The sequence below is a fragment of the Polyergus mexicanus genome, unplaced genomic scaffold (genome assembly GCF_030449975.1).
Source record: "Polyergus mexicanus isolate NDT 795.1 unplaced genomic scaffold, iyPolMexi1.0 SCAF_21, whole genome shotgun sequence".
In the NCBI taxonomy this organism is placed as follows: domain Eukaryota; kingdom Metazoa; phylum Arthropoda; class Insecta; order Hymenoptera; family Formicidae; genus Polyergus; species Polyergus mexicanus.
Window position 1 is genome coordinate 3,789,145 of NW_027223341.1, and position 72,089 is coordinate 3,861,233.

Consider the following 72,089-nt stretch of genomic DNA (forward strand, 5'->3'; position numbering starts at 1 on the left):
AGCTAATAGCAATAAAGCAAATGTCATACTCATCGCTGTAGTATCGTGACCCTGTAATCATCGTCATATCGTCATACAGTTAAATGTGCTTAGATGATATGTACAAAAAATTAGAGAAAAAGATTCAGATACATACCGCAAACATAAAGGTATCGACCTCTTCTTTGATGTCCAAATCAGTCAACAAATTGTCTCGAGATGCCGCTATTAAGAGATCCAACATGGCTAGCCGTTTTTTTTTAACTAGAAATAAAAAATGCGTTAGCGTCAATTTTACTTTTGCATATCGCGCTTTAATGATATAACAATGTTTTTGTTTAAAAATTCAGAATTTCTATTAAAAATAATAATGATTCAATTTTGCAGCAGACATATGTTCCATTATTCCGTGTGATTGTGTTTAGTATAAATATTACAGGCATAATTTAATGTTCGATTGCGTAATCAAACTCTTAAATATTAGCTCCGATTTTTTACGTACTTCCAAATATTTCGACATCTATCTCTGTCTCTTTGTTATTTTCAAGATTTTTCAAATGTCGACCATTGGTGCGTTCGTGATAAAGTTTTCGTTCCGCGATGACCTACACAAAAGTACGATATTAAATTTTTAAAATAATTTTTTGTATTAAATAACAATAGCACACATCGTATTATATCATAAATATTAATAGCATAATGTAGTATTAATACTTATTGTAATTTTATATAAAAGATAATGTTTGTGTGTGTGTGTGTGTGTGTGTGTGTGTGTGTGTGTGTGTGTGTGGCGGATTTAAAATAAAATGATACATAACATACTTTTTCCGTGAATCCATGCAATATTTTCAAGATCTTTTCATGCTTTCTCCCTTGTGGCGATAATGAGAACAACAAAACGTTATGGAACCAAGGTCTGAATGCTCTAAATCATAATTCAATAAAACTATATAATTTCAATAATGACGTAATTTTGTAAAAGCCTTATTTAAAGTCGCTATAAAATCTTACGGTAATCTTTAAGTAATCTCATTGATTGTAGTAAATGCACGCAAAAAATTAAATTTAAAACTATGTTACAGAAAAGATATTTAGAATCTTCTAAAAACATTATACTTTTTGTTTTAACAATAGATTTTTTCAAAAATCGAAGATAATGTCTCTTCAGATTGTATAGCACAACTTAGTTTATTTAATATTTCAATATTTTAACATTTACAATATTTTCAACATTTTAAAGATTACAAACAATTTTCATTTTAAAATAAAACATTTAACCTAGAATAGATTTTGATTTTTAATTATCGCTTTAAACATCTCAAATTAATTGTTCATTTTTACATGATTATTCAATATTTAATTTGTTATTCAATATATATACAGAAAATATATATCATACACAATCATAACTTAAAAGTTTATAAATAAATCATACAATTATTTATTATATACATGAAGTACCTGTAACATATCAGTTCTAATATGTCGTAAACCGCATTTCGATACTGTTGCTGGAACTCATTGAATTTTCGCAAAGAGATTCCCATGGCAGTTTCTGCAAGTGCATGTATTATATAAGACCGGATATACAGTCGAAGATATTTACAATTGAATATTTCATCAATAGCTTTAAGTATAAAAAATCGGATATTATCTATTTTTTCTGCAGCATCGATACTTTGTATGCGAACAAATTATCTTCTTAAGCTATGAAATCTTAAGTTATGATATCATTTAGAACGAAATTATCTATACAACAGAACAATAAGGACTTTACAGAAATCTTACCACATATGGCGTTCAGCGTATGTTCACTAATAAATGGTACTAAATCTTTTACAACTGCCCCCCCAACATCTTTCAAAGATTTTGTCATATAATCGCCCTCCTGGATCAATATATCAGCATATTGAGTCAATACATTGAAATGGAACGCATTTGTTAGATAACTTTCGTCGCGCATGCCACTTAGCGCCTACAACAAAATTAAAATAGTGCAAATTGTGAAATAAAATAAAAATAATAATATATAAAAATAATATAATATAAGATTATTCTCTTTTTTAGTTTAATATTTATTGAGCAATTCTCAAATAATATATTATTATTTTAAATTTATTTCTCTTATACCGCGCAAAATTCTTTTATAATTTTTTAAATCTTCTTATAAAATTTTTGCGACGAATGAAGTTGCAAGTACAAATTTGAATTAAATTATTATTTTGTAATTAAAACTTCATAAATTGGCAGCCGAAAAAAAAACTATAATTTATTTAATTGAAAATCTTTTTTACTTGAAACGTCTATTACTTCTATTTACTTGAGAATACATGTATCACGGCGGAATCATTTCTCAATATAATTTCACTTACGAATTTCTTTCAAATTTATTACCTTTGCATTACCCGCAAATTGTAATAGTAAAGTATGTACGTTTATATATTAATGCTTATTATGTTACCTGTGCTAGTGAGAAGAGTGCTAATCCAAGGTTGAAACAAGTTATATATATGACTTTTCTCGCTACGCTTGGTATTGCTTAATATCGTCTGACATTATTGAAAATATGTTAAGAAAAAAATATTAATTTATTACATCACTTAATCTTACAAATAATTTATTAATGGTACCCCAAAGGACGATGGGTAAAATGAGTAGATTTTTGCCTAAGAAATGTAATGTAAGTTATACATGTTATTTTATGTTTCTGGCGTCATTGAATATGATGGTTAGCAGTTTTATCCGTCTAAACCCGCGAAAAAGTGTTCAAAATTTGTCGTAAAAAAACGAATTTGTAACTAGCAACTACATAATTTTTCTTAAGGACAACTATGTGTTTTTTTATACTAATTGATTCTTCTCATTATTTTGTGCATATAAATATTGAGGTAACGGCGGCTGACAATTCGATAGATAAAAGAAAAATGTTGAAGACTCCTAAGGGACAAAACGAGGGGCCTTCTCATTTTTTTTTAAATGGAATCTAATTTTTCTTATATTAATAGATTTTTTTAAAAGTTATAAGGGCAGGATGGCTAAAAAGTGAATAGTTTACGAGATAGTTTATACTTTAATTTTACATAAACTTGGAAGTATCTCGTAGAATATTAATTTTCCGATGAATTTACCTCAATATTTTTATGCACAAAATAATGAGAGGAATCAATGGTGTAAAAAAAAAACATATAGTTGTTTTAAAAAAAATTATGTAACTGTTAATTACAAATTCGTTTCTTTAAGGCAAATTTTGACCTCTTCCCCATGAGTTTAGACGGATAAAACTGTTACCATTGTACTCAGCGACCCAAAAAGCGTAAGATTGCATGTATAACTTACACTCCTTAGGCAAAAATCGATTTATTTTACCCATCGTCTTTTCTATGTATACAGTTTCGATCGAGTATATATCGATATTTTTTCTATTCATCTTTTTAAGAAATCTTTTTACAAGCAAAAATCTTTTTGTGAAACACAAAATTCCTAAATCTGACTAAATTGTAATATCTACAGATAATTGAATTTCTTTTATTATCTCTAAATCATTTGGATGACGGATAGCAACACCATACATGAAAAAAGTCTCGAATTTAAAAATGGGATAATACTTATTTGATAGATTACACATCAATTTCCATTGTTCCTCTGAAAAATATATTATAAATATCGATACAAAAGTTTTAGTGGGATTAATTTTATTGTTATTTCATCACATCTTTACTCAAATACGTTGAAAATAGACAAATAATAATTGTGATAATGATTTGCAAATGGATATTGCCGAGAGAAAAGTCTTAGCTTTGTAAGATATGTAATTTGCATACTTTTGATAGGTATACTACGTTCTAGATCATAAGTTTTTATGAATTTAATTTTTACTTGTATGTATGCATGAATAACGAGTCATCTATCAATTAATGTAAACAGATTAGAAATTTTATACTTGCCTGCTGAAATATATGCCTGTGATGCATTTCCAGCAATCGAATGGCCCGGTGGTCCTGGTAAAAGATTAACCAGTCGTCCGTTTCTTCCATAATGTACGTAATAATAATATACCAATAAAATAAACATTGATGCCAACAATATAGTGATAAACATCGTTTCTTGATGTTCTGGACCGTTTTATTGATCTTGATCTTCTTCAGCTTACTATTTTACTGATACTTGAATAAACGTTACAAAAATCTTTTTTATTTTTATTGTTCATTTAATTGTTAGAAGTTTCCGTAAAAATAATATAATATATATTTAATAATATTATAATAATTGGATCAAGCTAACAACTTGCGATATATGAGAAAACTTGTATGTAAGAATAACGCGTTTATACTTATTTTGATATTATTAAATATTGTTTGGATTTTACAATAAAATGTTATACAATTTTTATTTTATACAAATACTGTCGATTATCTAAGAGATTCACTTGATGCGATAATTAGTTGAAACACTACTCGCTATATGTTTAAAATAAAATTGCAAATATTTTTAAGCCTAAGCAGATACATGTCACAGTAAAACAAATCTTTGCGAGCTATAAAAATCTGAAGCCTGTAATTATAGCCAGACTATACTGTATTTCGTCCAGCTAAAAATAAGAACGTATTAATAATAAAAGTGTCATATCTTGAAAGGCAAACTAGTTAAACCGGTTAACACTCACGGAAAAGAAATTAGATAAAAACTGCGTATGGTAATTAGATTTCAGTCATAATAAATGGGCAACAAACATCTTAGCGCTGTGACACCTACTTATTAGGTCCAACCTCAAACCGTTTTGCTGCAGTTTAGAGTTTTATTTTGGAAACCATGATTAGCTATGGTAGCGAAAATTTTTTTTCCGTGCTTGAGCCATTTTCTGTACCAAAATTGGTAAGATCGCTTACGTTTCAAAAATCGGTATAATCGTTTTTGTGGTTGTTGATTTCGAATCCGGAGTCGTAATTTTGATATCGCGTATCTGTAAAACCATACGTCCAAAAAGAACCTAACTTTACTTAGGATACAAAATTTTATTCAGATCCATCGAAATTTATCGGAGTTATTCAATGTGCGCATATATCCGTCTGTTACGTATCAACTTTAAGTAATGCGCGTTTTCTTATATAAGGTATAGATCGCGCATTCCAGAATACTCGTGGCCGAGTGGCAAGCGATGATTTGTATAAATTGGACATCGCCTTTAGGAGAGCCGATATATACAGAGTGTCCCAGACCATCCGTACACCACTTCTAAAATGAAAATAAATAAATGGCTTTTATCAAATATCGCAAACATTTTTTAAGTAATTCGGGTATGCTCTATCGAATGGTGACCTTGAACTTGACCTTGAACTTGACCTTGAGGGTCAATTCAAGGTCAACTTTGATTTTACAAATGAAAACCCCTTTTTTTATCGCATGTTCTTGCTGCTTATCTCACAGCTTTTTTGCATTAGTTAATTTGTCTCATTATTCTGTACATAAAAGTATTACGGTAAGATTATCGAAAACTAAATATTTTACGAGATATTTAATTTTTTATATCAAAATATGTCAGATTATAAAATATAAAATATCTCAAAAAGTACTTAATGAATCTTTTTAAGAAATCTTTTTACAAGCAAAAATCTTTTTGTGAAACACAAAATTCCTAAATCTGACTAAATTGTAATATCTACAGATAATTGAATTTCTTTTATTACCTCTAAATCATTTGGATGACGGATAGCCACACCATACATGAAAAAAGTCCCGAATTTAAAAATGGGATAATACTTATTTGATAGATTACACATCAATTTCCATTCCATCAAGTTCCTCTGAAAAATATATTATAAATATCGATATAAAAGTTTTAGTGGGATTAATTTTATTGTTATTTCATCACATCTTTACTCAAATACGTTGAAAATAGACAAACAATAATTGTGATAATGATTTGCAAATGGATATTGCCAAGAGAAAAGTCTTAGCTTTGTGAGATATGTAATTTGCATACTTTTGATAGGTATACTACGTTCTAGATCATAAGATTTTAAGAACTAAGTTTAATAAAATAGAATTGAATAAAACAGATTGTTTATAGGACACTTATAAAACATATATTAAAGTTTATATAATAAAGTTATGTAATAAAAAAAGATATAATTAAATTATACATTAAAGTTTATAGAAAATTATCTTGCTTTTATCTTTATGACAAATTACAAAAAGAAACGGTTATTAACCACACTCTCTAATCCTTAACTCCATAATTACGGAAGTGATTTCTTTTCTTTATCGATTATAATTTCCTGCTTCCGATTTGGAGCTTGCTTAAGCCAATTTTGGCAAGCTTTTTTTATTTGATTTATGTCACAGTTTTCTTTTTTGTTATACATTACAGCGTCTGAAAATAAATACATAATTACCATTAGACTTATAGAATTACATCAACATAAAGATGTAACTATATTATACATATAAAATATGATGGTCAAATTATACAAAGATAAAAAACATGTAATAATTTACCTTGTATCATATTCCACAGATGACATTGTTCTAGAGGAATTTTTGCAGAATTTGGATCAATACCTTTAAAATTTATGTTCTTCGCTAAGCAATTGTACATCAATTTTTTCATTACATTCATTGTTGTTTTGGTTTCATCTAGATTATTGCCATAACAACTGATATATTTTATCTGTAAAAATATAAGAGCAAAAATATAGAGATCAAATAAAACCAAAATGAATAAAAAAGTTGCAATAAAATTAATAATTGTCACCATAAAAATTGAGTAAATAAATAATACGGAAGAACTGTAAAATAAAATATGTGAAATAAACAATTATAAAATGAGAAACACAAAATTCTAAGTGGTAATCAGGTGCGTGTATAATCATTATATGTCAGTGTAATTTACCATAACAGACATATTTCCTGGATCCTTCAAATATTTCTCAAATTTCCAAAAGTCATTAACAGATTTTAGAGGTAAAGCAGGTAAATTATGTGGTCTGATCATTTCTCTCTCGTGGGGCAAAAGAAAAGCCATCAATTTCATTTGATTTGCTATTGATACATCGAGCTGATCTCATTAATTCTAAGAGAAAAACTGTCAAGATATATGTTGACATCTATCAGAACCTATAAATGTAAAAAGTTTTGAGAAAAAGAAAGAAGCCAAACATAAAGCCAAGATAAATTAATAAGGCTCTACGAAATTCACAAATTTTTTAAAATCTCGGGTTAATAAGAGCCAAACGCGGATGTTGATGCGTTAAGTTTCGTAGAAAATTTTTTATCAATAGCAAATCAAATGAAATTGATGGCTTTTCTTTTGCTCCACGGGAGAGAAATGATCAGCCCACATAATTTATCTGCTTTACCTCTAAAGTCTGTTAATGACTTCTGAAAATTTGAGAAATATGTAAAGGATCCAAGAAATATGTCTGTTATGGTAAATTACACTGACATAATAATTATACACGCATCCAATTACTACTTAGATTTTTATGTTTCTCAGTTTATAATTGTTTATTTTACATATTTTATTTTACAGTTGTTCCGTATTATTTACCCAGATAGCCAAGAATGTTAAAATCACGTTTTGCCAAAGCTTTACGACAAGGTTTGCTTTAATTTTGACAACAATTGTCTAGCAAACGTTTGTCTTGTTTTGGTTTGTCAAAAAGTTTGAAGCAAATTGACGGCAACATTTTTTGTTTCACGATGTTGTAAATAATAGAAAAAGATTTGCTCGTAAATTTTACGCAAAGAAGAACATGTATGATGCTATTCACGGTGTAACACAAACTTTAAATCAATTAATAGCAAATTTTATTATACACGCTATAATAGCAAATTTACGACAAGAATAGAGCAAACCTTATTGCACACAATATGATAACATATTTACGAAAAGAACAGAACAAAGTATACTCTGGCATAACAAGATGCAAAATTCACGCAAATAACAGAGCAAGCCTTGCCATGTATGGCATGACAGCAAATTTACAACTTTACTTTGTTACAAACTTTACAAAAATATAATATTCAGCCGATAGTTCTTTTGTTCATCGTTATGCGACGCGCTATATGCATCCATCTCGTATTTGATTTTTAGTCATGAGAAGTATATAAAGCTTGCAAAAAGCAACTGACAGAAGATTAAAAATATAATTATTTCTATCAGTTCAATTACTGATACAATCCCAAACATAGGGAATTAAGATATTGGACTGATTGTCTCTCTTAGATCGGGCAGATAAATGTCTAAAAAAGTTTAAATCATCCGTTTATTGTTTATTTAAAATGTAAATATATATACAATTCATATATTCATTATATTTTATGAATTCATTTTCAATTATTCATATATTATCATCATCTCATAATTATAATAAATTCCACCTAAGACTCTTGTCTGCTCGGTCGCATATTCTTAAACGATGCGTCAGAAAACATGATGGATTGCTTCACAAAAAATATTCCTCTCTGCGAGATTTATCGTTCCTCAAAGTTTGTCGCAGAGTTTCTGAATCATCCTATACAGAGAATTATCACAAATTTGCTATCATGCCGTACATGGCAAGGTTTGCCCTATTCTTGTCACAAATTTGTTGTCATCCCGTGCACGATAAGGTTTGCTCTATTCTTGCCACAAATTTGCTATCATCCCGTGCACAGCAAGGTTTGTCCTGTTCTTGCCACAAATTTGCTGTCATGCCGTGCACGGCAAGGTTTGCTCTATTATTTGCGTAAAATGTGCATCACACTATTGCGACAAACCTTGCCAGCAAAAGCTAAGCTTTATCCGGACACACTTTGTTACAATTTTGCTGTAAAGACATGCTCGGGTTTGCTGCAAACTTTGTGCAAAGTTTGCATCATTTTGCTTGCTGGGTACTTATTCAATCTTTATACTGACAATTATTAATTTTATTGCAGCTTTTTTATCCATTTTTGTTTTACTTGATCTCTATATTTTTGCTCTTATACTGTTATAGATAAAATATATCAGTTGTTATGGCAATAATCTAGATGAAACCAACGCAACAATGAATATAATGAAAAAATTTATGTATAATTGCTTAGCGAAGAACATAAATTTTAAAAAGGTATTGATTGACAAACTCTGCAAAAATTCCTCTAGAACAATGTCATCTATGGAAAATGATACAAGATAAATTATTATATATTTTATCTTTGTATAATTTGATCGTCATATTTTATATGTATAATATAATTATAGCTATTTATAGTGTTTGGCTCTTATTTTAGCCCGGAATTTTTAAAAATTTATAAAGTTAAGAAGTGTGTATATTAAATGCAAATAAAAAGTCATTTTCTTACCAATGCTTGCGTTAACAGAAATCTATTTATCTGAGGATACAGCTCTTTTGCATTGCATTTTACTTTTTATGAAGTCTGATTCTGATCTGACAGTATCTGGTAAATCTGACAATGAGTTTGATCCTGCAAGAGATAAAAAAGAAGAATAACCAAACATAAAATCAAGAAATGTGTATAATAAATGTAAAAAAAAGTCATTTACTTACCAATACTTGCTTTGATAGAAATCTGTTTATTTGAGGATATAATCTTTTTGCACTTTTTATTATTTATGAAATCTGCTTCTGATCTGATACCATCTGATGAATCTGAATTTGATCCTGCAGGAGATAAAAAAAAAACCAAATATGAAATTAAAAAGTGTGTATAATAAACATAAGTAAAAAGTCATTTTATTCTTACCAATGCTTGTGTTGACCTGAGTTGATCTGTTTATCTGAGGATACAACCTTTCTGCATTCTTTTTTACTTTTTATGAAGTTTTATTCTGATCTGATAGCATCTGATGAATCTGAATTTGATACTGCAGGAGATAACTCGTCAAATAATGAATTTTTAGGAGACTTAGGAATAATTTCTTCAAATTGAATGAAATTAGTTTTTTCAAAAGAATTTGAAACTTTTGCAGAGTTAACTTGAGGCACAGTTCTTTGTTTATTCTCATAGCTTTGTTTATATAGATTGAGTTTAGATCTCACTTTTTCAAGTACAGTTAAATTTTTTTTTAGGATTATTTATTGAGGTTTTCTGTTTTACTATATTTTTCGAAGTACTGTCTTCACAAGTAGATATTTTGACCGAATCGATTGAATTATTAGAATTCAAATTTTCTGAGCAGAGCAAAGATTGTTTCCTAACAAGATTCTGCACAGTATCAGACTGCATAATATCAGAATCAGGAATTGACTTGAGATTCGTATTTGCATTTGATAAATGTTGGCAGATGGGATTGTTGCTCATAACATTAACATTAAGAATATGCTTTTGGTTTCCATCTGAAGTGGATGAATCAAGATTGTTTGTAAAACCTTTTTCTTTAATTATAGAGTATGAAGCTGGCTGGAGATATCTAAGTAATAGAAAAATTTCTGATGAGAGAGAGTTGAATTCTTGTCAATAAACATTTAAAAAATTACATTGAAATAACTTTCATTATTAAACTTTCTTAAAAAAGTTTACTTTTGCACAAATAACTAAATAAAATAGAAAAATTTAAATAAAATTTAATCAAGTCAAGTCTCACTTGATGAATTAAGCTTCTTAATTTTATGGATCTTCATATCCTGAGATTTGAACGGAACTTTTGGAGGCGCAGGAAACTTGCTTTTCTTTTGAATTTTGATGTCTGAATCACTATCAGTTTGTATGATTTTACAAAATCGCTTTCTTTTCCCTTTTCCAAGTTCTTTCTCCGTTTCATAAGCTGAATTTTCTTCAAAACCTTTAGCACCTTTTCTAGCATTAAGATAATGACCTAGAAAAGCGAAATACACATAAGTGATGAAAATATACATAATAATCACGCTTGAAAGAAAATTAAATTAAACTATAACAGCTGAAATAAAAGAAACAAATAATAATCCATTAATATAATATAATTAATAAAATTTAACATGATTGAACAACTATTCAAATTACTATTTTTAAAAATTAAATATTTTACGTAAAACAAATATAATTTTCTATAATAATTAATTTTTGTATATTAATTTATCTCCATAGTATCCATATATATATATATATATATATATATATATATATATATATATATATATATGATGGATACTATATATATGAGTATTATATATATATACCCAGATAGCCAAGAATGTTAAAATCACGTTTTGCCAAAGCTTTGCGACAAGGTATGCTTTAATTTTGACAACAATTGTCTAGCAAACATTCGTCTTGTTTTGGTTTGTCAAAAAGTTTGAAGCAAATTGACGGCAAAATTTTTTGTCTCACGATGCTGTAAATAACAGAAAAGGGCTTGCTCGTAAATTTTACGCAAAGAAGAACACGTATGATGCTATTCACAGTGTAACATAAACTTTACATCAATTAGTAGCAAATTTTGTTATACACGCTATAATAGCAAATTTACAACAAGAACAGAGCAAACCTTATTGTACACAATATGATAACATATTTACGAAAAGAACAGAATAAAGTATACTCTGGCACAACAAGATGCAAAATTCACGCAAATAACAGAGCAAACCTTACCATGACAGCAAATTTATAACTTTACTTCATTACAAACTTTACAAAAATATAGTATTCAGCCAATAGTTTGCTTGTTCATCGTTATGCGACGCGCTATATGCATCCATTTCGTATTTGATTTTTAGTCATGAGAAGTATATAAAGCTTGCAAAAAGCAACTGACAGAAGATTAAAAATATAATTATTTTCTATCAGTTCAATTACTGATACAATCCCAAACATAGGGAATTAAGATATTGGACTGATTGTCTCTTTTAGATCGGGCAGATAAATGTCTAAAAAAGTTTAGATCATCCGTTTATTGTTTACTTAAAATGTAAATATATATATATATATATATATATATATATATATGTATATATATATATATACAGGGTGTTTCAGAAAAACCTTCCATCCTTAAAATGACGTATTCCTGATACGATTCTAAGACGATTTTCCGCTGCTCGCGCGGACAGCGGGACTAATCGCGCGATCGAAATCGTCGCGGGGACGGTTCACGAAGATCGTATAAATTAGATGCACGATGAATACTGCAATCAATAAATTTGCGATTACCAATGATTATCAATAAGCGCGAAGAAGATATGACAGCGTACACAAGTCAAGAATACTATGACATGCTGATGGCACTTGGCGAATGTCACGGGCAGCAGAACCATGCTGCAAGAAGATACGCCGAATTGTATCCAAACCGAAGACATCCATCGAATCATGTCATACTTGCAGCAGCTCAAAGACTTTACGATACTGGCAATGTCCTGCCGAACAAACACGACACTGGGAGAGATCGCTACGTTAGAAACGTACGAAACACGGAGAGAGTTGTACGTGCTTCCGAGGATAATCCCGAAACTAGTATTCGGGTAGTTGCTCGAGAACATAATTTATCTTGTGCAACCGTACAAAGAATATTGAAACAAGAAAAGTTGCACGCGTTTCATTACACGCGCGTGCAACATTTACGACGAGCAGATTATCCCGCAAGATGAACGTTTTGCGAAAATTTTTTGTGAAACATCGATCGAGATCCAAGATATTCCTCTCATGTGATGTCCAGCGATGAATCGCTATTTACACAGGAAGGAATTTTTAATGCGCATAATATGCACTTTTGGATCGAGGAAAATCCCAGAGTCACGCGACTTCGAAATTTTCAAACTCGTTGGAATATTGAGTGGCCTTCACTTGGACACAGTACAATTGGACACGGTGCAAATGGACACATTACAAATGGACACGAGATTGTGCACACGGTTCAATTGGACACAGTGCATTTGGACACAGTAATTTTGGATACAGTAGCTTTTGGACACATAAGAAAATACGCATCGTTTACTTGGACACCGCTCAATTGGACACTGTTCATTTGGACACCGTTCGTTTGGACACAGAAAGATGCGCACCGTTCATTTGGACACCGTTCGTTTGGACACCGTTATTTGCCCACCGTTCGTTTGGACACCGTTCATTTGCCCACCGTTCGTTTGGACACCGTTCATTTGCCCAATGTTCGTTTGGACACCGTTCATTTGCCCACTGTTCGTTTGGACACCGTTCATTTGCCCACCGTTCGTTTGGACACTGTTCATTTGTACACAGAAACATGCGCACTGTTTGTTTGAATATATGTAACAGATGGAGAGAAATAAAAATCATTTTGGGAAAATATAATCAGTATTCTTATAACACTTTATACTGGTAAATCTATGTAAAATATGAAATCGTGAAAAGGAGATACATTTGAAGGTTATAATATCTGTCAAAATAAAATATATTCATACTTATATATCTCTGATACTGATGTCATTAATTTTACATTGCTTTTAGCACTTTGTTTAGCCTTTCGCATATTTGGATGTCATGCATGGATACAGTAGGTTCCGCCCCCCCTGCGGGGGGGCTCCACTTCCGGAAGATATAACCTAACCCAAACCTATTTCTTATTTAAAACAAAAATTTGGTGTGGATTACGTCGTATAATTTAAATCAAATTTTAGTGTCCAAACGAACGGTGGGCAAATGAACGGTGTCCAAACGAACGGTGGGCAAATGAACGGTGTCCAAACGAACAGTGGGCAAATGAACGGTGTCCAAACGAACGGTGGGCAAATGAACGGTGTCCAAACGAACGGTGGGCAAATAACGGTGTCCAAACGAACGGTGTCCAAATGAACGGTGCGCATCTTTCTGTGTCCAAACGAACGGTGTCCAAATGAACAGTGTCCAATTGAGCGGTGTCCAAGTAAACGATGCGTATTTTCTTATATGTCCAAAAGCTACTGTATCCAAAATTACTGTGTCCAAATGCACTGTGTCCAATTGAACCGTGTGCAAAATCTCGTGTCCATTTGTAACGTGTCCATTTGCACCGTGTCCAATTATACTGTGTCCAAGTGCACCACTCCCGGAATATTAACGTGTGGGCTGGAATAATGGAATTGAAATACTTGGTCCAGTTATTCTTCCAGATATTTTAACTGGAAGAACTTACGTCGACTTTTTAACAGAAAATTTTCCAGATTTTCTAGAAGATGTGCCATTATTTGAAAGAAACGAGATTGTCTTTCAACAAGACGGTGCTGGGCCACACAACGCCAGGATCGTTACAAATTACTTAAACGGGCATTTTCCCGGACGCTGGATGTGTCGGTACGACCCGATACGTTGGCCCGCAAGATCTCCGGATCTCAATCCTCTGGATTTCTTCTTATGGGGATATTGTAAGGAAGTAATTTATAAAACGCTTCCCGAAAATACCGAAGAACTTGAAACAAGATTACGACGTGCTATTTGGGATATCGACGAAGTAATGGAGAACGTCCAAACAAATTTATTAAAACGCATGAGAGCTTGCATTAGGATGGACGGCGGGCATTTCGAGCATCTGCTCTAAAATTTTATTTTAATCAATCCGCTCTTTTCAGAGCGACCAATTCATTTTAACGTTGGAACATCTGATTTGAGCAGAATAAAAATAAATTTTCCCAAGTGTAATTTATTAATTACATTATTCTTGCGATCTTGCGATTGACTGAAACTTTCTCATCGTGAATGCAATAATTTCGAAAACATAATAACGTATAATACATGCTTTTTAAAATAATGTAACGCGGTCACCTCGCTCGACGCTCGGATCGGCTCGTCGGTGTCCGGGTTCGAGAGGAGGGGAGACTCAAGCTTACAAAAACACAGTATACGTAGAAAAGATAGTTTATTTAGACAGAGATATGTACAAAGTAGCGTGCAGGGCCAGGCGATGTTGGTCAGCGTGCGGTCGGCAGAAAGCTGGTGTCAGGCGCGGGCGTGCAAAGCGGTACGCGGCGAGAAACGCAAGGCGGTACGCGGCGAGAAATGCGGCTTAATCGCTATAGCGCGGCTTTATTTACAGACGAGCTTAAGATTACGGCGCGGTTATAACTAGCAGGCTCTTAGGACTAGCAGGCTTATTTCTAGCGGACTTATTATTAACAGGCTTTTACTACGACGCGGTTAGAACTAGCGGACTTACGGCTAACGATCTTAAGGCTACGGCGCGATATCTACAGGTGGCTTATTACCAGGGTTGGGAAGTAACGCGTTACTTGTAACGCCGTTACCGTTACAGTTACTTTTTTTCGGTAACTGTAACGGTAATGGCGTTACAAATTTTATTTGTAACGGAAAAAGTAACTTCGTTACATTTTTCGGTAACGAGTAACGAATTTAACAGTTACTTTTATCGTTACTTTTTTCAAATTTTTTGATTTATTTAAGATATTATTCTTGCTATTGTACGTGATAAAATTTTTATCTTAACCGTAAAGCCGTAAGCAAATCGACCAATTAGCATTCTTATTATGTTGTAAAAATGCTTGAATGTGATTGATCAACTTATGGCTCTTGCAGACCAGTGCGATGACGCGACGCGCGAAATCCAATGAGAGCTTTATCTTTTCGGAAAAGCAGAGCTCTCATTTACTACCAGTTCTAAATACCTTGCAACGAAAATTAGAAAATCTCAATAAATCTGACCTTATAGATTGCCATTCATTAGTTGAAGCTATTCAGCAAGGTTTAAATAAAAGGTAACTTATTAATTTGATTAATACATATGTTATTTAATTTTAAATAAGGATTTAATTGAAAAATATTATTTTATTTTAAACTATTGATTCAAAAGTATTAATTTCAATAAAACAAACAATGTCGCTTAATTTACTATATTTGATTTTAAATTTCTTACAATATTTGAAACAAAAGAATTAATAATAGCAGCATGTTTACATCCAAAATTTAAGTTAAACTGGTTAACCGGAGAAAAAAGAAAACGTGCTGAAAATTACTTGGAGGATTTATTGGGAATCCGATCAACTGAAAATTCTTCAAAAGCTGGAAAATCTGACGATCACGATGATTTTTTCATTTTTGAGCAAAAAACGGTGCAAAATGAATCTGAACAAGAAAAATTGCAACGGTTTTTAAAATCAAATAATTGTAATATAGAAATGTTAAACGACTATCCAAAACTTAAAAAACTTTTTATTAAATATAATACAGCTTTACCAAGCAGTGCATCTGTAGAAAGAATGTTTAGCATCGGTGGCTCTGTATTAACACCACAAAGAGGGCATTTAAATGATGATACTATGGAGCAACAAATTTTATTAAAAATTAATAAAGAATTTCGATAAAATTTAATAATTTATTTTGTAATAAACCTTGAATGAAATCTTGCTTACAATTTTTTAAAAGTTTTTCTTATGCAAAATAATTTATTAGTTTGTATTGTAAAAAAGTAACGTAAATTGTAACGACTCGTTACTTTTTAGTAACTGTAACGGTAACGAGTTACTTTTTAAAATTAGTAACGAGTAACGGTAACGAGTTACTTTGTAACGATAGGACCGTTACTACGGGCCTGACCTGTTGCGTCCGACAAATAGATAACTACCTATACACGGCTTGCTTATTCACCCAGCCCTACCTGTCCCGCCGCCTCCTCTCTCAGCATGCGCTCTCGCTCACCGATACACATGCTCTCGCTCTGCATGCACTCTCGCTTCTCGACTCGCCCTATCTTTCTCACGGTCCCCACGCTGAATCGACCCCACTCCCGGACCGACAGTATAGTGGGAGGCCCCGGCCGGGTATATAAGCCCGGCCGGCCGAGGAATCAGGACCAGATTCCGTCCTGCCATCCAGCTCCTGACACCGATCTAACCAGTACCTAACACCTCTTAGGACAGAGGTTGAACTCAGCCCCGCCGGGTTGAACCGGCTCTCTATACCTCGGGCCAAGGTTGTACTTGGCCCCGTCGGGTTGAACCGACTCCTGTCTCGACCGCTCCACGGGCTGAGGTTGCACTCAGCCCCGCCGGGTTGGACCGGCTCCTACCTACCGCAGGCCGAGGTTGTACTCAGCCCCGTCGGGTTGAACCGACTTCCGTTGCCAAGGCAGTGCTCGATGTGACACTCGAGCCTGCCGGCAATACCTCGCCACCTAACCCGATCGTAGCGTATAAGGGGAGTGGTGCACTTGGACACAGTATAATTGGACACGGTGCAAATGGACACGTTACAAATGGACACGAGATTTTGCACACGGTTCAATTGGACACAGTGCATTTGGACACAGTAATTTTGGATACAGTAGCTTTTGGACACATAAGAAAATACGCATCGTTTACTTGGACACCGCTCAATTGGACACTGTTCATTTGGACACCGATCGTTTGGACACAGAAAGATGCGCACCGTTCATTTGGACAACGTTCGTTTGGACACCGTTATTTGCCCACCGTTCGTTTGGACACCGTTCATTTGCCCACCGTTCGTTTGGACACCGTTCATTTGCCCACTGTTCGTTTGGACACCGTTCATTTGCCCACCGTTCGTTTGGACACCGTTCATTTGCCCACCGTTCGTTTGGACACCGTTCGTTTGGACACTAAAATTTGATTTAAATTATACGACGTAATCCACACCAAATTTTTGTTTTAAATAAGAAATAGGTTTGGGTTAGGTTATATCTTCCGGAAGTGGAGCCCCCCCGCAGGGGGGGCGGAACCCACTGTATCCATGCATGACATCCAAATATGCGGAAGGCTAAACAAAGTGCTAAAAGCAATGTAAAATTAATGACATCAGTATCAGAGATATATAAGTATGAATATATTTTATTTTGACAGATATTATAACCTTCAAATGTATCTCCTTTTCACGATTTCATATTTTACATAGATTTACCAGTATAAAGTGTTATAAGAATACTGATTATATTTTCCCAAAATGATTTTTATTTCTCTCCATCTGTTACATATATTCAAACAAACAGTGCGCATGTTTCTGTGTACAAATGAACAGTGTCCAAACGAACGGTGGGCAAATGAACGGTGTCCAAACGAACAGTGGGCAAATGAACGGTGTCCAAACGAACATTGGGCAAATGAACGGTGTCCAAACGAACGGTGGGCAAATGAACGGTGTCCAAACGAACGGTGGGCAAATAACGGTGTCCAAACGAACGGTGTCCAAATGAACGGTGCGCATCTTTCTGTGTCCAAACGAACGGTGTCCAAATGAACAGTGTCCAATTGAGCGGTGTCCAAGTAAACGATGCGTATTTTCTTATGTGTCCAAAAGCTACTGTATCCAAAATTACTGTGTCCAAATGCACTGTGTCCAATTGAACCGTGTGCACAATCTCGTGTCCATTTGTAATGTGTCCATTTGCACCGTGTCCAATTGTACTGTGTCCAAGTGAAGGCCACTCGCGTATAAGTGCATGTACCGACCGCGTTGTAAATAGTAGTTGCACGATAGAGATAAGTCCGCTAGTTCTAAGTCTCGTAGTCATAAACCTGCTAGTCTTATGGCCTGTTAGTGCTAAGTCCGCTAGTTGTAACCGCATCCTAGTAATAGGACCCGTCTAATACTAAGTCCGCTGGTTATAAGACCTGTTAGTAATAAGCCCTGTCTAGTACTAAGTCCGTTAGTTATAAGGCCTGTTTGTAATAAGTCCTCTAGTTCCAATCACGCCGTTAGCGCCTGTAAATAAGACCGGGAACGATTACCCGCCGAGCCTGTCTTACGCTTCTCGCCGCTTTGCAACCATCGCTTTGCGCCTCCGCTTTGCGCCCCGCATCCTGCTACCAGCCACACCGCTCCACGCACGACACCGCCAGGCCCTGCACGCTGTATCTATCTTTCTCTCACTGAATAAAGTATTGTTTCAACCTTTACTGTGTCTCGTAAGTTTGAGTCTCTCCTTCTCTCGAACCCGGACACCGACGAGCCGATCCGAGCGTCGAGCGAGGTGACCGCGTTACAACTTTTTAGAAAAAATAACGGTAACGGTAACGAGTTACTTTTATAAAGTAACTTTCCCAACCCTGCTTATTACTATGGTTACGCTAGGTAGGTTGGTATTGCCGACAGGCCCGAGTATCACGTCGGGTCCGGCCTTGGCAACGGAAATCGGCGAAACCCGGTAGGGCTGAGCGAAACCTCAGCCCAGGTAGGTGCTAGGAGCCGGCGAAACCCGACTAGGTTAAATGAAACCTTAGCCCGAGGAGCGGTGACAGGAGTCGGCGAAACCCGACTGGGCTAAGCGAAACCTTAGCCCGAGGGGCGGTGGCAGGAGTCGGCGAAACCCGACTGGGCTAAGCGAAATCTTAGCCCGAGGAGCGGTGGCAGGAGTCGGCGAAACCCGACTGGGCTAAGTGAAACCTTAGCCCGAGGAAGTAGTAGGTACTGGTCAGGTCGGTGTCGGGAGCTGGATGTCGGGACAGGATCTGGTCTCGATGCCTCGGCCGGCCGGGGACTCCCACTATACTGTCGGCCCGGGAGTGGGGTGGATTCCGCGTGGGGCCCGTGAGCGAGATAGGGCGAGTCGAGAGCGAGAGCGCATGCCCAGCGAGATAGCGCGCCTAGTGTGAGCGGGACGGTGCGTGTGGCATGCGCGCGAGCGAGAGAGCGTGCGCGGTGGTTGTGTGAGCGGGATAGGTAGAGTAGGGTAGAGTAAGCGAGGCGGACATGTTATTGTAGATATATATATATATATATATACTGCCGTAGTAACGGCCCTGCCGTTACAATAATAATTATTTAATATAATTAAAAATAGTTATTAATTATGATAAATAATTAATTTTTTTAAGTACGTCATTATACGTTTCATGTTTTCTACCGCATTTGTAATGCGAAAGTTTTAGAAGATCGTTCATCTTATCTCGCGCCAAGCGCCACACGCACGTCGCAACTTGCACGATACATGTCGCGTTTCTCGCATCGCTAGGCAACGTAACAATGTGATCGTGCAGTCTCCGCGGTACGTCGCTAAATAATAATCGTGCAGCAGTTAACGAAAATACGTAAGTAGGATAATGGGATCGTCCCGATTGCGAACATTACCGATCGGACACGACAATATTTCCCGATCGGACACAGACCCAATCGGACACAGACCCAATCGGACACAGGCTCGATCGGACACAGTCCCGATCGGACACAGGTTCGATCGGACACAGACCCAATCGGACACAATTCCGATCAGACATATATGGTTGCAATCGGACACAGGCCCGATCGGACACAGACTCAATCGGACACAATTCCGATCGGACACATAGGTTGCAATCGGACACGGGCTCGATAGGACGCGGGCCCGATCGGACACAGGCCCGATTGGACACAGTTCCGATCGGACACATACTGTTGCAATCCGACACAGTCCCAATCGGACACATACTGTTGCAATCGGACACAGTCCCGATCGGACACATATGGTTGCAATCGGACACAGGCCCGATCGGACACAGGCCCGATAGGACAGGCCCGATCGGACATAAACCTTGTTGGAAATATTTAGCTTCAGTGGAATACCTAATAAATTCAAATATATAATACTTTCAAGCAAATATAAATATAATAAATGGATGCATAATTATAGTAAAAAATATTGTTAAAAAAATTTCATAAATTTGTGCGCGTAATATTAAAACATTATAATCAATATTTAATAATTATTATTTATCAGTAGGCAATGTGTAGGAAAACGCCCTGTTAGAATATCTTTATTAATTATATATAATTTTATTTTTATATATCTGTATTTTACATTTGATATACTGTCTATAAATAATTAATAATTGTATTCTTTCACACTTAAAATTTCACGTATATCACGGCATCGTGAGATTTTTACGTACAAAAAACAATTATTAACTGTTTACGGACAGTATATCATACGTAAAACACAGATATATAACAAAAAACTATATATAAATAATAAAGATGTTCTAACAGGGCGTTTTTCTACATTGCTTACTGCACATATGACAAATATCTTAACCTCACGTATGTCACTGTCTTATTATCTCATTATGTGTTTTAAGAATCAAAAATATTTGTAAGTTTATGAGATTGTGCTGTTTTTACGAAATTATATTGGGTAAGCATTCTTTGCTAACATGAAAGAGCTTGGATACTTTAGCAATATGGGACAAGTTTTGGATGTATATAATTAGACACATTATAATTAGAAGCGAATATTTTCTGTTATATCTTCATAGTTTGTAGTAAAGAGTATATATATATGCAACATAAGCCTAATAATTTTCTAGTCATTAATCAATCTTTTTTTATTTTACAGTGGAATCATTACTAGAAATAATGCACTTTTGTGACTACGCAACATATACCAGTGCTAGAATAACTACTGTGCAACTACAATATGAGGTAATATTTTTATTGTGTTTTCTGACTGTTCATTTAACCTAAAGAAAGATTGAATTATGATGATGACAATTGTACTGGTAAGATCGCTGTATGAATGAGATCTTAATGTCACGCTGTTTATTAACATTATATCATGTTTATTTTGATTTTAAGTAGGTGATAGTAATAGCTGAATATTAATTTGTAGGGATTCAGTTTGCATCGAATGTCAGAAAGAAATTCATTTACAAAGCACGAGAATCTTTTAAGCGAGAGTTAAATATTATAGTCTCCGCTAATAGAATCTTGTGATCTGTAATGAAATGATCAACACTTGTTCACTAACTTGCAGTGCCTGTTGATGCATTAATGATTTCCGATTGTTGATGTGTTAGAAGATTGAGTAAACATTTGTATCGCTATACAGTGAATGAATACATCAGCGAAGACAGTGTTTTAGCATATTATATCCAAATGTGGCATATTGTAATATATATATTATAACACATATTATATATGTATATTATCTGCATCACAAAAAAAATATTATAACATTTTGTTCTTAACTAATTTATCAAGTTTACAATTACATTGGAGTGTATACATGAACATATTATTTTTCAGAGAAATAATCTTGTATTAATATGATAATTATATTTGTAATAACTATACTTGAAGATTTAAATGTATCTCACATGCATCTCTAATGCATATACATATATTGAAATATGGAATTATTAGAAATATTAGAATATATATGTTTATATATTTGTATATCAGTATATTTTGTATGGTGAATAATGAAGAATTGCACCGTACTCTCCCGCACTTGAAATCTTACGATGCCGTGACATATGTAAAATTTTAAATGCGAAAAAATACGGTACAATTCTTCATTGTTTACGGGCAGCATATTGTACAAAATACACTGATATACAAACATATAAATATATATATATTTTAATATTTCTAATAATTCCGTATTTCAATATATGTATATGCATTATGTGAGACAATACGTACATGTAAACCTTCAAGTATAATTATTACAAATATAATTATCATATTGATATAAGATTATTTCTTTGAAAAATAATGTGTTCATGTATATACTCCAATGTAATTGTAAACTTGATAAATCGGTTAAAAACAAAATGTTATATTTTTTTTGTGATAATATATAATATATATAATATGTATTATAATATGTATAATAATATATATATATTACAATATGCTACAGTTGGATATAATATGCGAAAGCAGTCTTCGCTGATGTATTCACTAACTGTATACCGATACAAATGTTTACTCAATCTTTTAACACGTCAACAATCCGAAATCATTAATACATCAACAGGCACTGCAAGTTAGTGAAGAAGCGTTGATCGTTCCATTACAGATCACAAAATTCTATTAGCGGAGACTATAATATTTAACTCTCGCTTAAAAGATTCTCGTGCTTTGTAAATTAATTTCTTTCTGACGTAAGATCTCGTTCATACAGCGATCTTACCAGTACAATTGTCATCATCATAATTCAATCTTTCTTTAGGTTGAATGAACAGTCAGAAAACACAATACTTAAAAACATTACCTCATATTGTAGTTGCACAGTAGTTATTCCAGCACTGGTATATGTTGCGTAGTCACAAAAGTGCATTATTTCTAGTAATGATTCCACTGTAAAATAAAAAAAGATTGATTAATGACTAGAAAATTATTAGGCTTATGTTGCATATATATACTCTTTACTACAAACTATGAAGATATAACAGAAAATACTTGCTTCTAATTATAATGTGTCTAATTACATGCATTCAAAACTTGTCCCATATTGCTAAAGTATCCAAGCTCTTTCATGTTAGCAAAGAATGCTTACCCAATATAATTTCGTAGAAACAGCACAATCTCATAAACTTACAAATATTTTTGATTCTGAAAACACATAACGAGATAATAACCCAGTAAGCAATTTGATAACAAATTGTTGCCAAATTGGCATCAAATTCGCTCAAAACTTGGTAACAAATCCAGTGCCATCTGTGTCCGCATTAAGCTTGTGTTTTGGTGACAAAACTTGTTGACATAACCTGACAGCAAAAACCGAGCAAAGCTTGACATGATTTGACGTCAAATTGATGGCAAAAATCGAGCAAGATCTGCGCAAGACAATCCGATAGCAGATTGTCAGCAAAAACCGAACAAATTCTGCAGCTTTTGGCCATTCATATAAAAATATATATTTAAATAGATTTAAAACCTTAACCCTAAGTAATAAAATGATGATAAGTTTTGGTCATAAAATGACCATTAGATAATTAGACATTATATAAAATCATATATTAATATGTTAAAACATATAGGTAAATTCAAATAACTTAATTTATAAAATTAAAGATCTTTTTGGACAGAAATTGTTTGAATAAGTGAAAATCGAACAATTATCTGTCCGATTTGCAAAAAATCAATTCAATATCTGAATTTCCTGTATAAGAATTGTGTCAAAAATTGAACTTAGAAATATATATATTATAATATTATTAGCATTTTGTAGGCTTTATATACATTCATGACAAGAATTTGAATACGGGTATAGATAATGAATAACGCGCCGCATAGCGATAAGCGACTGAACTAGTTTATAATACTTTGTAATAAGCTGCAGATTTTGTTCGGTTTTTGCTGCCAATTTGCCATCAGATTGCGCACTCTAGATCCTGCTCAGTTTTTGCCGACAATCTGATGTCAGTCATGTTAGCAAGCTTTGCTCGGTTTCTGCCGCCAATTTGTTGTGTAGTTATGTTAGCAAGCTTTGCTTGATTCTTGCCGGCAATCTGCCAGCTTAATCGGTAATAACAACTCTTGTATCAAATTTGTAGCCTTTTTGCTGACAATAATTTATAGCAAGCACTTGGCAATATCTGTTAGAACAGACCTGGCTGACTGGGAAGACAGTGACATACGTGAGGTTAAGATATCTGTCATGCGTGCAGTAAGCAATGTAGAAAAACGTCCTGTTAGAACATCTTTATTATTTATATATAGTTTTTTTGTTGTATATCTGTGTTTTACGTATGATATACTGTCCGTAAATAATTAATAATGTTTTTTGTACGTAAAAATCTCACGATGCCGTGACATACGTGAAATTTTAAGTGTGAAAGAATACAATTATTAATTATTTATAGACAGTATATCAAATGTAAAATACAGATATATAAAAATAAAATTATATATAATTAATAAAGATATTCTAACAGGGCGTTTTTCTACATTACCTACTGATAAATAATTATTAAATATTTATTATGTTTTAATATTACGCGCACAAATTTATGAAATTTTTTTTAACAATATTTTTTACTATAATTATGCATCCATTTATTATATTGTATATTTGCTTGAAAGTATTATATATTTGAATTTATTAGGTATTCCACATTCCACTGAAACTAAATATTTCCAACAAGGTTTCCCAAACAGCACACAACATCCTCAGGATCATCCTGAATATGTCCAGGACGGTTCAGGACATTTGTAGGATGTTTTAAGATATTATTATAAATATATTTATAAAAATTTAATATGCATACATAATTATTTTTAGTTGTGTCGGCTATTTAATATAATTTAGAAATCTTAAGTATTATAATAAGCACCCAGATAGCAAAATGCTAGCAGCATACGCGCAGATTGGCAGCAAATTTAATCAGAATTCCATGCCAAAACCATAGCCATCTGTGACCACATTAAGCTCAGGTTTTGTCAACAGAGCTTGCTGACGGGTAATGTGAGTACAGATGAATAGACAGATAGCCAATGGCCTAGATTAAGGCGAGACTGCCATTTCCGTGCTCAGATTATCGACACACTATGCCCCTTACCGACAGACTATGCTCCTGGTTTGAGTCCAGACTAAATATATCCGATTTTGTCGACAGACTATGCCCCTGGTTTGAGTCCAGACTAAATATATCCAATTTTGTCGATAGACTTTGCCCCTAGGTGCAAATCCGCACTAAATGACCGCGAGACGAGTGTGACAGTGTGAGAGATGAAATGATGAGAATAAACATGAGATTAATAGACAGATCAGTGACGCGATATTGCAGCGATAGCAAGTGGCCGGCGAACTAGAACAGTTTATGACAGATAAATTAATTATTTCAACAGTAATATAAAAGTTAATTATTATATTTTATATATATATAAAATATAATAATTAACTTTTATATTACTGTTGAAATAATTATTTTATCTGTCATAAACTGTTTTAGTTAAGTCAAAGGAGCTTAAATCAAATGTAAGGAGAGAGTGACAGAAACGTAAACCAAGCTTCTAGGAGACAAAAATTGAAATAACGAAACGTAAAAGAAGCGTTTTTTTTACTTTTCGTTGTTTTAATTTTTGTCTTCTAGAAGATTCGTTTACGCTTCTGTCACTTTTTCCTTACATTTGATTTACATTCCAATATTTATTTTTGTCAGAGTTTTGCTTCTTGACTATCTATATGTAATATTTGATTTTTTAACATAACTATTTTAAATATGATAATACTAATACTTATAGTTTTTCTTTCAATAATTTTTAATAAAATTATACAATGCAATATCGCTTGCATTTAAAAATTTGTTTTTTGCGTCCGATAAAAAAAGAAACTATTAAAATAATTGGATTAATGCTAAGAAATATATTTTATTTTCGTATATATTTTTTATACATTTATATACTCTAAATAGCGTCAAATGTTAACAAAATTATTTTTTAAATTTAAGTACTATTATTTAGTGTAAACCCGGAAAAAAATAGATTAAATGTAAATAGATATTATTATATCTAATAATTAAATCTCGTTAGATGTAAAAAATGGAAAACTTAAGATCTACTTTTAGATTTAAGCATATATATCTTATATATTTTTAGATCTACTTATGTAACAATTTAGATCTAATTGTAAGTGGATCGATATAAATCTATGTAGATTTACACTGGTAGATCTATCTAAATCTCTGTACATCTTCAAAGATCAACTAAGATTTAAGTATACGTATGATGATCTATTTAGATCTACTGGTGCAGATCTATTTTTGAAATAGATCTGCATCGATAGATCTATCTGGATCTAAATGGACCCAAATAGCAAAGAAATGTTTAATAAATGTTTGAAACTTATTTTTTAAGATATATATTTTTAAAACGTTTCTAATTATGAGTGAAATCTGTTTTTATATATTTTTATTTAAAAAAACTCTATTTTAACGTTTATGTAAAATAAGTCTTGATTCAACGTTTATTAAATATTTAATTTTTTAATATTTTATTGATAAAATATTAATAAACATTTTTAAAATATCTTTAAAAATGAGCTTTAAACATTTATTAAACATTTCTTTGCTACTTGGGGATATGCTTACATCTAAGTAGATCTTAAGTTTTTCATTTTTTAGATTAACGAGATTTAATTAGATATAATTACATCTATTTACATTTAATCTATTTTTTCCCGGGAAGGTCGTCTATGTATTTTTATTTTCTCCAAACTTTTTGAAACTTTTCTTTGTGTTTATTGATTTTATGTTCTGATAAATGTTATTTTCTTACCATACATCTTGTAAACTTAAAAAAATTTATATATCTCTATTTTGCTATTAATAAATTTTTATTTTATATAGGTAGGTATATGATAGGTATATACATATTGCGGTGTTATAGACAAGTCTCTTTTAAATAAATAACAAATAAAAACGTAGCAATACATTTTATTATTAATTGAAAGTACAATATTTGCGTTTATACATTATATAAAAAGTATATAAAAATTGTTGGAACGTAGAATGTAAATTGTAAAATATGATAATTAACATTACATAATTTGAATAAACATATAAAAAACATTAAAAATATAAAAAATGTGAAAAATCAACTATAAATTAGTTACCTGTAGTTTAATTTTCCTTATATATATATATATATATATATATATTAAAATTATAAGGGATAAAATCCTTCTTAGTGTTATGCCACAAATATAATAAAATAATGAATTCCGATTTAATCTACGTGCAAACCAGAAATAAATTATGATATCTATTGTCATCAGCCAGTCTCAAAACATCGATATCTATAATAATGAGTAATTATTATATACCATATGCATATTACTAATTATAATGCATAAAAAGAAAGAACTTGAGATTTAAATACTCACGTGTTTTTTGAAGAATTATTGTATTCAGACTCAAATAAGATTTAAATAGAAGAATTTATATTAATTTCTATGCATACATTTTCAAAGAGATTTATACTTGTGCTTCATATTTGTGTAATGTACTGTGAGTTGCATTATGACAATATATTCTTAATCCATTATACCGTATCATCTGCATGTAAAAAAATGTGACCCTGAAATATATCAAATAAATAAAGTATGCACCTGCATGTTGCAAATTACATATTTTTTCTTAAAAGCAACTAAATAAATTTGTACATAATAATTAAATAAATATATATTTATGTATTTATAAATGTAATAAAATATATATATACATACGGAAAAAAGGCATTGAACAGGCATTCTGCCAGGCGCGCAAAGTTGTAGCAAAGCGCAGTCTGTATTGTGTATTTAAAATGCTTTTTTATCCCAGCTTTAGATTTATTGAGATATTCGTTGCTGTTTTTTATCTTTATCTTTTTACATGTGCTTTATGTTCCTCAGTTTTTGACACTTTGTTCTTATTTCTTTTGATTCTCCAACTGTGTTTATTCCTTCTCTCCTTCTATTGTTATTTTTTTTTGCAATTGCATATATCTTGACTCTTATCATAAAGTCCAACATTTGGATTCTATGCAGATAGCACTCGTTGTTTGGGTCAAACCAATCTGCAGCTACATGATGCTGAACGTGTTTTATACAAATCTCAAGAAGATTTCTTTTCACATCTTTTAAATGCCAATATTTCTTATAACAAGAGTTGAATGCTTGAAGTTGAAGAGCAACAATATTTATAAATACATCCGTTGGCCTTGATAGCCATTCAACTTCTGGTCCATCTTCGTCTTCGTGTTCATATTCACGTAATTGAATGTAAATCTCATTATCATTTGATCCCTCCATCGGTGTTTTTATATTTGTTTCACGGCAGCTGTCGCACTTAGTATTTTTGTAATTATTTTGAGCAATATATCCTGCAAAATATGCAATTGCATTTCCTTCATATGTCCCTGGTGAATTACTGTTGTCGATTATATTTATTATAAAGTTGTCGGAATAGTTCTCTTCTGAATATTTCGTTATTTCTTCAAAAGCTGTCGCAATAAGATCATCATTATCGTTATTATCCATTTCAATTGGAAAAGTTAATTCTTCTTGCAATTGAACAGTATTTATAGCTTCCATTTCACGAACTTCCGATGTACTCTTCGTTAACGAAAGCGTTTCTGGACACAGGCCAAAAAAAACAAATAATTGTTTAAAAAAATACATTGTAAATAATTTTCTTAAAAACAATTTTTTTTATACTAATTGATTTGTCTCATTATTCTGTACATAGAAGTATTACGGTAAGATTATCAAAAACTAGATATTTTACGAGATATTTAATTTTTTATATCAAAATATGTCAGATTAAAATATAAAATAACTCAAAAAGTACTTAATGAAATAATACTTTATTATAGTGTTTTGGAAAGCTCTTGATGTCAGCTACAAGAATACTAAATAAAAAATGGGGATTTCCATTTAAGATTTTAAAGTTGACCTTCACATGACCTTCAAATGATTTTCCAAGGTCAAATCATTGTCACCATCTTATGGCCCCCTCGAAACCAAACAACTTTTGTCTGAAACATTTTTCTCTTCCGGGCTTGGTTTTTAAGATATTCGACTGGATGGATTAAAATGGGCCACCCAGTATATATATATATATATACATATATGTAAAGATGTAAAGAAAACACATGGTTGCCTTTAAAAAGAAGTATGCACCTGCATGTTGCAAATCACATTTTTTTAAAAGCCAACTATGTATTTTTGATACCCCAATTGATTTGTCTTATTATTCTGTTATTTTGCGCGGTAAATCTGTTATCCATTATTGATTTTTTTACTACATGTGATATTGATTTTCATTGCTCAGCTGATTTTGTCTTTCATTTATTATGTTATTGTTCCGATGTTATAAACTAATCATTATTGATTTTTTTGTAGACAAATTTTTTTAAATATTTATTAAGTGATACATTTTTCATTATTTAATTTTTTTTATAGTAAATATTTTACAATATTTAATGTTTATTCTTGTTTCTAGTATTTTTTATTTTGCGCAATATTCTGTTTTGTATTAAAATATTTTTTTCATAAAAATCGTATTTAAATGTATGTTGTGCCTCCGGGAGAGGTACGGTAGTTGGGATCGTTTGCCGGAAGGATTTAGGAATTCGGGCTCCGCCCGGGAACTACACGTACTTTAGTTAAATAATTCAGACACTTTCCACGTTAAATAAATAGATAAATATCAGCTTTATTTGTGACTTAGCTTATTTACAATGTTCCCGCACATTAACTCGCGTCGCGTGTCGCGATAGCGGATATTTCAACGTGCGCGTGTCTAGAGTCGAGTTTCGGTCTCGAGACTCTTATTTTGAATCAAGATGTGCGCGTGATACTTAAATGTAAAAAAAATATTAATTCCTGATTTCAGCTTATTTTTATCGCTGTTAACTAATGTATATTAATATTGTAGTTTTATTATTATACATATGCGCGCGCGTATGTGTGTGTGTATATTTATTTATTTAAATTAATATAAATGTAGCTCGAAGAAGCATATTATGTCACGCTGTTATACGCAACGAGAAGTCTGCATGCCGCGTAACGCGTCGCTTCGTAATTGCCAATTTGCTTGAGAACGTAGCTACTGCATTGGCCGTTATGACGGTATGACGCTGAAACCAGTGAGAAAGACCAGTCTCACCTTAACCCGGGCCATTGGTTATCTGTCTATTCATCTGTGATGTGAGCAGATTGGCAGCAGAAACCACGCAGAGCCTGCGCACAATCTGACGGCAGATTGACAGCAGAAATCGAGCAATTTCTAGACATTTATATAAAATGGTACATTTAAATGGATTTAAACATTTAAAGGGTCTCGAGTCCAAGTAGCAAAATGACAGTAAATTTTGGTCACAAAATAACCAATTAGAGTTAATCCTAAAGTTAGGTCTCATAAAATTCAAAAATGACGTCAATAGTTGATATGTCACATTCACGGGATGTCATTTTCTGACGTTTGTATTAATAACATAAATTTATAATATTAATAATATGTATTAATGTAAGACATATATGAAAATTTGAATAATTAATTTATGAAATTAAATCAAAATTAAAATATTTTATTTATATGGAAGTTAATTTCTATTTTATATCTTAAATAGATATAATAACGAACGATTTTCACTTATTTGGATAATTTCTTTCCAAATAAGTGAAAATCGGATATTTATCTGTCTGATTTTCTAAAAATCAGTTCAATATCTGAATTCCCGGTACGGGAGTTGTACCAGAAATTAAATTGATAGAAATAATTACGATGTTATTAGCCGCATTTTGCAGGCATTATATATACGCTCGTAACAAGAACTTGAATATGGATATAGAAAGTGAATAGTGCGCCGCATGGCTGTAAGCGAATAAACTATACTATTTCAATAAATTATATGAATGCTAAAAGCTGCAAATTCTGTTTGATTTCTACTGCCGATTTGCCATCAGATTGCGCGCGCGCGCAGATCTTGCTCGATTTCTGCCGACAACCTGATGTCAAGTCATGTTAGCAGATCCTGCTCGATTTCTGCTACCAATCTGCCGTCAGATTGCGCGCGCGCAGATCCTGCTCGATTTCTGCTATCAATTTGACATCAAATTGCGTTGTGCAGATCCTGCTCAGTTTCTGCTGGCTATCTGCTATAATAATTCTATGCAAATCCTGCTCGGTTTCTGCTACTGATCTGCTGTCAAATTATGTCAGCAGGTTTTGTAACATTTCTGCTGACATTCTGCTATCATTATCTGATATAACAGACTTTGTATACAATCTGGAATCTTTCTGCTGACAAAAATTTGTAGCAGACGTTTGGCAAAATCTGTTCGAACAGACTTGGCTATCTGGGTATTAATGTCCTATAAATGTCCAGTAGATAACCCCTGAATGTCCGTAGGAGATATGTGCCCTGTCCATTATATTGGATGTCTTTTGGATTTCCAGAGGATATATACATGTGCAATTAATTGTTAACATTAATTTCGTTTAATATTAATAATTGAATTTGATGCGCACATTTTCATATATCCAAAATTATTATTTATTTAATATTTTATGAGAAATGTTACTGTTCGCAACATTCCAAAAACTTTACAAACAATAGTATTCAACCGCTAGTTCGTTTGTTTACCGCTATGCGATACGCGAACTCGTATTTGAGATTTGGTCATGAGAATTATATAAAGCTTGCAAAAGGCTGACAGGAAACATTATTACACAACTCAAACCCGGGAGCCAAACCTAAAATATTTATGTACAGCACGAAAGCCTCAAATATTAAAGAACGGTGAACTATTTTTAATAGATTTTTAATATTGGCAGTAAATAACAAAACATAATTTTAATTTATATTTAAATTTTAAAATTTGCTCCTTGAAACATACGAAAAATATCCCTAACATATCCTATAAAAATCCTTAGGATGTTCCACAGGATCTCCCTGGATTCTCCAGAGGTTAATATACGACTATCATTTACTCTTCCTCAGGACATCCAGAGAAGATCTGAGGATTACAATGGGATATTCTGAGGATATCCTACATATATGTCCTGGATGCCCTTTGGACGTCCTAAGGACATCTTTGTGCTGTCCGGGTTTATGTCCGATCGGGTCTGTGTCCTATCGGGCCTATATCCGATCGGGCCTGTGTCCGATTGGGTCTGTGTCCGATCGGGAAATATTGTCGTGTCCAATCAGTAATGTGCGCAATCGAGACTCACTCAGGATAATTAGGTTGCTTTCGAGCCCACATAGTTCCATGAGTGCGAGAGAGAAGTCCGTGAGAGAGAAAAGGACGGAGATATGCCTAGAAAGAGATAGAGAGATATCAGAGAGAAGTTGTGGCGGCCGACGGGGGAAATGGGGGGGTACGTAGGGTGAGACGGGAAGCGTGGCCGGGGGGAAAAGCGGGGCGAGAGGAGAGGGGGGTCGGGGGCGCAGCGGGTACGAGTCGACGAGATCGCCCGGGAGATAGCGCTCGGGTCGATCGGGGGGTAGCGGTTCCTCCCCGACTCTACCTTGACGCGACTTGTTCTTTAGGGACGCGCGCCGCTTCTAGCGCGCGATTCGCGAGCAGACGCCGGGCGTCCGGCGTCGAGGAAGACGGGAGATCGTCGGAGGTCGGAGGGCAGTCGAGCGGAGAGAGGAGCGTTCCTTGTCGCTCTCCTCTTTTCGCGGCGCGCGTTAGCGGCGATACGAGCGCGCTTATCGCGTTTCGGGGCGAGTTTTTTTCCGTTTTCCGGCGACGACGCGCGTCCGGTGGCGTGACGCGTCCGAGAGCGAGTATCCGGCTCCGTTAATTGGGGCGCGTCCTCGCTATTCTTCCCGTTATAAAAGGACGCCACGGTGGTCTCGAGGTATTAGTACATTCGAGAATATTCGCGGCGCGATGAAGCGCGCGCCGAACGCTTTAACGAGATTAGCCGGAAGAGCGGTGAATATTCGAATCGGAAGTATCGAGGATATACGGAATTTGGAGATACCAAATTGTTTGAAGAAGGAACTGCGCGAATGTTACATAGAGGACTGTTTGTACTGTAGAAAAAAGATCGGCTTCGCGGAAGAGTTCGTGCGAGAGGCGAGCGAGACGCGATTCGACGAACCCTTCGCGAACGTCGGAGCCGACGGCTATTTGCTTTATCGCAATTAGAAACGGCAATACGGAGTTCCGAAATTTTCGTGGGAGGTGAATCACGTCGTGCATTGCTTTTTTAAGTTCGGTTGCCGATTCGAGAACGAAATTTATTTCGAGGAGGACGAGAGATATTGCGCGTATTGCGCGCGTAGCTCGAGTTTCGTGAGAAGCGTATCGACGCACGTGAAAAAAACGGTGTATAGCGAGATAGTGCCCATTTGCGATCTCATCGACGAAGTTTTCGACGTGTCGAATAATTGGTGCGGTGGCTGCGCGACGAGAGCTTTGTTCTACATTGAGAATTACGACGAGGAAGAGACGTGGTTTATCTGTAAAAAATCTTGGCGTTCGTTAAACGACGAGTGACGAATCGAGAAACGATGGAGGCGCGCGATCTTCTCGATAGCGCGCGGAACGTCGCGACGGAGGACGCGTATCGCACGTGGGCGCGACGAGCGTCTCGAGTCTCTGCGGGAGAGGTGTCGAGGCGAGCGCCGGGGGAGATCGACCGGAACGATCAATTCTCTTATCGCTCGAATCATTCGATTGACGGGCGCGAGAGACGATCTGCGTCGACGTTTCGAACGCGTGAGAGGCGGCGTAGAAAGATGCAAGGGATTCTCGTGGTCCGAGATCGAGACGGCTTTCTCTAGACGCGTTTTAACCAGCGCGGTTATTAATTTCGATTATATCGAACCTCTGCGATTTCTCGAGGACGCTAGAGATACCGTGCTCGATCGAATACGCTATGTTATGGATAGATATAACAGTGTCAAGATCAATACCGCGTTCATCGGCGAGTTCGTCTCGGGTGACAAGATCGATGTTAAGACTATCGCCACGAAGAATTATCCGCATCTACCTCTTTCCGATCTGCGAGAGTGGTACGGGAAGCGAGTGGTCGACGCTACTCTAGCCTCGTTGGAGGAATTTCAGGAGCGCGATAGCGGATGGACATTATCGCGAATACTCAATTTAACGGTGAATGTGAACAGGTACAATCCTATGCGCGTCGGATGTCACGTCGAGATACCGCGAGAAATTATGTTGAAGAAAGCGGTGGTTAATGTGCGATCTACGGATAACGCGTGTTTCGCGTGGGCGGTAGTCGCCGCTCTGTATCCAGTCGAGAAACATACGGAGAGAAGCTCGCGGTATCTTCACTACTCGACGGTGTTGAATCTGGAGGGCATTGAGTTTCTTATAAGTTTGAACAGAATTACTAGATTCGAGCGTATTAACAGCATATCTATCAACGTGTACACCGTTCAGGATAAGAAGGATGGGAAAAGCGGCTGCCGCGTCGGTCCTCTGCGTCTCACTGGCGATAAAAAAGACAGATACGTTAATCTGCTGTATCTGGACGATACGACGCAATGAGATAACGCGGCGCATTTCGCATGGATCAAGAATCTGTCGCGACTCGTCGGCTCGCAACTGAGCGGTAGGCAACATAAATCGCATATATGCGATCGGTGAGTACAAATTAAAAGAATTGTCGCGCGATGTCGATAATGTACGCGATTTAAAAATGTGCGTTATGTCGCAGATGCATGCATTATTTTTGAACGAGCGATAAGTTATCGGCTCACAGCCGATATGGACTGCGAAAGGATGAACGAGTGTGCTATAGTCCTCCTACCAAAGACGACAAATGGTTAGAGTTTCGCAACTACGGTAGAAAGGAGCGGCTTCCGTTCGTGGTGTACGCCGATCTCGAATGCGCGCTGGAGAAGAAAGAGAAGAGGAGAACGTCGAACACATGTATCGTTCAGCATCACAAAGTCTATAGCGCCGGATATTATGCGCGATACGCACTCGACGACGTTAGCTCGACTTACAGAGCTTATCGCGGCGAGGATTGCGTATCGTGGTTCGTTAAAGAACTGCACGATCTAGCGCTTCGCGCGAAGACTATTCTCGATACCGATGCGCCTATGACGGATCTTACACCGGACGAGTGGGAGAGATTTATAGGCGTGACGCACAGCGATAGCATATGTGAGAGACCGTTCGAATCGGAAAACACTCGCGTACGCGATCACTGTCATCTGACCGGACGGTACAGAAGTCCAGCGCATTCGAATTGTAATTTAAATTATAAAGATATTTACGTAATTCCCGTATTCTTTCACAATTTATCGGGCTACGACGCGCACTTTATCATTAAAGATGTAGCTAACGCTTTTCCTGGCAGCGTGGAAGTATTGCCGATAACGAAAGAAACGTACATCTCTTTCACGAAGAACGTCGAGGATGCGTGGGACGAGGGATGGTTCGGGAGACGCTTGAAATTGCGCTTCGTGGATTCTTTCAAGTTTCTAAGCGCGAGTCTCGAAAAATTGGCGTCGTATCTCGACAAGAGCGAGTTGAGGATCGCGCGTTCGGAATTTTCCGATCTTAGCGACGCCGATTTCGAGCTTCTCGCGCGAAAGGGTGTATTTCCGTACGAGTATGTCGACGATGTAGATAAATTGCTGGAGACTCGTCTACCGCCGCGCGAGGCTTTCCACAGTTCGTTAACCGGTGACGCGATATCCGAGAGCGATTACGCGCGCGCGATAAGAGTCTGGGAGCGGTTTCGCGTCGAGACGTTGGGCGACTATAGCGATTTGTATTTAAAGACCGACGTTCTTCTATTGGCCGATGTCTTCGAAAATTTTCGCGACGCGTGTATGAGAAGTTATAATTTAGATCCCGCGTACTATTACACGTTACCAGGATACACGTGGGACGCTATGTTAAAGTATATGGATGTGCAATTCGAGTTGTTAACCGACATCGATATGGCGATGTTCGTGGAACGCGGAATACGCGGCGGGCTAAGTCAATGTTCCAACAGATACGCGCGCGGTAATAACAAGTATTTACAGTCGTACGATCCCTCGGAACCATCGTTGTATCTCATGTACTTCGATATAAATAATTTGTATGGATGGGCGATGTGTCAATCGTTGCCTTACAAAGATTTTCAATGGGTCGATGACGTTACGAGCATTGACTTAATGTCCGTGATACCAAACTCGCCTATCGGTTACATTCTAGAGGTCGACCTTGCGTATCCGTTCGACCTTCACGACTCTCACGCTGACTTGCCGTTCTGCCCGACGAGTGATAAGCCGCCCGGAAAACGAGACGAGGAACTTTTCGCCACGCTGTACGATAAAAGCCGTTATGTGACGTATTATCGCAATCTGCAGCAATGCGTTCGACACGGATTACGCATTACGAGGATACACAGAATATTGCGATTCGCGCAATCTCCATGGCTGCGCGGATACATCGAACTGAACACGCGACTACGAATTAACGCGAAAAACGAGTTCGAGAAAAATCTGTACAAATTGATGAATAACGCCGTGTTCGGCAAAACTATGGAGAACGTGCGCAATCATTCGAATGTCCGACTCGTGACTCGATGGGACGGGCGATATGGCGCGGAGGCGATGATCGCGAAGCCGAACTTTCACAGTAGAAGCATCTTCGCGGAGGATCTCGTAGCCGTGGAATTGCGCAAACTTGAGGTTAAGTTCAACAAACCGATCTACGTGGGTATGTGTATTCTCGACGTATCCAAGATTCGTTTGTACGAATTTCATTACGAGTACATGCTACCATTGTATCGAGATAAGTGTAGGATAATGTACACCGACACGGATAGCCTCATTTATCCCGTCGAGTGCGAGGACGTGTACGAGGATATGAAGCGCGATATCGACAGATTCGATACGAGCGATTACGCGACGGACAGTATGCCTCTCGCTAATAAGAAAATACCTGGTGCGATGAAGGATGAGAACGCTGGCGCGATTATGACTGAATTCGTCGGGCTCAGAGTGAAGATGTACGCGCTGCAAGTCGACGGTAGAAGCGATACGAAAAGGATCAAGGGCATTAAGAGCGGCGTCGTCGCGAGAACGATAACGTTCGACGATTACGCGCGCTGTGTTCGACGAGGGATCGAGATGAAGCGCGAGCAGTTTTGTATAAGATCCAAGTTACACGAGATGTATACAGTGTCGGAGTTGAAGGTCGCGCTCAGTCCGCACGATGACAAGCGATACGCGATATCGGGAATTACGGATACTTTACCGCGGGGGCATTATAAAATACCGCTGTAAGTAGCGAGAAAAACGTATATCGAGAATGTAATAAATATTATTTACGTTTAATAAATACTATTCACGTTTAATAAAATACTCCGAGAGCGCGATAGAAGAGAATAACGAGCGCGTGTTTCGCGAGGATCGAACTCGCGAGCGCTTCGTAATTTTGCGAAACGCGCGTTCGCTATTCTATCTACGACGCTCTCGGAGACGTTTCTTAAAACATTCAAACTTTAGTAGTTTATTGTTAGTATAAACATATTTTATAAATAATATAGGTTATTTTATAAATATTATAACATATTTTATAAATAATATAACATTTTATATATTCAGCATAGTATTGCCATCGCATTTTCGATATAATATATTTCGCGTACTTCGCGGTCGCGCCGAAGATAGTACGAGAAGGATCGAAATGTGTTTTTAACCCAGATTTTCGAAAGTTTCTAGATCGAAGGAAAGTATATTTCGATCTAAAATGTTAGGGTGAGAAACATCGGTTAACATTCTACGAATTATCGCGTCGAAAATGGTTCGAGAAGGACTGAAGCACATGTTTTTAACACAAAAAGAAAAGATTATATATTTTGATTTGAACTTTTTGGGTGAGAAAACGTTGGTTAATATTCTACGAATTATCGCGAAGAGACGCGCTTCTAAATTTCAGATCAAAGTATACAAGTTTTACATCACAGGCTTGTATTCTTTGACTTGGAATTTCGAGACTCGAAACATCGGTAGACGTTCTACGAATCGTCTTGAAGAACGCGCGTTTTGCGCGAATAATATAATTTGTTTTTATAAATAATATAATTTGTATATCCGAAAATGTAATAAATATTCGCGTTTAATATAGTTTACTTCAGTGCTCGGATTTAGTTGCACATTTTGGGCCGAAATCGGAGGCGCCGCCTATCGTTGCCGTTGCCCCGACAACCGTTCGAGGCTCGACGGCCGAGCCGCCGAAATCGCACGTGCAACGCTATGTCTCAGGAGTGTCCCTATATGAAAAATATGCTGGAATCGTACCTTCCGCCAAATTATCATTAAAATTTGCTTTACTTGATAATTTTTATAAATTTTTATTATTAATATATTATATATGCAATCTATTATACACATATGTTATAATAATATATTTTAGATATATATACATATATATACATATATATATATACATATATATATATATATATATATATATATATATATATTGTTGAATAAAGTACCAAAGGAGTCTCTGGTTTCGGGGGGTGTCGGGAAGAACGCTTAGAGTCCACGCACACGTACGTTGGTCCGAGCCGCACCTCGCGAATATTCACACTTACACTCAATTCGATGATTGTCTGCCGGTTGATAATGTCCTTTCGTTCACTGAGATTCTTGAGAACACCGTGAGATTGATTTCTTTATCCGATCCGAATAGCAACCAAATTCCGAAAGCTTTGTCGATTTTTCCAAAGACAGCATGCGCTATGAAAGACCGTTACTCGAGGAATGATCGAGGATCACCGGAAGGGTCGATATCGACGCAGGAGCGCGGAAAAGCTCCTGAGAGCTTGATTATGATTGGCTGATAGCGTGGTGCGATGCTGATTGGATTGATAAGACCGGCATCGGGATTGGGTTGAGGTCGCGTATGAGAGAGAAAAGGAAGAGAGAAAGACCACTAAAGAAAAGGACTAAAGTGAGTAAGATGATGGTGATGAGATTGCGCAAAAGTCGCGATATTTTCTGAACATATATATATATATATATATAATAATTATAATTTTGATAATAGCTTTTCACATCAACTATGAGGTACTATTGTCGATGCGTTTTTTTTTAAAGTGGTTTCCCCAGTAGGCCTATTCTACTAAAAAATAATGAAGATAATGAAATATGTGACTTGGCAGAAAAGCAATATTTTATATGGTAAGATATTATATAAAAATAAAAGAAGCAGAAAAAAAACCAATTTGTTTCGAAATTTTAATTTGATATTCTAGATCGTTTGCACGATTCTACTAAGGATGATATATCCACAGAGATTGTAGAAGAACTAATTCGCATCAGCGAGGATAATGATGTATCGCTCAAAGAAGAACGTTTTTCTGTTTTAATAAATTTCATTTTCGAGAAAGAGCATTCACATAAATATGTAGATCCAAACATAGAGACAATTCGAAGACCGAAATTTGTAAGACGTGGATAACACGATGCATCTAAAATTTTGAAGAATTCGACCCCCTTTTCTAATCGTGCCTTCAGAGGAAGATCACATTGCAAATCGCAAAGTTCTGCCTGAAATTCTGGGCTTTGTTCCTCGATTTGCACAGTGAGAGGATTCTCGAAAAGTATTAAATCTTTTCGTAGCGTTTCGAAATCTTTGAAACATGAATCAAATTGATTAATTAGAGAATCAATTATATTAATTTGTTTTTTAAAATTACAATTTGTGCCATGTTCTTCAAAGAGAATTTGGCAAGAGGGAAAAAAGTGAAGAATATTATTTTCTAATTGATTTTTAAATAATTGCAATTTTCTGCGAAAAAAATCGACATGACTAACTAATTGTGAAATGATTTGACCGATCTTTTGTAGCTTTAAATTCAAAGTATTTAAATGGTTTGTCATGTCAGTTATTAGAGCAAGCTCGCAAAGTGAGTCTAAATCTTCGAAAAAAAATTTAAATTCCTCATATTTTGTAGAAACGTTCTCTTGCAAGAAAAGGAAGATCTCTTTTCTTATTGCAAAGAACTTTTCCAAACATTTTCCTGCACTGAGCCACCGAACTTCACAATACAGAGGCATCTGTATAAGTTGCGTTATGTTCCTCGAGAAAGAGTAGAAACTTTCGATGAGAAAGAAATTTGTGACCGCTTTTAATTATATTAATAATTTTCGTGACAGTTTGCATTGCGGTGCATAGTTTCACAATCTTCCCACATAACGCTTCTTGATGAATAATACAATGAATAACAGGAATCTTCAAATCTCGCTGCTTTAATTGACCGAAGAATCCATTTGTCGAACCTATCATTGCTCTTGCACCATCAGTTACGATAGCTGAACATTTTGAAAAATCTATGTTAAATTTATGAAGAGTATCGTTAACAGCTTTGAAGATATCAATACTCTTTGTTGTATTATGTAATGGGACAAAGTCTAAGAGCTCCTCGACATATGAAAAATCGTTTTGCACGATTCGAGCAAAAATACTCAATTGATTCACATGCCGATTATCGATGCTCTCATCGAGACATAATGAGAAAAAAGAGCAAGATTCTAATAAAGTTTTTAATTTTTTTTCTAAAGAAGAAGCAATATCATTTATTCGAGATTTTATTGTTTTGTCACTTAAAGGAATGCTAGCAGCTTCTTCAAGAGTTAACGAATTTCCAAATGACTCTACTGCTGCGATGAGGCATTCCTTTACAAATTTTCCTTTACAAAATGACTTGGAATTTTTCGCGATGAGATTTGAAATCGCATATGACGCTGTAAGAGCTTTTCCCGAAGATGTAGGATTATCGATACGAGAACTACAACTCTTTTGATAAACTAATTTAAATTTGTCCTTGCCCACATATTTCGAATACTCATTTAAATGTTTATTTTTATAATGTCTGTGAAGAACAAATTTTTTCACAAGAGAGGGTTGATAACCACACAGAAGACAGGTGATTTTATTATAAATAAATGCGAAAAACATTTCCTCCCATACCTTATCAAAAGCTTGATTGTATCTTTGCTCTCTATCCATTCTTATGATAATCCAGTAACAGTAAGCCGTAGGATTATCACACGATGCATTATTACTATTACGTAAAATACTACTTTTTATTTTAATAATATAGATCTTTAAAACTGTGCAATCTCACACGAGGCTTTAAACGCGCACGTTTCATTGGTAAAATATCATTGAAAAACAACAGAGGAAATAAAACAAACGATCGTTGACAATTATTTGTCAATTTTTTTTCGAAGATTTAGATTCACTTTGCGAGCTTGCTCTAATAACTGACATGACAAACCATTTAAATACTTTGAATTTAAAGCTACAAAAGATCGGTCAAATCATTTCACAATTAGTTAGTCATGTCGATTCTTTTCGCAGAAAATTGCAATTATTTAAGAATCAATAAGAAAATAATATTCTTTACTTTGTTCCCTCTTGCCAAATTCTCTTTGAAGAACATGACACAAATTGTAATTTTAAAAAACAAATTAATATAATTGATTCCCTAATTAATCAATTTGATTCACGTTTCAAAGATTTCGAAACGCTACGAAAAGATTTAATACTTTTCGAAAATCCTCTCACTGTGCAAATCGAGGAACAAAGCCCAGAATTTCAGGCAGAACTTCGCGATTTGCAATGTGATCTTTCTCTGAAGGCACGATTAGAAAAGGGGGTCGAATTCTTCAAAATTTTAGATGCATCGTGTTATCCACGTCTTACAAATTTCGGTCTTCGAATTGTCTCTATGTTTGAGTCTACATATTTATGTGAATGCTCTTTCTTGAAAATGAAATTTATTAAAACAGAAAAACGTTCTTCTTTGAGCGATACATCATTATCCTCGCTGATGCGAATTAGTTCTTCTACAATCTCTGTGGATATATCATCCTTAGTAGAATCGTGCAAACGACCTAGAATATCAAATTAAAATTTCGAAACAAATTGGTTTTTTTTTCTGCTTCTTCTTTTATTTTTATATAATATCTTACAATATAAAATATTGCTTTCCTGCCAAGTCACATATTTCATTATCTTCATTATATTTTACTGGAATAGGCCTACTGGGGAAACCACTTTAAAAAAAAACGCATCGACAATAGTACCTCATAGGTGATGTGGAAAGCTATTATCAAAATTATAATTATTATTATTATATATATATATATATATATATATATATATGTATATATATCTAAAATATATTATTATAACATATGTGTATAATAGATTGCATATATAATATATTAATAATAAAAATTTATAAAAATTATCAAGTAAAGCAAATTTTAATGATAATTTGGCGGAAGGTACGATTCCAGCATATTTTTCATATAGGGACACTCCTGAGACATAGCGTTGCACATGCGATTTTGGCGGCTCGGCCGTCGAGTCTTGAACGATTGTCGGAGCAACGGCAACGATAGGCGGCGCCTCCAGTTAGTTGCACATTTCGGGCCGAAATGTGCAACTAAATCCGAGCACTGGTTTACTTTAATAAAATGCTTCGAGAGAGAAATAACAAAGGCGGGCCGAGTATTTCTACATTATAAAAAATCGCGGAAACGTCCGATAAGTCCTATATGTAATAGATTTTAAGTCAGATCCGACAAACTATTCTAGCTCAAGATTTGTAGAGCTAGAATAACTTTTCATTCTTGCTAAAGATTTATTCACAAATCTTGAGCTAGGATCAAACATTTTCACGATCCTTCTATTATGCTCTCGGAAGTATTTTATATAGAGCAACGCGAAAAAATGTTAATGCGAGTTACGATGTTAGCATAGTGACGCGATAGAGAATGTATATAGGGCGCGAGAAAGAGTACGTATAAAGTTCGAAAGAGAGAACGCAGGATACGGCGGCCGCGTAGCGGCGCGATAGAGAACTCGTATAGAACGAGAGAGAGAATCCGTATGAAACGCGAAAAGGATAGCGCGAAGAGTCCGCGATAATTTTTATTTTTCTAATGAATAGTTTTATTTAATATATGTAGTTTTATTTAATAAAAATACATTTTAGTAGTGATACTATGCGGGTTCTAAGCCATGGTCCTCTGAGAGGGGGGGGGGCGAGGGGAAACCGGCGGGGAGGATGACATCACGGGAGGGGGGGGGTATGGTGTCACAGGGGGTGGGCTTATGACGCCACGGGGGTATGACATCACGGGGTGGAAATGACGTCACGGGGCGGGAATGACGTCACGCGGGGGTGATCGCGGCGGAACGGTAGGCGCGGGGGCCGCGGAGAGGGGGAGGGGGATCGCGGCGAAAACGGTTAGCGCGGGGTCCGCGGAAAGGGGGAGGGAAACCGCGGCGGAACGATAGGCGCGGGGCTGCGGGGAAGAGGGAACGCGAAGGTACGATGCCGCGAGTAGGTGTGACAGATAGCGCGAGGCGTCCGCAATGTGTAAGAGAGGGATAGCGTGAGGCGGTGCGAGAGAGAGCATACGCGAGGCGGTGCGAGAAGAATAGCGCGAGGCGATCACAGGCACGAGGGAGAAGGATAGCGTCCGCATTGGTGTTAGAAAAGAATGACGTTCGCGGGAGAAAGAGATAAAGAGAGAGATAGCGCGAGACATGCATGTACCGATGAGATAGCGCGAGGCATGCATATAGGAAAAGGAAAGAAGAAGGTGCAGAAATAATCGATAGTTTAATTATAATAATAATAAGTTTTTTTAATAATTGTGTATATTACAATGTGTGTATGTGTGTGTGTATGTGTGTGTTATAATAATAATAAAAATAAAAAAAAATAATAATATAAATAAAAATATATATAGTGAGCGCTCCTTCTGAAACAGAAAAACATTATATTAATATAAATTTAATTTTTAATATTTAATATTTTTTAAAATAGATAAAATTAATTCTTCGAGTATTTCAATGTTGTTCTCACCCATAACAAGACGTCAGCTATGTTTTACATATCAAAATCCCAATCCTTGGACATCACTGTATAATGATCTCGCAGACAATGATCCAAATCTATTGTACGAGATTTCTTCAAACCGATTGCTTGACCTTGCACCATTTGTACAATTGAAGTGACAGGAGTGTTTGTCGATAGCGCTGGGACACGGACATCTAAACGTTTGTATTTTTTGCGTAACGAATGTCTTAAACTTTCAAGTCGCGCGATTCGGCTAGCCAGCGATTGAATTCCATGCTCCTGTTGTAACATCTCGCGTTGGTACTGTTCTTCCAACCACTCGAGACATTTAAGGCATGTTCTTTCCCATAACTCACATGCACACACTGAGTTCACCTGTATGAAATCCTCCCATAGAAATTGTTCTAATTCCGCAAAATGTTCGGAGGCCCCCATATTTTCTATTTAAGTCTTTTCACAACACAAGTTTTGTCCAGCTTATACAGTGCAAATTGGGCACATATTGCAGGGCATTATCTGGTACAACGGTTTTCCACATTCTCCGCAAAACGATCCCAGGATTAGTTCATAAATTGCACTTTCATGCTCTCGCACAACACGAATATTCCAAAATAAGTCTCAAATACGCATAAAACCCGCCTCGTGAGCTCGCAATTGAGTTGTGGCGAACGAAGACAATATATCTGCGATCGGTACGTATATATTTAATAAATTATATTACAGAAATCTTTGAACGAAAATTAAAAATTTCTTTTACAGATGTTTGCACTACTTTGGCTCGAACGACAAGTTACAGTCACATACGGTGAACTGCCGAGAGACGAACGAGTGCGCTATCCGATTACCGAGTGATAAGGACAAGTGGCTCATGTTCAACAGCTATAATCTGAAAGAGCGGCTTCCTTTCGTCGTGTACGCCGATCTGGAGTGCGTTTTAGAGAAGACGGAGGAAGAGAGAAACTACCAACATCACAAAGTATTTAGCTTAGCATATTATGTACATTGTTTGTACGATGATTCGTTATCCGCGTATCATTCTCGTCGCGATATCGATTGCATATCATGGTTCGTCGAAGAACTTAAAAATTTAGCACTGCGTGTAAAAAGTATTTTATCAGCTAAGGTCCCCATGGTAAATTTAACATCTGATGAATGGGAAAATTTTCATAGCGCGACACAATGCCACATTTGCGAGAAACCATTTGTACAAGACGATACACGCGTACGCGATCATTGCCATCTGACCGGGCGATACAGAGGTCCCGCGCATTCAAATTGTAATTTAAATTATAAAGATTCTTTTTGCATTCCAATAGTTTTTCATAATTTATCCGGTTACGACGCGCACTTCATTATCAAGGAAATAGCTACAGCGTTCGAAGGAGGAATCGAGTTACTTCCAATAACAAAGGAAAAATATATATCATTTACGAAAAATGTTAATCTTACTGAAGAGAAATCAAAACATCATATTAAATTGCGTTTTATCGATTCGTATAAATTTCTCACAGCTAGTCTCGATAAATTGGCATCATTCTTGAATAAAGACAAACTCAAAATTTTAAAATCTGAATTTCAAAATTTATCGAATGACAATTTCAATTTATTAACACGGAAGGGCGTCTTTCCTTACGAATATATTGACTGCGTCGACAGGTTGCAAGATACGTGTTTACCGCCGCGCGAATCATTTTACAGTTCCTTGACCGGTGACACGATATCCGAGAGCGATTACGCGCACGCCGAGAACGTGTGGGAGCGGTTCTCCATTCGAACGCTGGGCGAATATAGCGACTTGTATCTCAAAATTGATGTTTTGTTATTAGCAGACATTTTTGAAAATTTCCGCGAGAGTTGTATTAAAAGTTATGGGCTCGACCCCGGGTATTACTACACTATTCCCGGATATACGTGGGACGCCATGTTGAAGCATACAAATATTACATTCGAATTGCTTACGGATATCGACATGGTTTTATTTATCGAACGCGGAATACGCGGTGGTTTGAGTCAATGTCACATGCTAATAACAAGTATATGCAGTCGTACGACCCATCGAAACCTTCAACGTATCTTACCTACTTTGATGTAAATAATTTGTACGGATGAGCAATGTGCCAACCCTTGCCCTATGCAGATTTTCGATGGGTCGACGACGTATCCGATTTTGATACATCATCGATCGCGCTCGATTCGCCTATAGGCTACATCCTTGAAGTCGATCTCGAGTATCCGCAACGTGTTCACGATGCGCACACTGATCTACCGTTTTGCCCGACACGCGACAAACCACCTGGTAAGCGGCAGGATAAGCTGCTCGCAACGTTATACGATAAGAAACGTTACGTAATACATTACCGCAACCTGCAGCAATGCACGCGACACGGACTTCGCGTTACAAAAATACATCGAATATTACAGTTTTCGCAATCTCCATGGCTTCGCAGTTATATCGAACTCAATACACAATTCCGAACACTCGCGAAAAATGATTTTGAAAAAAATTTATATAAATTAATGAATAATGTGGTATTTGGCAAAACGATGGAAAATGTGCGCAATCACGTTAATATTAAGCTCGTGACACATTGGGATGGAAGATATGGCGCAGAGGCGATGATCGCAAAACCAAATTTTCATAGTAGAAGCGTGTTTTCGGAGAATCTGATCGCCGTTGAATTGCGCAATCTCGAGGTGAAATTTAATAAACCAATCTACGTGGGTATGTGTATACTCGACATATCCAAGATATGTTTGTACGAGTTTCACCACGATTATATGATACCTATGTATCGAGAGAAATGTAAAGTCATGTACACCGACACCGACAGTCTCATATATCACATCGAGTGTGAAGATGTATATGAGAATATAAAGCGCAACGTCGACAGATTCGATACCAGCGATTATGCGGTGGACAATGTGTACGGTATACCGCTCGCGAATAAAAAGATACCGGGTTTAATGAAGGATGAAAATAATGGCGCCATCATGACCGAATTCGTCGGGCTTAGGGCAAAAATGTACGCGTTGCGAGTAAATGGTAAGAAAGAAACAAAAAAGGTAAAAGGTGTCAAGAGTAACGTCGTCGCGAGAACGATAACGTTCAACGATTACACGCGGTGTTTGAACGAAGAGATTGAAATGACGCGTCAGCAGTCTTGTATAAGAACTAAATTACACGAAGTATACACTATTCGCGAGACAAAAATTGCTCTAAGTCCGTACGATGACAAGCGGTATATCGTACCCGAAACCACCGACACGCTACCGTGGGGACATTACAAAATACCGTTGTAAATAAAAATCATGTATATTTATTGTAAATAAAACATTACGTATATTTATTGTAAGTTAAAATTATATGTATATTTATTGTAAATTATATGTATATTTTATAAAGTGTATAATTTTGTTTATATATTTGTAAAATATCTTTAATATTATGTATTATTGTTAACATATTTATAATATATTATTTTTATGTATCCAAGAATTGTGCGTTGCATCAAATCCCAGCCATTTCACATAAACCTCGTCGCCCTTTTTGCGTATTACCTTTTCCACGAGATGTATGTCGGGATTGGCGACGCGTTGTAACTCATATTCGTAAAATCCGCCGGCGACGGCATTTCCGCGCGAATCTTTGAGTACATAGGTCACGGGATTAGTTTTCTGCACTTTAACGATCTTAAACACTTCGGTCGACCAATTTGGCGTATAACCTTTGTCAAAAATGGTCTTGAATTTACTCACGCGTACCGGATCGCTTACTTTGAATCTTGCCGGTGCCGCAATCTTTACGTTGTTGTATACCGTATTTAAAAGTTTATCGGCGATCGCGGGGGTAACATCGATAGGTCTCATGCCGATAGTGCGATGTTTTCGCGCATTGTACTCTCTAACGAGCCGGGACAACGCGTCGATCCACTTGTAATTTCCATTAAACGTAAACATTTTCCACATATTGCTCTTTAACGTTCGGTTGAATCGTTCCACGACCGAGGCTTTCATGATAGAGTACGTTGAATAATGATTAATGCTGTGTTTCTTCACGAGTTTCTGTACATTTGCATTGTAAAATTCTTTTCCTCTGTCGGTTTGAAAATTTTTCGGACATCTTCCATCGTCTCGAATTATCTTTGCGATAGCATCAGCCGTCTCGTTTCCACTCTTACTCTTGAGCGGTACAGCCCACGCATACTTGCTCAACACATCGATAACTGTGAGTATATAGTTGTAGCCTTTGTTGAATCGTGCATATAGACGCATCTCGACCACGTCCGCCTGCCACAGATCGTCGTATCCGCGTACTATGACACGTCTACGTGGGAAATTTTTTCTCGCTGGAGCATGCAATTCTTCCACGAGCAGCTGTTTTTCAGAGGTCTTTTGCGACATATTTGATCGAGGCATAATTTGCAATAATGAGATAATTCCTCCACATATATTCTTTATATATCTTTCTTCTCCTGCGCTGAATTAGATGTAGTCTGCGTGTGAGTTGCATACCGAAGCATTTTCTTCATCTCATCCATCATTATTTGCAGCGTTTGCACATTCGTCTCGAGCGTGACTATTTTTTTCTCAAGTTCTTCCTGTCTGTCTTCCAAAAGCTTGACACGTATTTCCACGTACTGTTTGTTTGCTGCATCAGTATCATCTTCCGGTTGCGCTACGCGTCGTATCTTGCGCGACCTTGCGTCAAAGCCGGAGGCTGTCTGACACAGAGCGTTATCGCGCACGTAATTTCTTAGTAATCCATTCCATTGATAGTATGAGTTGCTGGGTGTTCCCAACGATAATCCAAATTTATTAATCGACATTTCGATACAAACAATAATGACAGACTGACTCGTTTCGCCGACGCATAGATTAATTTATAATAAGGCCAGCTTCGTAAAGTTCCTCGATAATTGATAATATTTCATTGTCGTGGGCATTGTTGCCGGCTTGACGCGAAGCTTCCAGCAATCGCAAGCGATCTACCAACTCGTTGGGATCATTCCAATGCACGTAATCGATCTTATTATCGTTTAACGTCATAGCGCGCGGTATGTTTATACCTCTTCCAGCTTTTTTAATAGAGATTAAAGGTGCTATTATATTTTTATACTTGTATCCCTTGTTACTTAACACTGGATTACGCATATCATTGCCACGTCTATGCGCATTTGTTGCCAGTAATATATTTTTGTATTTAATTTTATCATCATCATTGTATACGTCACCGTCGGGTATTCTCTTGAAAATCAACTCATAGAGACCTGGTGTTCCCACATATCTTATTCCACCGATAATTATATTGTCATCTTTATCCACATCAAAAATTTGATCACCAATCATCATTCCTTCGTTGCAAAATTTAACACCGTAAACATAATCCATACTGTTATTTTTATCTTGACTCAAAATAGCTCCAACATATTTTTGCCCTAGTGGACCCAGATGTGTGCGCAATGTATTTTGACCCTCGGACGTTTGTATGTTGAACCGATGTCACAAGCGTTTCAGGCATGGTTTCGAAAACTTCTTCCACATACGGAGACGATCTTTCGTGCAATATTTGACTCGATTGTACATCTTTTATGGGAGTAGAAGTTATCACATTCGATAATTGTTTCATTCGCTTACGTTTCGATTGATTTGGAGTAGAAGTTATTAGCGAATCGTTCAATGATATATTTGACCTTGTTCGCTTTGTTCCAGACTCTTTTTTCAGATGCTTGTCTTCGAGCATACTCGATGGTTCGATTTTCGCTTCATTAGATTCCACATTGATTGTATTTTCGACAAGTTGTTTTAGAGGTTCGATAATTGGTTTAAAGTGCCTCTCCAATGCGACGTCTTCCTCCATTTGACCGGTTTTTAAAGAACGATATTTTTTGCGGATTGATTCGCTTGTTTTTACAATCTCTCTCGCAATTTTCTCACGATCGTCATTGTCAATCGTCATCGTCATGTTGCGCTCGGACGAAAATTTTTAGACGTTGCTCGATCGATGTATCGATAGCGACTAACCACTTTACGGTATTGCAAAATCGTTAAATCCTTTTCGATATCTTCCATTAGTCTGTAAACTGTCTTTATCAATCACTACAAATCCATACTTGTGTTGCCAACATTTCTGACAGAATGCGCGAAAATCGCCGTAAGACATGTCAGTATTTACATGATCGTTGTATACATGTTTCAAGTTTGTACCATCTTGTTTAAATAAAATCAGTAAATTTGCATTGTCCCGTATAAGATGCTTGGGTATCTTGGCATACGTTTGACAAAGATAGAAACAGTCGACGCTCGAATGTCGACCCATTGCAAAGTACTCTCTTATCGTATCTTGCTTATCGCACGCCACGTCGTCAAAGATAAAAATGGAATTCGGAAGCGCCTCGCTCGGTGGAATAACGTCACTATTATTAGAGAATGTAAAATAACCAATTTCATCGATCGATAATAGCAAATTTTCCAAGTATCGATATTTCGGTTGTTGAAGCGATTTCGAATATACGTACACATTCTCGAAATGTACACCGTGTGGACTTTCTATCAAACTTATCAACACGTTAGTCTTACCGCAATTCGAAGGACCGCAAATGATACCGCGTATAGTAGTCGGCAGCATGTTTCCATGCTTGCGTATTTCTTTCTCGGACATTACTCGTGTTTTATCGTCCAAATTTATCACTTTGATTATCGTCGCTTGTCGCGCGAACCGCATGTTTGCTCTCGCGAATCTCAAATCAGATTTTGGAAAATGAGTCATCGGGGCCCTATTTATAGAGGCGCACCGAATCGAAACCGCTCAGTCTCAAAAATGTTTCTTCTTCTATCGGTTGAAAGCGATATTCTCGAGCTTACCACCGAGCAGTTACAGATTATCTCCAAGATTGTTTTACTGCGAGACTTTGGTAGCTACGTTGAACAATTGTGGGACAAGCTTCCCGAACATATAAAAGCTGACTCAGAGGTTCAACAGTATCGTCGATGCACACGACATTATAATTTGTCGTGGCAGCAAACACATTTCGACGGTCCAACACCGTTAATAAAAAATTGTGACAAATGTCAGCAAAAATTATAAGAGGTAGCGGTTTGTTAAATCGTGCGATAAACGCACTTCCTATCGAATTACATATTCCAGGCTATCAGTTTTGCGGACCGGGAACTCATTTAGAAACACGATTGGCTAGAGGCGATCGAGGTATCAATCCATTGTATGCCGCGTGTCGCGAGCACGACATAGCTTATTCCCGAAGCAACAATCTTGGTCAACGACACGTTGCGGATAATATACTCGCCACGAAAGCGCGAACGCGTATTACCGCGAGAGATTCGACTCTTGGCAAAAGAGCAGCCGCTACAGCTGTTTGGGCGGCTATGAAGGCAAAGACAAAATTCGGTATGGGGCTGAAAACAAAAAAATCATCGATGAAGAAAAAGACTGCGAAAAAACGAATACTTCCTATAGCGAAGCGCGGTGGTATCTTACCAATTTTACCATTATTGGGAGTTCTCGGTTCGTTGGCTGGCGGAGCAGCGGGAATCGCGAAGGCGGTGAACGATAGCAAGGCGACGCAACGTCAGCTCGAAGAAATGCAGCGTCATAATCGCGCCATGGAAGGTCACGGACTTTATCTCGCTCCATACAAGCGTGGACGAGGGTTCTCAACAGAAGCCAAGAAAAAAAAAATGTCAAAATAAAAATGCCTGCCGGTGTAACAACCAATGTACAATTGGAACAGCTTGCAAGACGTATATGTATACAATTTTTTGGAGGTGTTTTCATGCGCAATAATTTACCGATAAACGGTGTACGACGAAATGAGAGCGGTATCGTCAATTTGGATGACGTCGATGGTTCCGGTACTCATTGGGTTGCGTATGCAAAGAGGGGAGATCGTATAGTATATTTCGATAGTTTTGGAAATCTGCGACTGCCCAAGGAATTAGTGCGATATTTTGGACAGAATGTTGCAAATATAGAATACAATCACACGGCCTATCAAAATTATAATCAAAGTATTTGTGGACAATTGTGTCTTGGATTTCTTCAAACGGTCGATGATCGATATAAATTTAAAGCCTGACAATTCACCATCGCGACTCAGTATTCGTTTGACAGTTTTCCAGCATGTCACTTACACTTACGTCGACCGGCAAGAGTAGCGCGCTTGCTGTAAGTTACTTTCCGGCTATAGATTTAGACGATGGCGATTACGAGCTTGGTTTAACGGACCTTGAAACGTATCATACGATATCGAACGCGAATTCTTGGAATAATAAATTTTATTTTGATAACGACGATAAGGAAATTACGATTCCCGAGGGATCGTACGAATTACACGCTATAAACGAATATCTCCGACATGCAATTTTACGACATCGACGCGAAGTTGATTCCAACGATATTGTTGATGACGAAGAACACGATGAATATCCAATAACGCTTCGCGCTAATCATAATACGCTAAAAAGTGAAATCAAATGTGTCTATAGAATAAATTTTAGTAAACCGGGCAACGTTGGATCGTTGTTGGGATTCTCGTCGAATCGTATATTACAGCCTCGGAAATGGCACGAATCGGATGTACCAATAAATATTATTAGCGTAAATATTATTCGTATAGAATGCAGCGTAACCACTGGCGCGTACAGCAATGACAAGCGCGTACACACGATACATGAATTTTCACCGAGCGTGCCGCCAGGATATAAAATATCGGAAACGCCAGCACAGATCATTTATCTACCGATCGTCGCACGGAGCATTACTGATTTAACGATACGCATTGTTGATCAAGAAGGACATTTGCTCGATTTTCGAGGAGAGGAAATTACCGTAAGATTGCATATACGGCGGCGGCAAAAATAAAGCCTTTGACAAATGAAATGCTTGTGTTGAACGGAAGCACGGAGCACGCGAGAGACAATATCTTTGCGAGGGACAATATTTTTGCTAGAAGGCGAGTGACTACTGTATCGGGTGACAATAATCAGATATCTGGTTACGCTAAAAAGAAGCTCAGCGCGTTGAATCGCGAGTTTTTAAAATCATTGGGATTCGTCGTACGAAATACATAACAATATGATTGACATCTTGAATATCGGAGATGAGCCGATCTTTGACGACCGTATCATCAAGATTGAGACTCATACGTACAATCCATACGCCAACACAACGCTTGGATATAGCGACGAGATACGGATACCGATACAACATCAAGATTTGTACACGTTACCATGTGAAAGTTTTCTATACGTCGAAGGAAAGTTGATGGTGCGTAAAGTAGCTGAAGAGGGAAGAGTGGTATTGGGAAACAATTGTGTCGCGTTTATGTTTGATGAACTTCGATATGAACTCGACGGTGTGGAGATTGACCGCAACAGAAACGTTGGAATAACTTCCACGATTAAAAACTATATCTCTCTAACAACCGAGAAAGGTAAAACCTTGGGGAATGCTGCGTGGAATATGTCACATAATGCTGTTGAATCTTACTTCAATTTTTGCATGCCGCTAAATATACTATTGGGTTTTTGCGAAGATTATAAGCGAATTGTGACCAACGCTCGTCACGAATTAATTCTGATACGTTCGCGCAACGACAACAATTGCATATTTGGACATGCTTCGACTGAAGCTGATATCGAATTATTCAAGATACAATGGCGTATGCCACATGTAATATTGAGCGAGATCAATAAACTATCCTTGCTGCGCGCGTTGGAAAGCGGGCGATACTTGAATATCAGTTTTCGCTCTTGGGATCTATACGAATTTCCTCTATTGCATAATACGACCAAGCATTCGTGGACCGTGAAAGCCGCCTCTTAGCTGGAGAAGCCGCGATACGTGATCTTTGCGCTGCAGACTGGTAGAAAAAATGCTGTGTCAAAAGATATTACTACATTCGACGACTGCAAATTGACCAACGTTAAACTCTATCTAAACTCGGAATTTTATCCCTACGATGATTTGAATTTAGATTTCGATAAAAATAGATTCGCCCTCTTGTTCGATATGTACTCTCGTTTTCGCAAATCTTATTACGGGTGTGATAATGATGATGTGCTATTAAACATTTCAAAATTTCGACATTGCGGTCCTCTCGCAGTTATCGATTGCTCGCGACAAAACGAGTCTATCAAAAATTCCACCGTGGACGTGAGGTTAGAGTTTGAGTGCAAGGAGGATATACCGACAAATACTACCGCCTATTGTCTCATCTTACACGATCGCGTTGTCGAATATTGCCCATTGACCAACGTAGTTCGTAAAATTACCTAAATCAGCAAATATCCCCTCCAATGTCAAAATATATAAAGATTGAGATTTTGGCGATCGGCAACATTCGTACATCGTTCTTGTAATCGTACGGTAATATTATCAGCATGATCGCGCCAACGTTTGTGGATCTGCAGGGATTCATTATCGGGAGAAACTTTGTTGTGAAGGAAGTAGCGATATTGAGAAATGGATCTGTTCTCTCTCATTACTTTTTTGCAAGTCCCGTACCATGGCGTGCGCTTACAAAATCTGAGAGATGTCAAGCTTCATGGCTAATCGGACATCACCATGGACTTCAATGGGAGGATGGAAACATTCCATACAGCTTCGCTAGGCGTTTGATTACGAGAGCTGTGATGGGTGCGACGGAAGAGGAAGATGGAGCATCTCCTATCGTGTACGTTAAAGGATGCGAAAAACGAGAATGGTTGGTCGATATACTTGACGATGATGCGAGAAACAACGTTATTATTGAGACCTTGGATGCGGATTATGAAGATATCACTTCGTTAAATAAGCTAGATGTTACTAATACTATGCGCTGTGAAAAACATTTGAAAAATTGCGCTTTACAAAATGTATTTAAAATATTCAATTGGTGGACGAATCATCATAAAGATTCAACCAAACATTATTTAGAATAAACTACTGTTAAAATATATTTTATTCTCTCTTATTCTTCCCTTTTCCTCTTTCATATCCCAGTATGCGAGTATTAAATTTCAGTACGTGACGTTAGATAGCGGCGTCAGCCACCTTATCAGGCTACGGATGTTACATTTCAGTACATGCACATAGACTTTAAATATTTGAATGGTGTATAAATAATTGTTTTGTCGTTCATTAGCCGTTCAATAGTCGTTCAAAGCCGTTCAAATCCGTTCGATAGCCGTTCAAAGCCGTTCGATAGCCGTTCAATGACCGTTCGATAGTCGTTCAAAGCCGTTCAAAAGCCGTTCAATGGTCGTTCAAAGCCGTTCGATAGCCGTTCAATGGCCGTTCGATAGTCGTTCGATAGTGGTTTACATATTATAATATATCATTCATATTTAAAAGGCTTTAGATATTTGCTCGTGAAAACATGCTAACTTTTGTTTTCTTATCAAGAGCTGAGAGTAAGCGTTCTTCGTAAGTGATACATCTCCTACTATAAAATGTTTGAGACAATGTCTATCCCGTTATGTTCGTCACAAAGTGTTTGACAGTCAGAAGTGAGTGACTTAAAGAACGACGAATAAAAATGTTTCGTCTTAATCTGGTAAGTAGTGTTCAGTGTTTTGGTATGTGTGTGCGACATTATGTGTGATATGTATTAATTAATAATATATTTCAGTTCGTGCAAATTGATGTCATCCACCGCCGATACATGCGGTGGATGAGAGGAAATTTGCGTTGGGCGCACGCAAGCTTGTGGGGTGACACTCGCGAAGCCCGCGAGTGTGCATGCGTGCACCCAACGCAATACGAAGACATTTTTTATTTACGGCCTCTTTTCGGCTTGGAGCCGTACGAAGAAGAGGAGAATTGGGAGCCGGAGGAAGAGGAAGAGGAAGAGGTGTCAGATGTGGAAGAAAATTTAGAGGAAGAGGTGGAGGAGGATTGGGAGGAGGATTGGGAGGAAGAGCTTGCGGCTCCAGGAGGATAATGTAAGTATCTATTTAAAAAAATATTATATTAATATAAATTTAATTTTTAATATTTAATATTTTTCTGTTTCAGAAGGAGCGCCGCCTATATATATATATATATTTTTATTATTATTATTATTTTTATTATTATTATTTTTATTTTTATTATTTTTATTTTTATTTTAACACACACACACACACACACACACACACATTGTAATATACACACAATTATGAAATAAATTATTATTATTATTATTATTGTAATTAAAGCATCAATTATTTCTACACCTTCTTCTTTCCTTTTCCTACATGCATGCCTCGCGCTATCTCATCGGTATATGCATGCCTCGCGCTATCTCTCTTTATCTCTTTCTCCCGCGAACGTCATCCTCTCCCTCGTGCCTGTGATCGCCTCGCGCCGCCACGCATATGCTCTCTCTCGCACCGCCTCGCGTATGCTCTCTCTCGCATCGCCTCGCGCTATCTCATCGGTACATGCATGCCTCGCGCTATCTCTCTTTATCTCTTTCTCCCGCGAACGTCATTCTTTTCCAACACCATTGCCACACCTACAAGCGGCATCGTACCTTCGCGTTCCCTCTTTCCCGCGGATCCCGCGCCTACCGTTCCGCCGCGGTCCCCTCCCCCTCACCGCGGATCCCGCGCCTACCGTTCCGCCGCGGTCCCTCTCCGCGGACCGCGCGCCTACCGTTCCGCCGCGGTCCCCTCCCCCTCTCCGCGGATCCCGCGCCTACCGTTCCGCCGCGGTCCCCTCCCCCTCTCCGCGGATCCCGCGCCTACCGTTCCGCCGCGGTCCCCTCCCCCTCTCCGCGGACCCCGCGCCTACCGTTCCGCCGCGGTCCCTCTCCGCGGACCCCGCGCCAACCGTTCCGCCGCGGTCACCCCCGTGACGTCATTCCCACCCTATGACGTCATTCCCACCCCCGTGATGTCGTACCCCCGTGACGTCATACTCACCCCCGTGACGTCACCCCCCCTCCCCCGTGACGTCATCCCCTCCCCCGTGACGTTACCCACCCCCCGTGACGTCACCCCCCTCCCCCGTGACGTCACCCCCCTCCCCCGCCGGTTTCCCCTCACCCCTCACCCCCCCCTCAGAGGACCATGGCTTAGAACCGGCCTAGATACACTACTAGCGGTTCTTCTTAATTTCCTTGATGTTGCACAAGTATTTTCGACTAAACCCACTTACTGACACGTAACTAAGACGTTCCGGACGAACAAAACTTGCGTACATGGCGGATTTAACAACGTAAGCAGAGAAGCGATTATTCTCAATTTTCTTGATGTTGTACAAGAATTTTCGACTAAACTCACTTACTGACACGCAACTAAGACGATCCGAACGAACAAAGCTTGCGTACATATCGATTTTAACAATGTATGACGAGAAGCGGTTATTCTGAATTTCCTTGATGTTGCACAAGAATTTTCGACTAACCTCACTTACTGACACGTAACTAAGACGTTCCGAACGAACAAAACTGCGTACATAGCTATTTTAACAATGTATGTAGAGAAGCGGTTAATCTCAATTTCCTTGATGTTGCACAAGAATTTTCGACTAAACTCACTTACTGACACGTAACTAAGACGTTCCGAACGAACAAAACTTGCGTACATAGCGATTTTAACAATGTATACCGAGAAGCGGTTATTCTCAATTTCCTTGATGTTGCACAAGAATTTTCGACTAATCTCACTTACTGATACGTAACTAAGACGTTCCGAACGAACAAAACTTGCGTACATAGCGATTTTAACAATGTATGCTGAGAAGAGGTTATTCTCAATTTCCTTGATGTTGCACAAGAATTTTCGACTTATCTCACTTACTGACACGTAACTAAGACGTTCCGAACGAACAAAACTTGCGTACATAGCGATTTTAACAATGTATGCCGAGAAGCGGTTATTCTCAATTTCCTTGATGTTGCACAAGAATTTTCGTCTAAACTCACTTACTGACACGTAACTAAGACGTTCCGAACGAACAAAACTTTCGTACATAGCTATTTTCAATATGTATGTAGAGAAGCGGTTAATCTCAATTTCCTTGATGTTGCACAAGAATTTTCGACTAAACTCACTTACTGACACGTAACTAAGACGTTCCGAACGAACAAAACTTGCGTACATAGCGATTTTAACAATGTATGCCGAGAAGCGGTTCTTCTCAATTTTCTTGATGTTGCACAAGAATTTCCGATTAAACTCACTTACTGACACGTTACTAAGACGTTCCGAACGAACAAAACTTGCGTACATAGCGATCTCAGCTTTGTGCGCAAAAAAACGTATATCCTCAATTTCTTTAATGTTGTACAAGAATTTTCGACTAAACTCACTTACTGACTCGTAACTAAGACGTTCCGAACGAACAAAACTTGCGTACATAGCGATTTTAACAATGCATGTCGATAAGCGGTTATTCTCAATTTCCTTGATGTTGCACAAGAATTTTAGACGATTCTCACTTACTGACACGTAACTAAGACGTTCCGAACGAACAAAACTTGCGTACATAGCGATTTTAACAATGTATGCCGAGAAGCGGTTCTTCTCAATTTTCTTGATGTTGCACAAGAATTTCCGATTAAACTCACTTACTGACACGTTACTAAGACGTTCCGAATGAACAAAACTTGCGTACACAGCGATCTCAGCTTTGTGCGCAAAAATCGTATACCCTCAATTTCTTTGATGTTGTACAAGAATTTTTGACTAAACTCACTTACTGACACGTAACTAAGACGTTCCGAACGGACAAAACTTGCGTACATATCCATTTTAACAATGTATGCCCTGAAGCGGTTCTTCTCAATTTTCCTGATGTTGCACAAGAATTTTCGATTAAACTCACTTACTGACACGTAACTAAGACGTTCCGAACGAACAAAACTTGCGTACATAGCGATTTTATCAATGTATGCCAAGAAGCGGTTCTTCTCAATTTCCTTGATGTTGCACAAGAATTTTAGACAAATCTCACTTACTGACACGTAACTAAGACGTTTTGAACGAACAAAACTTGCGTACATAACGATCTCAGCTTTGTGCGTAGAAAAACGTATATCATCAATTTCGTTAACGTTGTACAAGAATTTTCGACTAAACTCACTTACTGACACGTAACTAAGACGTTCCGAACGAATAAAACTTGCGTACATGGCGGATTTAACAACGTAAGCCGAGAAGCGATTATTCTCAATTCTCGTGATGTTGCACAAGAATTTTCGACTAAACTCACTTACTGACACGTAACTAAGACGTTCCGAACGAACAAAACTTGCGTACATAGCTATTTTAAAAATGTATGTACAGAAGCGGTTCTTATCAATTTCCTTGATGTTGCACATGAATTTTCGACTAAACTCACTTACTGACACGTAACTAAGGCGTTCCGAACAAACAAAACTTGCGTACATAGCGATCTCAGCTTTGTGCGCAGAAAAACGTATATCCTCAATTTCTTTGATGTTGTACAAGAATTTTCGACTAAACTCACTTACTGACACGTAACTAACACGTTCCGAACGAACAGAACTTGCGTACATAGCGATTTTAACAATGTATGTAGAGAAGCGGTTAATCTCAATTTCCTTGATGTTGCACAAAAATTTTCGACTAAACTCACATACTGACACGTAAATAAGACGTTCCGAACGAACAACACTTGCGTACATAGATATTTTAATAATGTATGTAGAGAAACGGTTAATCTCAATTTCCTTGATGTTGCACAAGAATTTTCGACTAAACTCACTTACTGACACGTAACTAAGACGTTCCGAACGAACAGAACTTGCGTACATAGCGATTTTAACAATGTATGCCGAGAAGCGGTTATTATCAATTTTCCAAATTTTGCACAAGAATTTTCGACTAATCTCACTTACTGACACGTAACTAAGATGTTCCGGACAAACAAAACTTGCGTACATAGCGATCTCATCTTTGTGCGCAGAAAAACGTATATCCTCAATTTCTTTGATGTTGTACAAGAATTTTCGACTAAACTCACTTACTGCCACGTAACTAAGACGTTCCGAACGAACAAAACTTGCGTACATAGCGATTTTAACAATGCATGCCGAGAAGCGGTTCTTCTCAATTTTCTTGATGTTGCACAAGAATTTCCGATTAAACTCACTTACTGACACGTAACTAAGACGTTCCGAACGAACAAAACTTGCGTACATAGCGATCTCAGCTTTGTGCGCAAAAATCGTATACCTTCAATTTCTTTGATGTTGTACAAGTATTTTCGAGTAAACTCACTTACTGACACGTAACTAAGACATTCCGAACGGACAAAACTTGCTTACATATCGATTTTAACAATGTATGCCCTGAAGCGGTTCTTCTCAATTTTCCTGATGTTGCACAAGAATTTTCGATTAAACTCACATACTGACACGTAACTAAGACCTTCCGAACGAACAAAACTTGCGTACATAGCGATTTTATCAATGTATGCCAAGAAGCGGTTATTCTCAATTTTCCTGATGTTGCATAAGAATTTTCGATTAAACTCATTTACCGACATGTAATTAAGTCGTTCCGAACGAACAAAACTTGCGTACATAGATATTTTAATAATGTATGTAGAGAAGCGGTTAATCTCAATTTCCTTGATGTTGCACAAAAATTTTCAACTAAACTCACATACTGACACGTAACTAAGACGTTCCGAACGAACAAAACTTGCGTACATAGCTATTTTAATAATGTATGTAGAGAAGCGGTTAATCTCAATTTCCTTGATGTTGCACAAGAATTTTCGACTAAACTCACTTACTGACACGTAACTAAGACGTTCCGAACGAACAAAACTTGCGTACATAGCGATTTTAACAATGTATGCCGAGAAGCGGTTCTTCTCAATTTTCTTGATGTTGCACAAGAATTTCCGATTAAACTCACTTACTGACACGTTACTAAGACGTTCCGAATGAACAAAACTTGCGTACATAGCGATCTCAGCTTTGTGCGCAAAAATCGTATACCCTCAATTTCTTTGATGTTGTACAAGAATTTTTGACTAAACTCACTTACTGACACGTAACTAAGACGTTCCGAACGGACAAAACTTGCGTACATATCCATTTTAACAATGTATGCCCTGAAGCGGTTCTTCTCAGTTTTCCTGATGTTGCACAAGAATTTTCGATTAAACTCACTTACTGACACGTAACTAAGACGTTCCGAACGAACAAAACTTGCGTACATAGCGATTTTATCAATGTATGCCAAGAAGCGGTTCTTCTCAATTTCCTTGATGTTGCACAAGAATTTTAGACAAATCTCACTTACTGACACGTAACTAAGACGTTTTGAACGAACAAAACTTGCGTACATAACGATCTCAGCTTTGTGCGTAGAAAAACGTATATCATCAATTTCGTTAACGTTGTACAAGAATTTTCGACTAAACTCACTTACTGACACGTAACTAAGACGTTCCGAACGAATAAAACTTGCGTACATGGCGGATTTAACAACGTAAGCCGAGAAGCGATTATTCTCAATTCTCGTGATGTTGCACAAGAATTTTCGACTAAACTCACTTACTGACACGTAACTAAGACGTTCCGAACGAACAAAACTTGCGTACATAGCTATTTTAAAAATGTATGTAGAGAAGCGGTTCTTATCAATTTCCTTGATGTTGCACATGAATTTTCGACTAAACTCACTTACTGACACGTAACTAAGGCGTTCCGAACAAACAAAACTTGCCTACATAGCGATCTCAGCTTTGTGCGCAGAAAAACGTATATCCTCAATTTCTTTGATGTTGTACAAGAATTTTCGACTAAACTCACTTACTGACACGTAACTAAGACGTTCCGAACGAACAAAACTTGCGTACATAGCGATTTTAACAATGCATGCCGAGAAGCGGTTCTTCTCAATTTTCTTGATGTTGCACAAGAATTTCCGATTAAACTCACTTACTGACACGTAACTAAGACGTTCCGAACGAACAAAACTTGCGTACATAGCGATCTCAGCTTTGTGCGCAAAAATCGTATACCCTCAATTTCTTTGATGTTGTACAAGTATTTTCGACTAAACTCACTTACTGACACGTAACTAAGACGTTCCGAACGGACAAAACTTGCGTACATATCGATTTTAACAATGTATGCCCTGAAGCGGTTCTTCTCAATTTTCCTGATGTTGCACAAGAATTTTCGATTAAACTCACATACTGACACGTAACTAAGACCTTCCGAACGAACAAAACTTGCGTACATAGCGATTTTATCAATGTATGCCAAGAAGCGGTTATTCTCAATTTTCCTGATGTTGCATAAGAATTTTCGATTTAACTCATTTACCGACATGTAATTAAGTCGTTCCGAACGAACAAAACTTGCGTACATAGCTATTTTAAAAATGTATGTAGAGAAGCGGTTAATCACAATTTCCTTGATGTTGCACAAGAATTTTCGACTAATCTCACTTACTGACACGTAACTAAGACGTTCCGAACGAACAAAACTTGCGTACATAGCTATTTTAACAATGTATGTAGAGAAGCGGTTAATCTCAATTTCCTTGATGTTGCACAAGAATTTTCGACTAAACTCACATACTGACACGTAACTAAGACGTTCCGAACGAACAAAACTTGCGTACATAGCTATTTTAACAATGTATGTAGAGAAGCGGTTAATCTCAATTTCCTTGATGTTGCACAAGAATTTTCGACTAAACTCACTTACTGTCACGTAACTAAGACGTTCCGAACAAACAGAACTTGCGTACATAGCGATTTTAACAATGTATGTTGAGAAGCGGTTAATCTCAATTTCCTTGATGTTGCACAAGAATTTTCGACTAAACTCACATACTGACACGTAACTAAGACGTTCCGAACGAACAAAACTTGCGTACATAGCTATTTTAACAATGTATGTAGAGAAGCGGTTAATCTCAATTTCCTTGATGTTGCACAAGAATTTTCGACTAAACTCTCTTACTGACACGTAACTAAGACGTTCCGAACGAACAAAACTTGCGTACATAGCGATCTCTGCTCTTTTCCAAGAAAGGCGTTTCTCCTCAATTTTCTTGATGTTGAAGAAGAATTTTCGGTACATCTCATTTACTGACACGTAACTAAGACGTTCCGAACGAGCAAAACTTGCGTAAATAGCGATCATAGCTCTGTGCGCAGAAAAGCGTTTATCATCAATTTCCTTCATGTTGTACAAAAATTTTCGGCAAATCTCACATACTGACACGTAACTGAGACGTTTTGAACGAACAAAACTTGCGTACATAGCGGTCATAGCACCAGTGATGCCAGAAACGGGTCCGCGGCTCACGGGTCAGCAATGGAAGGAATAACGCACACAAGCGCGAACCGCTTTCTGCGCTGCGCAGAACGCACATGTACGCGGTTCGCGCTTGTGTGCGTTATTCCTTCCATTGCTGACCCGTGAGCCGCGGAACCCGTTTCTGGCATCACTGCATAGCACTATGCACAGAGAACGTATCTCCTCAATTTCCTTGATGTTGTACAAGAATGTTCGACATATCTCACTTACTGACACGTAACTAAGACGTTTCGAACGAACAAAACTTGCGTACACAGCGGTCATAGCACTATGCGCAGAGAAACGTTCCTCCTCAATTTTCTTGATGTTGTACAAGAATGTTCGACAAATCTCACTTACTGACACGTAACTAAGGCGTTCCGAACGAACATAACTTGCGTACATAACGGTCATAGCACTGTGCGTCTTGAAACGTTTCTCCTCAATTCTCTTGATGCTGTACAAAAATTTTCGACAAGTGTCACTTACAGACTTGTAACTAAGATGTTTCTAACAAACAAAACTTGCGTACATAACGATCTTAGCAATGTGTGCCAAAAAACGGTTTTTCTCAATTTCCTTGTTGTTGTACAAGAATTTACAGCTCTTGATAAGAAAACAAAAGTTAGCATGTTTCCACGAGCAAATATCTAAAGTCTTTTAAATATAAATAATATATTATTATAATATCTAAACCACTATCGAACAGCAATCGAACAGCTATTGAACGGCTATTGAGCAGCTTTGAACGACTATCGAACGGCTATTGAACGACTATTGAACGGCTATCGAACGGCTTTTAACGGTTATCAAACGGCTATCGAACGGCAATCGAATAGCTATAAACGACTATTGAACAACTATTGAACAGCTAACGAACGACAATTAAACGACAAAACAATTATTTATACACCATTCAAATATGTAAAGTCTATGTGCATGTACTGAAATGTAACATCTGCAGCCTGATAAGGTGGCTGACGCCGCTATCTAACGTCACGTACTGAAATTTAATACTCGCATACCGAGATAAGAAAAAGGAAAGGTGAAGAATAAAAGAGAATAAAATAGATTTTAGCAATAGTTTATTCTAAATAATGTTTGGGTGAATCTTTATGATGATTCGTCCACCAATTGAATATTTTAAATACATTTTGTAAAGCGCAATTTTTCAAATGTTTTTCACAGCGCATAGTATTAGTAACATCTAGCTTATTTAACGAAGTGATATCTTCATAATCCGCATCCAAGGTCTCAATAATAACGTCGTTTCTCGCATCATCGTCAAGTATATTGACCAACCATTCTCGTTTTTCGCATCCTTTAACGTACACGATAGGAGATGTTCCATCTTCCTCTTCCGTCGCACCCATCACAGCTCTCGTAATCAAACGCCTAGCGAAGCTGTATGGAATGTTTCCATCCTCCCATTGAAGTCCATGGTGATGTCCGATTAGCCATGAAGCTTGACATCTCTCAGATTTTGTAAGCGCACGCCATGGTACGGGACTTGCAAAAAAGTAATGAGAGAGAACAGATCCATTTCTCAATATCGCTACTTCCTTCACGACAAAGTTTCTCCCGATAATGAATCCCTGCAGATCCACAAACGTTGGCGCGATCATGCTGATAATATTACCGTACGATTGCAAGAACGATGTACGACTGTTGCCGATCGCCAAAATCTTAATCTTTATATATTTTGACATTGGAGGGGATATTTGCTGATTTAGTTAATTTTACGAACTACGTTGGTCAATGGGCAATATTCGACAACGCGATCGTGTAAGATGAGACAATAGGCGGTAGTATTTGTCGGTATATCCTCCTTGCACTCAAACTCTAACCTCACGTCCACGGTGGAATTTTTGATAGACTCGTTTTGTCGCGAGCAATCGATAACTGCGAGAGGACCGCAATGTCGAAATTTTGAAATGTTTAATAGCACATCATCATTATCACACCCGTAATAAGATTTGCGAAAACGAGAGTACATATCGAACAAGAGGGCGAATCTATTTTTATCGAAATCTAAATTCAAATCATCGTAGGGATAAAATTCCGAGTTTAGATAGAGTTTAACGTTGGTCAATTTGCAGTCGTCGAATGTAGTAATATCTTTTGACACAGCATTTTTTCTACCAGTCTGCAGCGCAAAGATCACGTATCGCGGCTTCTCCAGCTGAGAGGCGGCTTTCACGGTCCACGAATGCTTGGTCGTATTATGCAATAGAGGAAATTCGTATAGATCCCAAGAGCGAAAACTGATATTCAAGTATCGCCCGCTTTCCAACGCGCGCAGCAAGGATAGTTTATTGATCTCGCTCAATATTACATGTGGCATACGCCATTGTATCTTGAATAATTCGATATCAGCTTCAGTCGAAGCATGTCCAAATATGCAATTGTTGTCGTTGCGCGAACGTATCAGAATTAATTCGTGACGAGCGTTGGTCACAATTCGCTTATAATCTTCGCAAAAACCCAATAGTATGTTTAGCGGCACGCAAAAATTGAAGTAAGATTCAACAGCATTATGTGACATATTCCACGCAGCATTCCCCAAGATTTTACCTTTCTCGGTTGTTAGAGAGATATAGTTTTTAATCGTAGAAGTTATTCCAACGTTTCTGTTGCGGTCAATCTCCACACCGTCGAGTTCATATCGAAGTTCATCAAACATAAACGCGACACAATTGTTTCCCAATACCACTCTTCCCTCTTCAGCTACTTTACGCACCATCAACTTTCCTTCGACGTATAGAAAACTTTCACATGGTAACGTGTACAAATCTTGATGTTGTATCGGTATCCGTATCTCGTCGCTATATCCAAGCGTTGTGTTGGCGTATGGATTGTACGTATGAGTCTCAATCTTGATGATACGGTCGTCAAAGATCGGCTCATCTCCGATATTCAAGATGTCAATCATATTGTTATGTATTTCGTACGACGAATCCCAATGATTTTAAAAACTCGCGATTCAACGCGCTGAGCTTCTTTTTAGCGTAACCAGATATCTGATTATTGTCACCCGATACAGTAGTCACTCGCCTTCTAGCAAAAATATTGTCCCTCGCAAAGATATTGTCTCTCGCGTGCTCCGTGCTTCCGTTCAACACAAGCATTTCATTTGTCAAAGGCTTTATTTTTGCCGCTGCCGTATATGCAATCTTACGGTAATTTCCTCTCCTCGAAAATCGAGCAAATGTCCTTCTTGATCAACAATGCGTATCGTTAAATCAGTAATGCTCCGTGCGACGATCGGTAGATAAATGATCTGTGCTGGCGTTTCCGATATTTTATATCCTGGCGGCACGCTCGGTGAAAATTCATGTATCGTGTGTACGCGCTTGTCATTGCTGTACGCGCCAGTGGTTACGCTGCATTCTATACGAATAATATTTACGCTAATAATATTTATTGGTACATCCGATTCGTGCCATTTCCGAGGCTGTAATATACGATTCGACGAGAATCCCAACAACGATCCAACGTTGCCCGGTTTACTAAAATTTATTCTATAGACACATTTGATTTCACTTTTTAGCGTATTATGATTAGCGCGAAGCGTTATTGGATATTCATCGTGTTCTTCGTCATCAACAATATCGTTGGAATCAACTTCGCGTCGATGTCGTAAAATTGCATGTCGGAGATATTCGTTTATAGCGTGTAATTCGTACGATCCCTCGGGAATCGTAATTTCCTTATCGTCGTTATCAAAATAAAATTTATTATTCCAAGAATTCGCGTTCGATATCGTATGATACGTTTCAAGGTCCGTTAAACCAAGCTCGTAATCGCCATCGTCTAAATCTATAGCCGGAAAGTAACTTACAGCAAGCGCGCTACTCTTGCCGGTCGACGTAAGTGTAAGTGACATGCTGGAAAACTGTCAAACGAATACTGAGTCGCGATGGTGAATTGTCAGGCTTTAAATTTATATCGATCATCGACCGTTTGAAGAAATCCAAGACACAATTGTCCACAAATACTTTGATTATAATTTTGATAGGCCGTGTGATTGTATTCTATATTTGCAACATTCTGTCCAAAATATCGCACTAATTCCTTGGGCAGTCGCAGATTTCCAAAACTATCGAAATATACTATACGATCTCCCCTCTTTGCATACGCAACCCAATGAGTACCGGAACCATCGACGTCATCCAAATTGACGATACCGCTCTCATTTCGTCGTACACCGTTTATCGGTAAATTATTGCGCATGAAAACACCTCCAAAAAATTGTATACATATACGTCTTGCAAGCTGTTCCAATTGTACATTGGTTGTTACACCGGCAGGCATTTTTATTTTGACATTTTTTTTTTCTTGGCTTCTGTTGAGAACCCTCGTCCACGCTTGTATGGAGCGAGATAAAGTCCGTGACCTTCCATGGCGCGATTATGACGCTGCATTTCTTCGAGCTGACGTTGCGTCGCCTTGCTATCGTTCACCGCCTTCGCGATTCCCGCTGCTCCGCCAGCCAACGAACCGAGAACTCCCAATAATGGTAAAATTGGTAAGATACCACCGCGCTTCGCTATAGGAAGTATTCGTTTTTTCGCAGTCTTTTTCTTCATCGATGATTTTTTTGTTTTCAGCCCCATACCGAATTTTGTCTTTGCCTTCATAGCCGCCCAAACAGCTGTAGCGGCTGCTCTTTTGCCAAGAGTCGAATCTCTCGCGGTAATACGCGTTCGCGCTTTCGTGGCGAGTATATTATCCGCAACGTGTCGTTGACCAAGATTGTTGCTTCGGGAATAAGCTATGTCGTGCTCGCGACACGCGGCATACAATGGATTGATACCTCGATCGCCTCTAGCCAATCGTGTTTCTAAATGAGTTCCCGGTCCGCAAAACTGATAGCCTGGAATATGTAATTCGATAGGAAGTGCGTTTATCGCACGATTTAACAAACCGCTACCTCTTATAATTTTTGCTGACATTTGTCACAATTTTTTATTAACGGTGTTGGACCGTCGAAATGTGTTTGCTGCCACGACAAATTATAATGTCGTGTGCATCGACGATACTGTTGAACCTCTGAGTCAGCTTTTATATGTTCGGGAAGCTTGTCCCACAATTGTTCAACGTAGCTACCAAAGTCTCGCAGTAAAACAATCTTGGAGATAATCTGTAACTGCTCGGTGGTAAGCTCGAGAATATCGCTTTCAACCGATAGAAGAAGAAACATTTTTGAGACTGAGCGGTTTCGATTCGGTGCGCCTCTATAAATAGGGCCCCGATGACTCATTTTCCAAAATCTGATTTGAGATTCGCGAGAGCAAACATGCGGTTCGCGCGACAAGCGACGATAATCAAAGTGATAAATTTGGACGATAAAACACGAGTAATGTCCGAGAAAGAAATACGCAAGCATGGAAACATGCTGCCGACTACTATACGCGGTATCATTTGCGGTCCTTCGAATTGCGGTAAGACTAACGTGTTGATAAGTTTGATAGAAAGTCCACACGGTGTACATTTCGAGAATGTGTACGTATATTCGAAATCGCTTCAACAACCGAAATATCGATACTTGGAAAATTTGCTATTATCGATCGATGAAATTGGTTATTTTACATTCTCTAATAATAGTGACGTTATTCCACCGAGCGAGGCGCTTCCGAATTCCATTTTTATCTTTGACGACGTGGCGTGCGATAAGCAAGATACGATAAGAGAGTACTTTGCAATGGGTCGACATTCGAGCGTCGACTGTTTCTATCTTTGTCAAACGTATGCCAAGATACCCAAGCATCTTATACGGGACAATGCAAATTTACTGATTTTATTTAAACAAGATGGTACAAACTTGAAACATGTATACAACGATCATGTAAATACTGACATGTCTTACGGCGATTTTCGCGCATTCTGTCAGAAATGTTGGCAACACAAGTATGGATTTGTAGTGATTGATAAAGACAGTTTACAGACTAATGGAAGATATCGAAAAGGATTTAACGATTTTGCAATACCGTAAAGTGGTTAGTCGCTATCGATACATCGATCGAGCAACGTCTAAAAATTTTCGTCCGAGCGCAACATGACGATGACGATTGACAATGACGATCGTGAGAAAATTGCGAGAGAGATTGTAAAAACAAGCGAATCAATCCGCAAAAAATATCGTTCTTTAAAAACCGGTCAAATGGAGGAAGACGTCGCATTGGAGAGGCACTTTAAACCAATTATCGAACCTCTAAAACAACTTGTCGAAAATACAATCAATGTGGAATCTAATGAAGCGAAAATCGAACCATCGAGTATGCTCGAAGACAAGCATCTGAAAAAAGAGTCTGGAACAAAGCGAACAAGGTCAAATATATCATTGAACGATTCGCTAATAACTTCTACTCCAAATCAATCGAAACGTAAGCGAATGAAACAATTATCGAATGTGATAACTTCTACTCCCATAAAAGATGTACAATCGAGTCAAATATTGCACGAAAGATCGTCTCCGTATGTGGAAGAAGTTTTCGAAACCATGCCTGAAACGCTTGTGACATCGGTTCAACATACAAACGTCCGAGGGTCAAAATACATTGCGCACACATCTGGGTCCACTAGGGCAAAAATATGTTGGAGCTATTTTGAGTCAAGATAAAAATAACAGTATGGATTATGTTTACGGTGTTAAATTTTGCAACGAAGGAATGATGATTGGTGATCAAATTTTTGATGTGGATAAAGATGACAATATAATTATCGGTGGAATAAGATATGTGGGAACACCAGGTCTCTATGAGTTGATTTTCAAGAGAATACCCGACGGTGACGTATACAATGATGATGATAAAATTAAATACAAAAATATATTACTGGCAACAAATGCGCATAGACGTGGCAATGATATGCGTAATCCAGTGTTAAGTAACAAGGGATACAAGTATAAAAATATAATAGCACCTTTAATCTCTATTAAAAAAGCTGGAAGAGGTATAAACATACCGCGCGCTATGACGTTAAACGATAATAAGATCGATTACGTGCATTGGAATGATCCCAACGAGTTGGTAGATCGCTTGCGATTGCTGGAAGCTTCGCGTCAAGCCGGCAACAATGCCCACGACAATGAAATATTATCAATTATCGAGGAACTTTACGAAGCTGGCCTTATTATAAATTAATCTATGCGTCGGCGAAACGAGTCAGTCTGTCATTATTGTTTGTATCGAAATGTCGATTAATAAATTTGGATTATCGTTGGGAACACCCAGCAACTCATACTATCAATGGAATGGATTACTAAGAAATTACGTGCGCGATAACGCTCTGTGTCAGACAGCCTCCGGCTTTGACGCAAGGTCGCGCAAGATACGACGCGTAGCGCAACCGGAAGATGATACTGATGCAGCAAACAAACAGTACGTGGAAATACGTGTCAAGCTTTTGGAAGACAGACAGGAAGAACTTGAGAAAAAAATAGTCACGCTCGAGACGAATGTGCAAACGCTGCAAATAATGATGGATGAGATGAAGAAAATGCTTCGGTATGCAACTCACACGCAGACTACATCTAATTCAGCGCAGGAGAAGAAAGATATATAAAGAATATATGTGGAGGAATTATCTCATTATTGCAAATTATGCCTCGATCAAATATGTCGCAAAAGACCTCTGAAAAACAGCTGCTCGTGGAAGAATTGCATGCTCCAGCGAGAAAAAATTTCCCACGTAGACGTGTCATAGTACGCGGATACGACGATCTGTGGCAGGCGGACGTGGTCGAGATGCGTCTATATGCACGATTCAACAAAGGCTACAACTATATACTCACAGTTATCGATGTGTTGAGCAAGTATGCGTGGGCTGTACCGCTCAAGAGTAAGAGTGGAAACGAGACGGCTGATGCTATCGCAAAGATAATTCGAGACGATGGAAGATGTCCGAAAAATTTTCAAACCGACAGAGGAAAAGAATTTTACAATGCAAATGTACAGAAACTCGTGAAGAAACACAGCATTAATCATTATTCAACGTACTCTATCATGAAAGCCTCGGTCGTGGAACGATTCAACCGAACGTTAAAGAGCAATATGTGGAAAATGTTTACGTTTAATGGAAATTACAAGTGGATCGACGCGTTGTCCCGGCTCGTTAGAGAGTACAATGCGCGAAAACATCGCACTATCGGCATGAGACCTATCGATGTTACCCCCGCGATCGCCGATAAACTTTTAAATACGGTATACAACAACGTAAAGATTGCGGCACCGGCAAGATTCAAAGTAAGCGATCCGGTACGCGTGAGTAAATTCAAGACCATTTTTGACAAAGGTTATACGCCAAATTGGTCGACCGAAGTGTTTAAGATCGTTAAAGTGCAGAAAACTAATCCCGTGACCTATGTACTCAAAGATTCGCGCGGAAATGCCGTCGCCGGCGGATTTTACGAATATGAGTTACAACGCGTCGCCAATCCCGACATACATCTCGTGGAAAAGGTAATACGCAAAAAGGGCGACGAGGTTTATGTGAAATGGCTGGGATTTGATGCAACGCACAATTCTTGGATACATAAAAATAATATATTATAAATATGTTAACAATAATACATAATATTAAAGATATTTTACAAATATATAAACAAAATTATACACTTTATAAAATATACATATAATTTACAATAAATATACATATAATTTTAACTTACAATAAATATACGTAATGTTTTATTTACAATAAATATACATGATTTTTATTTACAACGGTATTTTGTAATGTCCCCACGGTAGCGTGTCGGTGGTTTAGGGTACGATATACCGCTTGTCATCGTACGGACTTAGAGCAATTTTTGTCTCGCGAATAGTGTATACTTCGTGTAATTTAGTTCTTATACAAGACTGCTGACGCGTCATTTCAATCTCTTCGTTCAAACACCGCG

The 72,089-nt window shown here is 37.3% G+C and overlaps 1 protein-coding gene and 1 pseudogene across 1 annotated transcript; one reads left to right on the forward strand and one right to left on the reverse strand.

Annotated features, from left to right (window-relative positions):
* Positions 1-505: 505 nt before the first annotated feature.
* LOC138942125 (cytochrome P450 4C1-like) lies at positions 506-4,092 on the reverse strand (annotated as a pseudogene).
* A 29,845-nt stretch (positions 4,093-33,937) lies between these two features.
* Positions 33,938-37,305, forward strand: LOC138942197 (uncharacterized). Its single transcript, XM_070312240.1, is given in 2 exon segments — positions 33,938-34,659; positions 34,779-37,305. Coding segments are annotated over 2 exon segments (3,249 nt in total).
* The last annotated feature ends 34,784 nt before the right edge of the window (positions 37,306-72,089 follow it).